General features: G+C 39.1%; 4 protein-coding genes and 1 non-coding gene across 7 annotated transcripts; 2 read left to right on the top strand and 3 right to left on the bottom strand.

Annotated features, from left to right (window-relative positions):
• Window positions 1-37,795: 37,795 nt before the first annotated feature.
• On the bottom strand, window positions 37,796-38,284 carry LOC106374134. The gene is made up of 2 exons (XM_013814224.1): window positions 38,132-38,284; window positions 37,796-38,080 (listed from the first exon to the last, which is right to left on the bottom strand). The coding sequence occupies exons 1-2, from the start codon at window positions 38,282-38,284 to the stop codon at window positions 37,796-37,798; spliced, it is 438 nt and encodes a 145-aa protein (XP_013669678.1).
• Window positions 38,285-47,186: 8,902 nt separating this feature from the next.
• LOC125582559 lies at window positions 47,187-47,293 on the top strand. The gene has a single exon (XR_007320016.1). It is a non-coding gene; the product is annotated as a small nucleolar RNA R71 (small nucleolar RNA).
• A 7,504-nt stretch (window positions 47,294-54,797) lies between these two features.
• Window positions 54,798-55,626, top strand: LOC106374133. Its single transcript, XM_013814223.1, has 2 exons — window positions 54,798-55,319; window positions 55,411-55,626. Exons 1-2 carry the CDS (start codon window positions 54,798-54,800, stop codon window positions 55,624-55,626), a joined length of 738 nt encoding a protein of 245 aa, XP_013669677.1.
• A 7,618-nt stretch (window positions 55,627-63,244) lies between these two features.
• BNAC02G11940D (pathogen-associated molecular patterns-induced protein A70) lies at window positions 63,245-65,669 on the bottom strand. Of its 3 annotated transcripts, none has more exons than XM_022695942.2 (4): window positions 64,312-65,669; window positions 64,126-64,223; window positions 63,513-63,603; window positions 63,245-63,419 (listed from the first exon to the last, which is right to left on the bottom strand). In XM_022695942.2, exon 1 carries the CDS (start codon window positions 65,524-65,526, stop codon window positions 64,393-64,395), a length of 1,134 nt encoding a protein of 377 aa, XP_022551663.1. In that variant the 5' UTR covers window positions 65,527-65,669; the 3' UTR covers window positions 63,245-63,419; window positions 63,513-63,603; window positions 64,126-64,223; window positions 64,312-64,392. The 3 variants fall into 3 exon arrangements, with proteins under 3 accessions (XP_022551663.1, XP_048603071.1, XP_048603070.1); XM_048747114.1 differs by having other exon boundaries at window positions 64,126-64,220; window positions 64,312-65,549; XM_048747113.1 differs by lacking the exons at window positions 63,245-63,419; window positions 63,513-63,603 and having other exon boundaries at window positions 64,011-64,220; window positions 64,312-65,549.
• Window positions 65,670-69,014: 3,345 nt separating this feature from the next.
• On the bottom strand, window positions 69,015-69,905 carry LOC106374132. The gene has a single exon (XM_013814222.1). The coding sequence runs from the start codon at window positions 69,903-69,905 to the stop codon at window positions 69,015-69,017; it is 891 nt and encodes a 296-aa protein (XP_013669676.1).
• Window positions 69,906-72,089: the final 2,184 nt, after the last annotated feature.

The raw sequence follows: 72,089 nt of genomic DNA, 5'->3' as shown, positions 1-72,089 counted from the left end.
AAATCATTAATTTGAGTTTCTTAACTGCTAAGGAGAAAAAACGAGTTTCGAGAAACAAAACAAACATGAGCTGTATTTTAACACACACAAAAAAAAAAAACTGAATTGTGAAAGTGTAACATAACTAAAATGCGATATGAATGTGGAAGTTTAATATATAGCGACGATATAATAATTTGGTTCGGTGATAAAAGGAAAAAGGAAAGTGATGGTGGGGACTAAGGAAATCCATGCAGATCTTCGTAGGGAATCCACGTATAGTGGACCACTTCTTCGTTGTACATAGTTTTCATTGAAATGGTATACAAAGAAAATATCCATTTAAAAGTCGAGATATGTATTAACTGATCATAATATGATATATTATAGGCAACAATATAGCCTTTATTCAGTAAAAAAAACAATATAGCCTTTGGATGTTAATCAATAGAAATACATTGGAAAAATGTTTTTGAATAAAGTTATATGGAGTTGATTTTGATTATTTTATTATTATTTCTAACACTATATAAAAAATCGGGAATAGTTACAATTTTTTTTGTAACTATCGTTTAATTTTTATGGCTATTTCAATATTAGTTACGAATAACCACAAAAAAACTTCATAACTATGAACTCATATCTATTAAAAATGCAGCTATTCGTAGACATCTTTCCAAACGATATTTGTGACTATTTTCACATATAGTGTGAAACAATTTCATATTTATTTCACCACAAAAAACCCACACTATTAACCATAGCAAATGTTCTACGAATAGTCACAAACAAAATTGTGGATTTTAAAATACAAATAGCCACAATTTTTTTTTATTATACACATAAATAGCTATAAAATAATATGTGGCAAATTTCTACAAATTGCCACCAACCTAATTGTGGATTTATAGAAACAAATAGCTTCAAAATGTATATGTAGCCATGTTGGCCACAATATTATCACACATTAAGTAGTAGCTATTTTCTATAAATTGTAATATCAGATTTTAGGATCCAAATAGCCACAACTAATTTTTGTAGATATAGTTTCCATAATTTTTAAATTTTTTATTTTTTCATATTTTCTTTGAATTAATTTCATATTATGTTATATTAAATTTCTTGAAACCAAATCCAAAACAATAATAAATAATACAAAAAAAAACATAATTAGCTTAATCATTCAAAATACCATTACAATTTTAAGTTAGATAAGACATCTATTGATGTTCTTCAATTACAAAAGACATCTAATAATGTTTTTATATAAGACATCTAATTATGTTAGAGAGTAATATAGCAGAGAGACATACAAATAGACCTAGGACAGATTGAAGAGTTAATGAGTGGGAGAGTGATAGTTAAAATCCTAGCTAGATGTAGAATGGGGACTTAGAGTATAAGCACCACTCTCACGTGGAATAGGTTTGATGGCTAATATGATCCACTCTATTCATCTTCAACAGCAAGTCCATGCTTTGTTTCAACCCGGAAATGTTATCCTTCAACCAACTCACAACACCTTCCATGGTGATCAATCGTCCATCAATTCCAACATTTCTAGTAGAAAAGCTGCCGGATACTCCTTAGGTTCAGCATCAACATACTGAACACACGACAAATGAGTCTAGAATAAAAAAACAGTCTTCAATCAATGATCATTATCAAAACTAAATGCAGTATACTATTAAGAGTGATATATGAGTTAGAGTAGGAGCTCCTTACTTCAATATAACCAGAAGTGAGCTGCTGGTAAGAGGGTGTCGACGCAGTTTCACCGGTCATAGTGGGACTTTGTTATCGCTCCAAGGCGAGATATTCAGCAGCCTTCACATAAGCTTCTGCTCGTTTTCAATGCAAGTGCCATATTTTCGAGTGTGAGTCTTATGCACTACCTCAGTTAATGTATGCGCTACTCTAGCCTCAACCGTCTAACAAACAAACAAACGTAAATGCTGTTAATAAATCAGAAATTTTAAAATTATCACAGAAAATATGGTTGATGGAATATAAATACTTACTATGAGGGGCTCATGGAGTAAGAAATATGAGAGCCAGTCTTTCAGCCCTCCATTCAGAAATAGGAGCGCTAATTTGGAAAATGGAAAATATGAAGAATTTGATAGAGTTCCATGTGACTTTTGCAACAGATTATTCTCAATTGGTGAAGATGGTTTTGGATCCAGAAAAATTGTCTGCCTTTGAAACATATTTGGAAGACATACATATCCTCAAGGAGAGATTCAGTTACTTGGAGATTTCTCGAACGCAGAACACAAGGACGGATAGTCTTGTACGCATTGCTATGAATCAATCGTCCTACATCGTTTACATGGATACAAGGTTACCTATTTGGTTTGCAAAGTGTTTAATTGATGACACAAAAAAGGAATATAAAAACTTACTAAACATGTCATAAGCAATTTGTGTGTAATTTTTTTCTTAAAGTATGATGGTGAGTGCCTAAACCATCTGGATTTGAGGTAGCATTCTTTGAATTTGTTTTGTTCATCTTCTGGTGTGACTCCTCCTCCCAAATCTCATGCACAATGTTCCGGTCTAGTAGGCCAATCAAATATGGCTTTTTTTGTTTCAGATCTCCTCTTCTTGCTTACAAAGTTTCTGATTGAGTTTTGGTGATTCTCTTCCCAGTGAGAACGAACCTCAATATTATGTCGAAGATCCTTTTTTTTCAAAAAACATATTGTGGATCCTAATAGTATTTTTTTTTACAACAAAACCACAAGTAGTATTAATAAGGTAACATATTATTTGACTCTCAATTATAAAACATAGGAAAAACATAGAATCTACCACAAGACTTGTTCACGATGCTTCCTTTTTTCCTTTGTGCCACCATATTGTAGGTACCATAGTCCCAAAAGTTTGTTTGTTATGTTGCGCAACTCTTATCTTTCCGGATGTAAATCATCTATGTGAAACCTATTACAAAAAAAATGATAATATGAAGTAGCATCAATGAACAAACAGCCATCAAAAGAATAAAATATAACTTAAAATGAGAAACAAAGATTATCAAATAGTTGTTTTTAAACAAAGTATTTTTTTTTCATCAGTTGATAACCAGTAAATAGCAAAGATTATCAAATAGTTTTTTTTTAAATTAAGTATATCCCATATATATTAAAAGAGAAACATTGTAGTTAATGCTTTCACACCAAGTTGGACACGTGTCGATTGGAGAGACACTCTCATAAAATTTTTTCCTTATTTTCCATTCTTTTGAGGTTTTTGTTTTAAAATGTTTTTTGTTATCTTTCTTAAATAGTTCTTCAACGTGGAGGAGGAAAAACTCGATCGTGATTTGTCAAGGACACGTGATTTTGTATTTTCGTTTTTCAACGTGACGTCTTCATCTCACAACGTTGTTCTTGAATGTCTCAAAAGATGATCATGGTTGAACTATAAATATGTTACAAGAAGAAGAAATTCCAAGAAGCGATAAGAAAAGAGAAGTCCGAGAGAAACACTAACCCGAAAGTACAAACTTCTTCTTTTTTTTTGGGGGTCGAAAAAGTACAAACCTCTTCAATACTCTCTAATATCTCAAGCATGCTCAAAGACTCCCATTACTTTAATGGGATTTTTGTTATATTTGATTACTTGACTAGGACATGGAGTAACGTCGAGTAACAAGTTCAGGATGTCGCTGGGCCTTCCTGTGGCGGCGACAGTGAACTGTGTAGACAACACCGGTGCTAAAAACCTTTACATCATTTCGGTGAAGGGGATCAAGGGTTGTCTCAACCAATTGGCTTCTGCTTGCGTGGGTGACATGGTGATTGCCACCGTCAAGAAGGGTAAGCCTGATCTCCGTAAAAAGGTCCTTCCTGCTGTCATCGTTAGGCAGAGGAAGCCTTGGCGCCGAAACATTAAATCGGTTTATAATAGTTATACCATAAGTTTTACTCACTATTTTCATTTAGAAACTTATGTTAGAGTTTTATATATTCCTAAAATCTAACTCTACAATAAATTACAGCTTAACACACATTAAGTGTGTTGCCTATGGAAAGGAAGCCGTGACTGTGAGTCAATACTACCGTACTTCACGTGCTAGAGTACATATCTGTGTTTTGAGGTCATGGAGAATCGAATGGATATCATGTTAGCAATATAATAGTGCATATTAAAAATTTCTTATTTATTTCTTTAGTATAGTAACATTTATGCTTCTCTTAGGTGGTTTCACTTTTGTAACCGACCTATACAAGGTTGTTCTGAAGTCCTATTTGATCATGCCATGGTAGAAATACAAAACTTGAAATTGAAGTAAGTATACTATAATAATTGCATATGTATTTATGGTTTAGCTTAAAACTAATTATAATTTATGCTAATTTCTATATTTTTATGTTTGTATGCTATCACAGGATTCTTATCGGAGGATAAGAATTCAGACTTACAGAGTTGATCACGCTTGAAGTCTTTTTCGTTTGCTTGATGCCATATTTTTATTTTATCTAATAATGTTGTTTTGACTTTCAGAATTTTGGTAGGTATCTATTCACTATATAAGTTTTATACTTACGCATCTTAATAAAATAGAGCTTTTTTAGTTATAAGACTTCTTTTGCAACATTCTTCATCATTAACCTCCAGTACTTTTGTGATGCCTCCAATCCTTGTTTTTCGTCCAAAAAATAAGTTGAAACCGAATAGAAATCCTATGATATTCATATATATGTTCCTTCTACACATAAGTTGTGGACAATAAAAATCTAAAAAAACAAACATATCACCAAATCGATATCCACATTAAACACATTTACTGTCTTCGTATCTTACAAATAATGAAATTAATAATCTCACCCTGCGGAAGGCGCGGGTTATCACCTAGTATATATATATAATATAACGCAACTAAAATGTAATATATCTGAAGATGAAACTCTTTTACCATCAATTTTTATTATTTCGATTTTGATGGTACGACAACGAGCTAAAGTTTTCCACTTGCGAATAACACAATAGTAAAAATATATTGGGACCTATTGGAAATATAATTTGTGTGGAGTTTGAAAATTTTAAGAGTTAATAGATTTTTAAAAGTTAAGTAGATTTGATGAATTCTTACCCAATGTATTGTATAAATTGTCATTGATTATTATAGATTTTCATATATACTTTTCTTTCCAAACTTATCTTTCTATTATTCTTTTTTTTTAAAAAAAAAATTATTTCATAAAATAGAACTATTTGAAAATTAAATAAAATTTTGGTTTTCTGACATTTTGATTTGTCTTGTTTGATTTTTGTTTTAAAGTTTTTAAGATCAACCTATGAATTCTCATGATTTTATTTTAATATCAAATAGTTATATTTCATGAAAGATTTTTTTTTAAATTGTTATTTTTAATAATTTCTTTTATCTTTAGTTTTCTTTTTACAATTATCTTTGACTTGACAATAAAAATGTAAAAAAAATCTTGTTGTGTTTGTGTATTTGTGTTTCTGTTACATAGATTTTGAGAATCCTATGATTATATGTGATATTTGTAAAGTTGAGTGTTATAAGTAAAACTAAAGAGAATTTATGTACCAATAACAAAAGAGTTTAATAGAATTACAAAGTCAATAAAAACTAAACTTTTTGAATAATATAGGATTTCCATTGAATTTAAAAGTCTACAAACCAATAACAAAGGATTCTGATAGGATTTTAAGAATTCATAAACCAATAACAATGAAATCTCTAAATTTTAAAATTCGTTCAAAATTTAACTCTCAATACCCCCCCCCCCCCCCCCCTAATATTCATCGGTTATAAAACTGGTTCTTATGTATAACAGTTGTGGTAGTTAGTCATTTTTGAAACGTGGTAATGAGTTGAAAGGTTGCACTCCCTTCAAAGTGCAATTCTAAAATCACCAATACATTGAGCAAACTGTTTTTACTGTTTCGGCTCGCAAAATGTCTAATTCCAAAGCCTCGAATAAACTATCGCTAACTTTTAATCGGGCTTAACCTAAACCATTGATTCTAAATCATTATACATAATGGAGAAACCAACCTCCTCGATTAACAAGAAGCAAATATCGAACTAAACCATTATAGACTGTGACAATACTCACGGGAGAGTATGCACTACAAGAAAACATAAATTTTACGAGGCCGGTTTTCCTCGTGAGTTCGTCGTAAAAAAAGATTTACGAGGAATTAGCGAGGAAACACGTTTTGTCGTTACTCGTTCGTCGTAACACATATTTCCTCGTCAATTCGTCGTATATTAGCGAAGAAATTATTTCGTCGTAAAAACAAAGAAAACAAATCGTCGTAAGACCACGTAGACAGTCGACATAAGAATGTCGCTACCGTTCCTCATAAATACCACGAAAGCATTTCCTCGTAAACGACACGTACATATCTCGAAAGTATTTCCTCGTAAAATTCACGTAATTACCTTGAAATGTTTTCCTCGTAATTTTCACGTAAATACTTTGAAAATATTTCCTCGTAAAATACTCGTTTAACATTTCTCGTGATTTCCTCGTAAATGTTCAACGTAAATAAGTCGTAGATTAGCTACGAAACTACTTCGTTTTATTATTTAACAAATTGAAAAATATAATTAAAAAATATTTAATTTTTTAATAAAATTAAAATTTTAAAAATAAATAAATACGCAAATATTTTATATATAAATAAGTTTTGAATTTATAATACAACCACGGAAAAAAAAGAACTAAGAGTCGTGCATCGCCCGGAGGAATTCATCACTCCTCCTGTCTACATCCTCCTCGCCATGTGTGTCGTCGGATGGCCCCTCGCCTGGAATGGGATTTTGTCGTCGCATGTTCCTCAACATGGTCTCCCATTCCGGATTTGTGGCCGCTATAAAGTCCAAGAAGCGATGGAGTCCATCCACACGAGCTATGAACGCAGATTTTGTCGCGGTCAACTCGTTACGCAGCTCAGTGACTTCATCATCCCGTCGCTGACCATAAGACGATGTAGCTCTCGGAACATCATTGACGGAACCAATCCCCAAAGTCCGTCCTTTTTTTTTTGGGACAACCTTAAAAACACAAAATAAATATTATTAGTAAAACTTTAAAGTTAAATTAAATGAATAATAAAAAATTAAAATTTTAGAAAATTTACCTCCTCGTAAATCTTATCCACTTCAAGTGTGGATAAGGTGACGGGTAATCCGTCGGTAGACTGCTGAGTCAGCTGGGTCTGGCGGTCTTCAACCCGAGCAACCACGTCGTTGTAGATTTGCTCGGACTTGCCATCGACAAATACGCCCGCCTTGTTCTTGTGGGTCCTCTCGTAAAGTTCCATAAATCTCCCTTCTCTTTGGCCTAAAAAACATTTAAGAAAGTTAGAATAAAATTATATATATTAAAAAATTTATTTAATAAAATATTTAATTACCATTTCCAAACGGACACTGGCGTGGGGTTTTTGGCCCGTAGTGTGAAGCATCGGCCCGTTTCCGTGCTCATCGATCGTGTTACGGAAGTTAGAGCAAGACTGGACGATTCTAATGGAATCAGGAAGACGCCAATAACGGATGAGGCCATCCCACACATCCGTGGTGAGCTCAGCGGGTTTGCCACGCTCATACTCCTTCACGATCCAGTCACCCTTCCAGTTGGAGACCGTGTCCAACAAGCGAACTTTCGCCTTCGCGTTAAACTTCTTCCTCACCCTCTCAGTGATCCCCAAGGCCCAATTATATTTTTGCTGTTGGAAAAAATAAATTAACAATTAGTTTTTTAGAAAGTATATATATAAATCATGAAAAAATTAAAGTATATATAATTAATTAATAGAAACTTACAGCGTAAATTTTGAACCACGTCTTTCTGACGTAGTGAGGCGTCTTACTCCAGTTCGGATGTGCCATGGAGAAGTAACCTTTGATCATGTCGGTTACGTCCGATGCAAGACATCCGTCAACCCCCCACCTGGAAAATACAAATTTAAAATATAAATTATTTTTTAATGTTATAAAAGAATTTTAAACGAATTAAAAAAAATTAATGCAACATACCACAAAGTTCCGTCCGGTCGGTCGGGGTCGATGACTGGTAAACCTTCTCTGCCTGGCGGATGGAGAATGTCCTCTACAGTGTACTGCAAGTAAGGAGCACTCGGAGGCACAATCAAATCGGGATGAATATCGGCGGCCATCGGAGGTGCCATCGGAGGAGGCACAGGAGGAGGCATCGTCGGATGAGCCATCGGGGAAGGCACATGAGGAGCCGATGGTGCACTAGAAGAAATAGACCCATAGACTCTCTGAGTGTACTGAGTCTCGGGGACAGTCTCCTGACCCGAAGAACCGGGAGCTGAAGAAGAGGGGTCTAAACGACTACCTGGGAAAAAAATTTAATTTTTAAAATTAACATCAACAGAATATTTCCCAACATTATCCACCTAATCAACACTAAATAACATAAAATCCGTAAACCTATCTTAATTCCCTATACTAACCACCTAATCTATCCTAAACTAACCAAATTAGAGAGGAATTAGAGAGGCTTACCATTGCTACGAAATGAAGAGGAAGTGGAGAGGAAGTAGAGAGGAAAGAAAGAGTGAGCGCTCGGGGGTATATATAAGATTACATATCGTCGCAAATTCCTCATAAGGTTACGACGAAATAGCGAGCAGTTACAAAGGCCCGTGTTTTATTGTACGAGGAAATAGCGAGGAATTACAAAGGCCCGTGTTTTTATATACGAGGTATTAACGACGATTTTGCTTACGTGGAATTGACGAGCCGCACTTTCCTATAAATATACCCACAACTCTCATTCTCAAACCACACACAAACTCCCAAATCACACCCTATCTCAAATCACACTCCTCAGCAAAATCCTATTCAAATTATAAATATTTGAAAAAAAGGAAAAGAAGAAGATATTAGAATTCATGTGGGCGAGACTTACGTATTATAATTGCTGGAAGTCTTGCCACATGTGAATCTGGTATTTTTCTCCTTTTTCTTTTTTTTTTCTAGTTTTTACACTACGAGGTATTTACGACGATTTCGTCCTACGTGGTGTTTACGACGATTCCTATTACGTGGTGTTTACGACGATTCCTATTACGTGGTGATTACGACGATTCCTATTACGTGGTGTTTACGACGATTTCTACGTACGTGGAATTAACGAGTGTTATGTTTAAATCCCTTAAATCCGAAACCCCAAACCCCAAACCCCTTATTCCTTATTTTCAACTTCATATATTCCAAACCCCATCTTTATTTTTATATTTCGTCGTTATTTCCTCGTTGGCTTACGTGGTGTTTACGACGATTTCGCTTACGTGGTGTTTACGACGATTTCATCCTACGTGGTGTTTACGACGATTTGCGCTTACGTGGAATTAACGAGCCCCGTGTTCTTTATTTTCATATTTCGTCGTTATTTCCTCGTTGGCTTACGAGTCCTTTACGACGATTTTTACTTACGTGAAATTAACGAGTGTTATGTTTAAATCCTTAAAATCCAAAACCCCAAACCCCAAATCCCATATTCCATATTTTCTACTTCATATATTCCAAACTCCATCTTTATTTCCATTCCAAACCACAATTCCCACATTTGCTTATTCATAAAACAAACTCCCACATTAACTTATTCATAAAACAAACCCCACATTACCTTATTCATAAAACAAACTCCCACATCTTATTCATAAAACACACTACACAAAATCAAATACATCAATCGGATACATCGACATTCTCGTCATCACTAGAAACATCATCATTTTCATTAAACTCGTCTTCAACAGCTTCGTATGTGGCATCATCGGTAAGATCTTCGTACTCGTGATTATGCGGATCAATGAGAAGGATGTCACCAATTTCTTGTTCAGGTTCCTCGACTTCATTTATCTGTTCTTCTTGCAATGGTGGTTCTTCTCCACTGACGATTCGTCCTCGAGGTGTAACTTTGATCACTACTAACCAATTTATACATGAATCTCTCATCCGAGGGTATGGAAGGAAGCTAACTTGGTCTGCTTGTGAAGCTAAGATGAAAGGATGTTGTACCTTCGTCCACCGTTGACATCAACTACACCGAATTTGTTAGACCGAACACCTCTGTTGACGACGGGATCGAACCATTCACATTTGAAGAGGACGCATTTCAGCTTCAGTATCCCTGGAAATTCGACTTCAATAATCTCCGTCAAGATCCCGTAGAAATCTGTTTCCCCTTTCACACATATTCCATAGTTACTGGTCACCCGCTGTCTACCATACTCATATGTGTGAAAAGTATAGCCTCGTGTGAAATACATCTGTGATGTGGTGACCTTTACAAGTGGAGATTGAATTACTTCGTGTAACCACTTAGGATAATCTGCTTCGTCGTCATAATCAACCTGCAAAAAAGAGAATGTTAATGAAATTCAGATCATGTATGAAAAAAGAGTTTGAGTTAATACCTGATTCCGCAACCACTTAATGAAGTGTTGATCTTTCCTTTTGTCTACGTCACTTGTGGATATACCAGGAAATGTTTCTTCGACTTGAGAAACAAATAGGCTGTAAAATCACATTTTATAGGAATGAATCTCTCGCAATTGTATAATTAATTATACTTATATGTGTTTCGAAGTGTCCATATATGTTACATTTCAAAATAACACATCAATGGATCCTCGCAATTGAGTAGAATATAGGTGTGTGCACTATGAGCGTCTTGTTCACTCGACCACCAAACCTCTTTAGACTTCCCACCGAGTCGCCCAATTTTGGCTAAAGATGTCTGGAACACCAGCAACTGTATATATGTTGGCGCAACACCACCATCATCATATCTTCTTGGAGCTCTTCTTCGGGTACGTACTTTTGACGCAAAGTAGTACGATGTGAAGTCAGAAACTTCTTCCGTCAAACTTCCAGCAATTATAGAACCTTCAACTTTGGCGAGGTTCTTTGCTTTTCCCTTCAAATATTTCATGGCTCGCTCATACTGATACATCCATCCGTAATGTACAGGTCCACGAAGCAATGCCTCATATGGGAGGTGGAAAGCTAGATGCTCCATGACGTCAAAAAATCCTGGAGGAAATATCTTCTCCAAGTTGCACAATAAGATGGGAATGTTCTCCTGAAGCTGTTCCACAACTTCTTCTTTAAGAGTGCGTGTGCTCAGATCCCTGAAAAATGCTCCAATGCCTTTTATATTCCAAAAAAAAAAATTAAACACATTGTTAGTCATATATTATTTTGCAAATTAGACCGTTATAAAATTATTGTGATATAATACACTACGTACCTGCAAGTGCTTCATGTACGTTTGTTGGAAGTAGCTCCGAAAATGCAAAGGGCAGTAGTCGTTGCATAAAGACATGACAATCATGACTCTTCATCCCGGAGAACTTTTGACCCTTTTCAACACATCTAGAGAGATTCGAAACATACCCATCGGGGAACTTCACTTCTGATGCCACCCAGTTGAACAAAACCGACTTTTTCTGAAGATAATCTGAATATCGGAACGGGAACTTGTCCATTGATTTTAATATGTAACTCGCTTCTTGAGCAAATATCCGGCAAGTCCAACCTCGATTTTATGTTGTCTTTTGTCTTCTCTTGGACATTCAATATTGTATTCATGATGTTCTCAAAGAAATTCTTCTCTATATGCATCACATCGAGGTTGTGGCGCACAAGAAGATCCTTCCAATATGGCAACTCCCAAAATATACTCTTCTTGTGCCAGTTGTGATGAACACCGTAAGAATCAGGCATATTACGAGGGACATGCCAATTACCACCCCAACGATTTGTTGTGATTTGCGCTTCAATTTGTTCTCCAGTTAAATATGGAGGAGGAGTGTCTCTCACAACCCTTTTGTGCCTAAACAAATTCTTGGTTCTTTGGTAAGGATGGCCAATGGGAAGAAATCGACGGTGACAATCAAACCAACTTGTCTTCCTACCATTCTTCAGTTGAAAACGCATCTGTCGTTCCATTACAATATGGACAAGCTAATCTCCCATGTGTAGTCCATCCAGACAACATCCCATAGGCAGGAAAATCACTTATGGTCCACAAAAGCATCGCTCGCATCGTAAAATTCGTCTTCGTTGAACAGTCATACGTCCTCACCCCTGTTGACCACAAATCCTTCAACTCTTTTATCAGTGGTTGTAGGAAAACATCCAGGGACCTTTTTGGATGGTTCGGACCAGGTACTAATATGGTCAAGAATAGCAACTCCCGTTGCATGCACATCTCCGGTGGCAGGTTGTATGGTGTAAGAAAGACTGACCACAATGAATATTGTCTCCCTGACATTCCGAACGGACTAAATCCATCTGTGCATAGTCCGAGATACACATTCCGGCTATTGCTAGCGAAATCCGGATGTACTTTGTTGAAATGTTTCCAGGCTCTTGCATCTGATGGATTAGTCATCTCACCATCCGTCTAAGTATGCTCGGCATGCCATCTCATCTTTCCAGCAGTCTGCTCTGATTGATACAATCTTTTCAATCTATCTGTAATTGGTAGGTACCACATCCTTTGGTACGGTACCCTATTACGTCCCCGTCCTTGCGGCTTGAATCGTGGCTTCTTGCAGAATCGACATTCTTCTAGCTTCTCATCATCTCCCCAATAGATCATGCAGTTGTCGATGCAAACATCTATCATCTCCGAAGGCAACCTAAGACTATAAACCAGTTTCTGAATCTCATAATAAGAATCAGCAGACACATTGTCTTTCGGCAAATACTCTTTAAACAAGTCCGCCCATTCGTTCATGCAACTTTCAGATAGATTGTGATCAGTTTTAATATTCATCATTCTAGCAGCTAACGACAATTTAGAGAGACCTTCTCTACAACCACTGTAAAGTGGTTGATTCGCCGCGTTTAACATTTCGTAAAACTTTTTTGCATATATATTAGGTTCTTCATCTTCATCATGAGCTACGAATGCATCAGCTACCATATCATGAACCCTATCATAATCTACCATCTCCTCCTGATGTTAACTATGTTCATTATGCAAATGATGATCAACCGGTTCTTTTTCCTGAAAATTGGTATTACTACTAATAGCTTCATTCTGATCATAATTAAACTCTTCTCCATGTTGAAACCAGATATAGTAATTTGCCGTGAAACCTCTATTTATTAAATGCTTCCAAACATTTTCACGGTTTGCCAGTTTCGAATTGTTGCATTTCCGACAAGGACAGAACATCTTACCACTTTCTTGGGCGAGCGGTGTTGAATCTGCTTGATGCATAAATTTCTCCAGGCTCGCAAGGTATTCTTTCGTCACTCTCCCGTTAACATCTCTATGCATATACATCCACTTCCGCAACTCGATAAATAGTCCCGGAGCCAGCCATTTTTTTTCTTTCACATTTTTTGTTGTTGGTGTGTTTAAAATGATGTTCAAACATCCATATTTATAGGAAATTTCGAATCTGGTAGTTGTAATTTTCCTATGAATTTACGACGAAAATTAATTAGGTGGCAAAAAAAAAACGTGTAACACCTACAAAGTTGGTGGATTCAAAATTTCCTCGCTAAATACACGTAAATTATTTCCTCGTAAATAACACGCGAATTTTACGTCATATTTACAAGGAAATGGTATTTCCTCGTAAAAGGCACGTCAAATTACATCGAATTTACGAGGAAACGCTTTTGTCGTTACTTTACGAAGAAATAACGAAGAAATTAGTTTTCCACGTAAGTTTCTCGTAAAATCGACGTAAATTTACGAGGATTGTTTTTCCTCGTTAACTTTCCTCGTTAAACATGTGTTTTCTTGTAGTGATGGTTTCGCATTCCGGTCAACAAATAAGTAATACTTACGATTACATATAAATAAGTAGTAGCGTGTCTTGATCTGTATAGCTACGAAAACACACACATAACACATTACACATATACCAGAAGTATTTAGATACAATTAAACAGTTATGGACATGAAAAAAACGAGACACGTTGGGCATACATTATACGATAGTGAAGTGTGTCGGGAGAGAATGTGACATTAATTAGACCTTGGCAGAATCCTACCACAAAAATCAAACTCGATCTTGGACAAAATCAAAGTCTCTAGAGAAAAAACAGGTAAGATATTGACAAAAATGGTTTATAGGGGAATCTTAAAGGTAGGTCCAAGATCTTGGAAATTTCTTCTTAGCTCTTTTCCATGAAACCAAAAAATTTCACTCTGATTCTCTGCCATGATTCATATCTTTCGATCTCTCCTTTATTTTGTTCTCTTTTTTGACCAACGTGATTGATTTGGTATGATAAACGTTCTCGCAGTCTAAGATCTTATCGTGAAAAAGTAACAAAAAAATCTAACTGATTGTGAAAGATAATTTTAATTTGGTTTACGACGTATGCTATCAATCACTGTTTTTTTGTTGATTAACAACAATCACTGACATATGGTCTAAAATACTATAAGCGATTAGATTAAGAAATTATCGTAAAACCAATGGGAAATCCAATTTAAAATATTTGACTATGGGTAATAATACTAATTTTAAATTTTTGTTTCAATAACATTTGTTTTATCGTAAAAGGGGGACAAATGCTATCATCAATCAGTCATTTTTTCTTTTTTTTTGTTGTTGATAACCAGTCAATAGTAGATATACCGTCTAGACATGCTATAATTGCGTAAATATAAAGCTTTGATTTTTTTTAGTTATATGAAAACAAGTTTGTTGAAACATATAGTAAAATCCATTCATACTCTCCGTATTTTCTTTCCAACATTATAAAAATAATAGTCTTTTTACTTTACAAATTAAATATTTATATGTGACACCACCCGACATCTATCTATTATATCAGAACTGAAATACAAAATATTACTTATCTAGTTTTAAGTGATTTCTTATATCTTCTTCGTTCATTTTTAGATTAATTTTAACTACTTCACTTATTGTCTTTTCTAAATAATTTGATATCATTTATTACAAAACATAAGTTACATATTTTAAGTGTTTTATTACATATTTTACATTTTTTTTTACTCTTTCAAACTACTTAATTAATTGTATTTACCATAATAGTTATATGTCATTTATTTTACGTGTTTACCATTATTTCACATGTTTGAATAAAATTGTTCCTTTGGTGACAAGAATTCAAACCGGTTAATAAAAAAATTGTTTATATAATCAGTTAGACGCGGGTATTCAGATATGCGTTCAGATACATATCGATTTTCGGGTATCGAATTTTTTGGATTTTAAAACTAAACTCCGATCGAGTGTTATAAATTTCTGGACAAAATTCAAGTCGGATTCTTCCGGGTAGGTTAGTACGAACTTAAAAATATCTAATAATCTATATTTATATGTTTAAAATATCATTAAATAATTTATAAAAAAAAGTAAAAAATTAGTTTTGCCCAGGCCCGCGGATTAAGATATAGTTTACGTTACATATTTTGCTATGTTTTGTAGAACAAGAAATTAAATTTCGTGATAGCGGACATAGATGCTTTGGTAATTGATACGATTACCTTATTGTATATTCTTGATAGTAAGTTAAGTCCAAGTCAAGTGGGAGAGTTGTACGTAATCAGCCTATGAATGTCCGATCGAATCTACGAATATCTTCTCAGCTTTTCAATGTGTCGGCCCACAATATCTAACAAGCACCGAGAACTGACGTAAACCACAGGGACATATTCGTTTCTTATACTTTCAACCGTTTCTTGACTATTCATAAGCGATCTTTTCACTGTTTAAAAAGAATATAGAATTTATTTATCTAAGAAACATGTGTTACAGTAGCTACATATTTTAGTTGATTGTATTTTAAAACATAGAATTGCTATTACTGTAGTCATACAGTTTACAACGATCACAAAAGTAATTAGAACTTGTAAAAATAGAAAATCTAAAATCAAATTCAGTTTGCACAAAAAAAAAACTTTAGTGATTAGAGAAAGTCACTTTTAATTGAGTCAACCTCGGTTAATTTCAGAATGTTCAGGCAATGATGGCCCAATTTTGGACCAGATCGATATGAATCGGATTACTGTTTGAATCTGGCTATGCTACCATGTCAAGTTAGATGAGTTTCCAACGTAAAACTAATTGGTGACAAAAGAAGTGGTTCATCTATCTTATATATATTGTTTAGGATTCTTTCCAACTACCGATGCGGGAGACTATGTCTCTGATATTCCTATGGTATAATCGGTTGTTCTCGAAACATGTTCTTTTCAAAAGGTGTCATAAAATCCTTCAAAACCGTCTCGTTGTCAGCTTATGAATCTTCTTCCTACAGAAGGTATTAATGATTTGGAGCCGTTGTTGATTGTTTGATAAAGAGTGATATATGTGAGTCAAGACCAAATAAAACAGAGATGTGTGATCGCTTCTATTGTCTTGGTCGTGTATCAAACCAGAGAATGAGGCCATTTTCATGCATGTGTTCCCGTGTGATACATAGAGAGAACAAACGATTTCCTAACATTTTTATTAGTGATTAGGAATACTTTTTGAAGTCATGGATCTTCTTTGTGGCGTCTTCCATTAATCCATTCCTTTCCCTCCAACTGCTATGCATAACAGCTTGGAATGCGTACAGTAAGAGGAACAACAGAACTGAAGCTTGCGTTAAGTCAAATATATATTGTCTTTATAGCTTAATCCCAATCCACTGGGAAATGGTATTAAAAAAATTTCTTGAACTAAAGCAGTCTTAGATTTTGAAGAATCTGCCAAGAAAAAGGAAGAAGATGATTTATTATCTCCAGTGTGTCCTGACACAAACACTTGGCCGGGTTAGAGTTGTTATTCCAACGGAGTACATGATCACTAGTTTTCAGTAACATACATGATACACTTCCAGTTTAACGTTGGTATGTAAATAATGAACAAAAAATTGAGCTCCCCTCTTATTACCAATTAAAATATCACATAGATTAATAATAAAATACATTATTTTTTAAAAAAAAAATTAAAATAATTGAAAAAAAATAATGACGTTCATTTTAATGATGCTAACGCCAATAACTAAACCCTAAATTTTAAATTTTAAACTCTAAACCTTAAATCTAAACCCTAAACCCTAAATTCTAAACCCAAACTCTAAACCCTAAACCCAAACCCTAAATCTTAAACCCAAACCGTAAACTCTAAACCCAAACACTAGTCCTTAAACTCAAACCCTAGATCCTAAACCCAAACCTAGACTCTAAACTCAAATCTTAAACCCTAAAGAAACAACATCAAATTTTTAGGATATAAGATTTGGGTTCAGGATTTACGATTTGAGTTTAGGGTGTAGGGATTAGGTTTAGATATATGGTTTGAGTTTAGAGTCTATGATTTGAGTTTAGAATATAAGGTTTGGATTTAGGGTTTACGGTTTGGGTTTAGGGTTTAGGATTTGGTTTTAGGATATAGGGTTTGGGTTTAGGGTTTACGGTTTGGATTTAGGGTTTAGTTAATGACGTTAGCATCATTAAAATTGTTGTTATTATTATTTTTAATTATTTTATTTTTAATTCAGGTGATATTTTGATTAATTTTATTTTTAATTTAGGTGGTATTTTGATTGATAATAACAAGAGGTGAATCTAAAGGTCAACCTAATTCTTTGTTCGTAAATAATTATGTAGTACGTGAGTGAAATGGGCTATGACGTAAGCTATATTTGGGCTATCCACTGTCAGCCCATGATTTAATTCATTGTCCAAGAAATTATGATTGGGCCGAAAAAATCTTAATGGAAAGGAAAAAGATTAAAAACATTTGTCTGAGCTCAGATTCGAACCGGGGAGCTCTAGTGTGTGAGCTAGCAAACATCACCTAAACTATATTTGCGAAGTGATTTATACATATGTCGTCATTACAATTATTCTCGCTGAAAAAAAATGACATGATACTTAGAATAGATGACATAGTTTTAGAAAATAGTGACATGGCATCATATTAATTGTGAGATGTAAAATTTCCTTATAAAAATTTAAATCTTTTTGCAGGGATTTTAAATATGGTAGTAAAAATAACTCATATATCATCATTAATGTCAATTTTCCATATAAATATTTATTTATGGTAAACTATTAAATATATTAATAATTCATGTATCACAATTAAAATAATAATATATATATGTATATATGTATCTCACATTAATAAAAATAAACTAAATAAAGTAACACTAATCCAAAAAAAATTGATAGTTAAATATTAAAACATTATTTAAATTTATCTGTTCATCTTCATCGTTTAAATTAACAAAAAAAAATTTCAGTTTAACTAAAACAAACAAAGTCTCAAATTTATTAGAATTTATATTTATATGTAAATATAAATATATATGTATATATTTAAAATTATATGGGAAGATATATATATATATATATATATATATTTAAAATAAATAATCATTAAACACAATAATATAATTAAAACAATTTTTATAAAATCTAATTTTATCTTTATTAAAATTTAAATAAAATCAAATTTAAATAGTTATACCAAATCAAAAGAAATAAGATTACAAAAATACGTTTATGATTTTTTATAACAATGAAAGTTAAAATATAAATTAATAATGTTGAAATATAAATCAAAATTTTCTTTTGAAATAAAAAATGTTGTGTTAAAAATTACTATTTCTGCGCATGGCGCAGGAAAAATCCTAGTAAAAATTGGTATCAGAAGAGGAAGGAAAGTTAATAAACAAAAAAATCAAAGAAATTAAAATTATAGAAAGCCTGATAAATTTATAAAAAATGACGAATTCGTAGATAAAACTATCGAATACCACCCAGAATTATACTTTATACCAGGAATACCTTATAAAGAAAAAATTATACCTTAGAAAGAAATATGATGGAAAATACTGAATACACAATGGGAGCAAACATAAAAAAAGATCATAAAATGAGTCATTCGCTGAAAATAATATGTGGAATATTAAACAATCAAACCGAAATAATCGGTAACATATCAATAAACCAAGTTAGAATAAATAGAAGGATACAAGAAAAATTAGATACAATTATTGATTCAATTGAACATATTAAGAAAATACAAAAAGATATTTTTGAAGTAAAAAATAATATAAAAATATTAGAAGAACTTGACAAATTACAGGGACTAGATGACGTATTAATAACGGTAAAAAATCTAAAAAACTGTTAATGAATTAACTGAAAAATTATGATTGAAAAATTAGGAGACCAAATAAAAATAATACTAGAAAAAATACAAAAGATAGAAGAAAAACAGGATAACGATTTGGAACAACTAAAACAACAAAATAAAGAACTTGAAGAAAAGATAAAAAATTACAAACAATTAAACAAAAAGCAATTAGAGGAAATAAGAGAATTAAATAAGAAAATAAAGGAATTAGAAAATAATAAGTGTATAACGATAGAAGATTTAGAGAATCATTTCGGAAAAAGAATAAAAGGATTTAACGATGGGCAACCAACAAACATAATTAAAGTTCGAAGATAAATTTTTTTTAAAAAAAAAGGGGGAGAGGGTAATAGACGACATAAAAAACATAAAAATGGATGAACATATGGAAGAATTAAGAGAGATGTTAAAAAATATTACTTTAATAGACAATCCTCAACAACTCAAACAAAATGAAATAATAATTGATCACTCTTCTTCATCGGAAGAAGAACCTGATGACAGGAGTTTCAAGGCTCCTAATCAAATGTTGTAGAATAAAGGATGTCAAACCAGTTCTAAGTGATTCTAAAGCAAAGGGAATGTAAGACCATGCTTAATCTAAGTGCTATCAATTGGTGAGATGATTTTTGAACCAGAATGCTACTAAAATGCAATAAAGGACAAAGCTTTCTTTCTTATGAGATAAAAGAACTCATGGGCTAAAGGAATTGACCTTGAGTGATCAAGTTTCAATCTAAAGGTGTTAACTTTTAACCAATCTATCTACCTTAGACCTAGACACCATCCTAAACAAACTCTATCTCTAGATGAATGTTCATTTACTAAGATAACTCAAACATCAAATCTCTTTGGTTGAATGTTATCTAAGTAATCATTAATCTCAAGTCTGCTAGCCATCTTAACACATTTAACAACAAATCTCTTTGGTAAATAATGTTAAAAGCTTAGGAGAGTTGGTTCAGATATTTCATCAAACACCTTTCAGGTATGAAATGCCTAGAGCTCAACTTTAGAGAGGCCAACTCTAGAGTTGCATTAAAAGCACTCTACTAGCAAGGAACAAGATAGATCTATACTAAAACACCTTAGATCTAGCTTAATCACTCTTAGTCTCCCTAACCCATGAATCCAAAGATGACTACTCACTACTCTTCATGATGAGCCCAAGAATCAATGATTATTTGGTGCTAATCATGATTAGTGATCCCAATAATCAAGCAATCACAAGAGAAAATGATCAAGATAAGATCTTTCACCTAAAAGTTCTTTGTGATTAGATAGAAAAACAAGATGATCCTCCAACATTAGGTTTAGAGAGTATTTATATGACTTCTAAAAACTAATGGGTTCAGTAAACAACTTGAAAAGCTCAAATTAAACATAAATTTTCGACCATAAGATAAGACGCGGCGCGGGTACACTAGGTCGCTCCCGTAGGTCGCTCCACGTATTTTGCTTCATGTCTCCAAATCGCGTGCGGGCACGTGACGTCGCTCCCCCAGGTCGCTCTACATCTGGAGGGGTTAATCACCTCGCTGTGGTACGTCGTTCTGATATGCTTGCTTCTTGTCTTCAAACTGCGCGCGGGCACGGGACGTCTCTCCACGAGGTCGCTCCACATAGTGAAAGTTGTCGACAAGAGGCTGGGCTCGGAGCGGGTGCTTCACCCCGGTGCAAGAGGCCGCGCTGTCTTTGTTTCACCTGGAGCGGGTGTCGTAGGCCGCTCCCGTAACCCGCTCTGGTGCTCTGCTCGCTCAAACAACACTTTCCACTCCCTTTTTGATCCCAAATGCTTCCAAGTACCTCTAAGAACTCCAATGGAAACTCCAAGACCTGATAAAGACTTATGCAATGCAAAACGGAGACTAAAATGCATGATCCCCAATCTAAATGATCAAAACATGCAAGAATAGATAGTTAAAACAATGTAAATATGCAAGATATCAACTCCCCCAAACTTGTTCTTTACTTGTCCTCAAGTGACTTTGTAAGAACTCATAAAGGAGAGAAGTTTGAAGGTGGGAACTCATAGCCAAAAGTAACACTTCCTAGCACTCAACTTAACATCCTAAAGAAACATAACAAATAGCATGAACATCTTCCTTATTATACTCTAGCTTCTCTAGGCCTATCCATACCCTTTTGCCTCTACTCAAGTTGCAATACTCATCACCAAAAAGTTCTTTCAACCAGCTCTCACATTGATTCACATACACACACAAGGTGAATTCTCACAAATGGGCATATGATCTCAATCATTTGGCTAGGTAAGCAATGGTCTAATATGAATGAAGAGAGGGGTTCAAATGTTTTCATTTAAAAGTGGTTATCACTCAAAACAAGGAGCTTGATCATTATGCAAAATTTATCTAAGATTAGAAGCAACTCATGCATACATAGATTCATTCTCATCATTCTACTCCCTTTTGTTATAAGTAATCTCAAGTTCTACCCTCTTTATCATCATCTCAAAATCAAAATAAACCCCTCACATCACTCACCCAATGAACAACTTTCTTTTTCTTTTGACTCAACCACTAGGGATTTTAACTCACCTTTATACAAGCTCTAACTCTCTTTTTTTTTTTTCATTCCCTTCCCCAACTTCTTTTTGATTCTTTTTTTTTTTTATTATTAGGGAGAAGGTTCTTTGTTGCATAATCAAGAGCTTCATATTTTCTTTTTATCCCTAGAGTTTTCATTTCTATTTATACTCTTTTGCTCATCTCTCTCATCTTTCTCACCCCCCAAACCCAAGATACTGAAATTTAGAACACACAAACCCCTCTCACCGTTCCCAGATGCTAACTCATTGTGCTACCAAGAAATGAGAATAAACCTATGTCGCCTCCAATACTCTCAAGATTTTGCACATGACAAACTATCAAAAGAGGCCTCACTCATGGAATTAAATGTTTGGTCTCAAAGAATGGCTAGGGTTGTAGGGTATGGAGTGCCATTTGGGTTAACAGAGATTGGTATATAAAGGAATAAGATAACCCAAATGTGTATGATATCCATGATCAAGTATGCAAATGCCCTTATGCAAGAGAGATTAAGTTCATTCAAGCCAAGTTCGGGTTGGAGCTGATCTCAAGAACAATGCCAACATCAAGCAAGCAAACAAGTTTCAAGAAGAGTTTTCAAGGCTCGAAGCGTGCAAGGTTTTCAAGAGATGTTTAAGCTATTTGATATGTTTAACTAGGGTGTCATTTTGAGTTCTAGACAAGGGTTCTTTGCAAGGCATTTTAAATCATTGTTCCCAATGCAAGTGAATGCAACCTATATGCTCTAGACTCAATCCTAAAAGTGCAAGTGATGCAACTACATGTTTCTTTTTGTATTTTTCAAAATTTTCAATTTTTTTTCTATGCATATATGTATGTACAATGCAATGCATGAGACTCAAATCATTAAAGAAACCATGATCAAATACTTGATACCTCCCCCAAACTTAGTTCACACAGTCTCTGTGTTAGGAAGTTGGAGGAGATACCAAAAAAGAAAACAGATGCAAAGAAAACTGGTATATACAATGGAAAGGTAGTGGAGTACATGTCTAAGCATTCGGGAAGAAGCTCGAGGCCTCATATCTGGAGTCATCGGGGAAGGTAGTGTAGTATTCTTGGGTCTCGCTAGCAACTTCCTCGTTGTCGGTTTCTTCATCAGTTGAGGCAAGGGAAGGAGACTTATTCCCGGAGTTGGATTTATGAGCTTCGGGTTTCGTGCCCGACGCAAGAGCTGGCGGGCAGTAAGGGGAGGTCCAAGGTCCAAAGTAGGATTAGTGACGGGGTCATAGGACTGGGATTGAGGAACGGAGGTATCTCTAGTGACAAAGTCTTCAGAACTACATCCTCCTACTCCTCCTCTAACCAAAAGATCAGCCACCTTCTTCATGAATTGAACTGAAGCTTCAGCTTGCCTCTTCACTGTCTTTTTAAGCTCCTTGTATTTGGTCTTTAGCTTGAAGATTGTCCTGTCCTGAGCTTTGTTCCATCTTTGAAGCTTGTCAATGTGCTCATGAGCTTCACGGAGAGTGCCATGAGGTAGAGCTGTTGAGCTCTGAGTAAAGTGGTAGCGAGGAGGGCCATAGACGGGGGTAGCAGATCCCTCTTGTGTAGCAGCACTTGTTCCAGCCATTACATGACCTCTCGTTCCACCTCTCCTTCTCCTAGGAGAAGTCACAGGATCTATAGGGCCATGGGGTCCAAATAGCTCTGATTCATCTATGTTGAAGTGGATGATCCCCGGCCTCTCTATGTTTGTGAGCTCTCTATTTGGGAGCAGCAACTTAACCATATTTCTCTTGTGGAAGTATGTGTAGACAACTTTCTCTTGATACCTTCCACCAATGTAAGTAGCAATCCTCAAATAAGGGGCGTCAATGGTCCTTTGGGATCATTCCCCAAGTTCACACCATTTGCTATCAGCAGTGGAGTTATCATACCACCAATTCCAAGCTGAGGAGATGAATATGCGGTAGTCCAAACCCAATCCTTGTTGTACATGAGGCGTTCCACAAAGAGACCAACCATTCCGAAGCGTTCGAAGATGTTAGTTGTGGGAAACTTCATCTTATCAGTCTCCTCAAACTCCTCAAGCTGTTCAGGTGTGACATTGTCTCTAACAGCCCGGTAGAGTAGTCTCAGCTCTTCTTCATTGACTGTCCCTGGCTCCTTGCGAGGGTAGAGCGTGTGGACGAGTATCCTGTGGAGATAACGCACTGCAGGATGTCTGATGGCTGAGTTCTTGTCATGACCAGTAGCATGCGGATTTCCACTTATCACTCTCCAAACACCGGTAGGGAGCTTTTTGAATCTTGGGAGGGTTGGATCTTCATTACCCTCAAGCCCCATCATTGCTCCAATATCCTTGAAACTCATGAAATGGTTCTTTCCATTGACCTTAAACTTGATTTTGCCCTACCCTTGTCTCACATGCTCAACCTCATAGAAAGATGCTTCAAGAGTTGCAAGGAATTGACAAGAAGGTTTCACATGAGTAGGATAGGCCATGAAATAGAAGCTCTCCATTTTCATGTGCTGCAGCATTGTCCTAACATCTTCTTCGATTCCTAGCTCTTCCATCATCGTGGTGTCAGCAAAACGTGTTGGAACCCAAGAAACACCTTTAGCCAAGTGATGGTATAGCTCTTCAACAGTTGGTGTCTTACTCATGTCCCTTTCAACAGCTATCCCCTTCCCTTTTGATATCTTGGCTTTCTTTGAAGGAGCGGGCTCTTCTCCTTCCTCATCCCGTGAAAAAGATGCCACAGCTTTGCCTTCTCTCTTCTCCCTTTCCGCTGCTTTCTTTGCAGCCAGAACTTGTTGCCTAGATGTTCTCTCTGCTCCTGGTTGGCTTGGTTCAGAAGGTTCTAAGGGCTTTCCCCTTAGAGTAGTTTCTCTCATTGCAACTGCTGCCTTCTTAGCTTCTATATCTTTTTGGTTTGTTTTTGCCATTGTACATATATCATTCAGACCTTGGTAGAGTATTAGTAAGAGGTACAAAAGAGGAGTTAAAATGAAGTTGCAAATGTGAAGTCAATTGATTTAACAATCATCATTAGGCTAGACTAATCACATTGCAACATCAATAGAGAACTAGGCCTAAATGATAGAGCTATAACCAAAGAATCAAGTTTCTCAATGTTCTCAAGCATGAAGATGACAATTAAGTATGTTTTCATTGAACAATTGTGCTCTAAATTGAGAGAACTTCCTAAGTAAACTCTAAAACATCCAATTACTTCAACCCAAACTACATGCAAAACCAATATGGACAGTTTCGAAAATTCCCAATTCTCAAGAACCCTAATCTTTTCAATTTCGGATTCAACTCACTTCTACCGCGAAATTAGCAACCCAACATGATATATAAGCTTTCCCTAGTCATATTCACACGAATCAAGCAAGAAACTAAGCTAAATTTGTGTTTGAATTTCTAGGGTTCATGAACCCACAAAATTCATCTTTGAATCACCATACCTTGCTTGGATTAGAATGAAAAGATGAATTGATTCAAGAAATTAGACTACAGGGGCGAAAGCTTTGATTTATAAACAAGAATGGGTGGACATGGGGAAGATGTGAGTGAGTTATGGGTTTTTTTTTTTTAGAGTTGGGGGAATTGAGAGAATTTGTTTGTGTTTAGGGGGGGGGGGAAGAGAGGAGAACGGGAGAGAGAGAGACGGGAGCGGGGTAGGGTTAGGTTTAGGTCGGGTCGGGTCGTCGGGCACGGGTCGGGTCAGCGGGTTTAGGGTCAAGAAATCATACCTGGGCGATGTGGAGCGACGTCGATACCCCGCGGTCAAACCCCGCTCTGATGCTCGATTGGCGCCTTCATTTAGCGCGCGGGCGTCAGACCCCGCGGTCACACCCCGCTCTGATGCTCGATTGGCGTCTTCATTTAACGCGCGAGCGTCAGACCCCGCGGTCACACCCCGCGCTAAATCGTCATCCAAGATTCGAGTCGTGGCGCGACGTCTAGACCTCGTTGCAGCACCCTGCTCTGCTTTCCTTTTTTATATATATATATATATATATATATATATCCTAGTGAAGTATATACAAGGATAGACATGGGACTTCCTCCCAAGTGAGCTTGTTTTAAGTCTCTAGCTTGACTTTGCTTCCCTTTGGCTAGGCGGTGATGGGGTCGGAGAGTGAAACCGAGATTCTTTTCTCCTCTATTGTGGTTCCCATGTAGAGCTTAACTCTTTGTCCATTGACTGTAAAGTCTCCACCATTCTTATCCCATAACACAATTGCCCCATATGGCCTAACTTCCTTTATCTTGAAAGGACCGGACCATCGTGACTTGAGCTTCCCGGGAAACAACTTCAGTCTAGAGTTGTAAAGAAGCAATTGATCTCCAGCACTGAATTCTCTCTTCAAGATCTTCTTGTCATGAAAAGCTTTGGTTTTCTCCTTGTAAATCCTTGAGTTCTCAAAAGCATCCAGTCTAATCTCATCAAGCTCATTGAGTTGGAGAAGTCTCTTCTCTTTGGCACTCTTGATGTCAAAGTTCAGCAACTTAACAGCCCATAATGCCTTGTATTCATGCTCAACTGGTAGATGACAAGTCTTTCCATACACAAGGTTGAAAGGTGTGGTTCCCAAAGGGGTCTTGTAAGCTGTCCTATAAGCCCAAAGTGCATCTTCTAGCTTGATAGACCAGTCTTTCCTTGTAGTCCCCACAGTTTTCTCCAAAATAGACTTGATTTCTCTGTTGGAGATCTCAACTTGACCACTTGTCTGAGGATGGTAGGGGGTTGCAACCTTATGCTTCACACCATTCTTCTTGAGAAGACTTTCAAACAGTTTGTTGATGAAGTGGGAGCCTCCATCACTGATGACAACTCTTAAAACTCCAAACTTGGAAAGATAGTGCTTTTGAACATCTTGATCACCACTCTAGAATCATTGGTAGGACTTGCTACAGCTTCTACCCACTTGGAGACATAGTCAACAGCTACAAGGATGTATTTGTTGCCAAAAGATGATGGGAATGATCCCATGAAATCAATACCCCACACATCAAACACCTCCACTTCTAGAATTGGGTTTTGAGGCATCACATTCCTTTTGGTGATGTTTCCTCTTCTTTGGCATGAATCACACCTAGAAACAAAGTCTTGAGTGTCCTTGAACATATGAGGCCACCAAAACCCAGCTTGTAACACCTTTGAGACAATCTTGAAAGTAGCGAAATGACCTCCATATGATGATCCATGACAGTGTGTGAGAATCCCTTCAACTTCATCTTCAGCTACTACTCTTCTATAGAGTTGATCTCTACAAAGGATGTAGAGGTAAGGCTCATCCCAATAGTATATCTTCACATCTTTGTAGAACTTCTTCTTGGCATATCCGTCAAGACCCATTGGCTCTCTTCCACAAGCTAAGTAGTTCACCAGATCAGCATATCAAAGACCTTTCTCTTCAGTTGCCTTCACCTCTTCAAGCTTCTTTCCAGTTTCACAAACTGCTACCACTGCTCCAATTGCCATGATCTGTTCTTCTGGAAGCCCTTCATCAATAGGGATCCCACTATCAATCTTCAGTCTAGACAAGTGATCAGCTACACCATTCTCAACTCCTGGTTTGTCTCTGATCTCAAGGTCAAACTCTTGTAGCAGAAAGATCCACCTCAACAGTCGTACCTTAGCATCCTTCTTGGCCATGAGATGTCTTAATGCAGCATGATCAGTGTAGACTATGACTTTTGACCCAACCAAGTAGCTTCTGAACTTCTCAAAGGCATAGACAATGGCTAGCAGCTCCTTCTCAGTTGTAGCATACTTCATTTGGGCTTCATCAAGAGTTTTACTCGCATAGTAGATAACATGAGTCTTCTTGTCCTTCTTTTGACCAAGAACAACTCCCACAGCATAGTCACTAGCATCACACATGATCTCAAAAGGGAGATCCCAATCTGGTGGATGCACAATGGGGGCACTAACCAGCTTGTCTTTCAACTTCTTGAATGCTTCCAGACATTCCCAATCAAAGTTGAATGCAGCTTCCTTGCATAAAAGTTTAGTCATTGGCCTTGCTATCATTGAGAAGTCTTGGATGAATCTTCTATAGAATCCAGCATGACCAAGGAAGCTTCTAATGTCTTTAACCGTCTTTGGTGGAGCTAATGCAACCATCACTTCGATCTTGGCCTTGTCTACCTCAATTCCCCTCTCTAAAATCTTGTGTCCAAGCACAATCCCTTCCTTAACCATGAAGTGACACTTCTCCCAGTTCAGCACAAGGTTGGTCTCTTCACATCTCTTGAGGACCCTGCTAAGATTGGACAAACAAGCAGAAAACGAAGATCCGTAGACAGAGAAGTCATCCATAAATACCTCCACTACATCCTCTATAAGATCAGAGAAAATAGACATCATGCATCTTTAGAAAGTGGCTGGAGCATTACATAGCCCAAATGGCATCCTTCGATAAGCAAAGGTACTATAGGGGCATGTGAAAGTCGTTTTCTCTTGATCATTTGGATGTATGGGGATTTAGAAGAACCCTGAATACCCATCAAGAAAACAATAATAGGGATGATTTGCAAGTCTCCCTAGCATTTGATCAATGAATGGCAATGGAAAATGATCCTTTCTAGATGCTGAGTTAAGTTTTCGATGATCTATACACATCCTATGTCCTGTTATTGTTCTTGTTGGTATTAGTTCATCTTTATCATTTTTGACCACAGTAATTCCTCCCTTCTTTGGGACGACATGCACAGGAGACACCCATTTGCTATCCGAAATAGGATATATTACTCCTGCATCTAAGAGTTTTAGAATCTCTTTCTTAACAACATCTTTCAAGTTGGGATTCAACATTCTTTGATGTTCTATAGAAGTCATAGATTCATCCTCTAGATGTATCCTATGCAAGCATAAAGAAGGTGATATCCCTTTAATATCATCTAGTGAATAGCCTATTGTCTTTCTATAATTCTTAAGTTCTTTCAAAAGTTTAGCCAATTCTTCTTCACTAAGCTCATTACTCACTATGACAGGGTAAGTTTCATTAGGGCCAAGGAAAGCATACCTTACACCATGGGGAAGAGGTTTAAGCTCCACTTTTGGTGCCTTGAGTTCACTCCAATCATCCTCTTGGAGGTTCTCTTGTTGCGTAGCTGAGGAGGCGTGGTGAATCTCATATGAAAGCTCCTCATTCTGTTCTTCACCACTAATTCCCTTGTGAGAGTCCAGCATCCTCACATAGACATCACTTTCCTTGTTCTCTATCACTTGGACTTCTCTCTCAATTGTTAAGGCATGCTGTAGAGAGTCTTCAAGTGCCAACTCCTCTAGAAGCTTGTTGGGGTCGAAAATTGTTGCGACGAAGTTAACGTCCAAATCCCTGAAGAAGAAAACAAAAAACCTTCTTCGACAAATACTTTTTCGAACTAGATTCTTCCTTACGAAAAGCTTTGCGGAGGAAACGCGAGTCATCGGACAAGAGCTCGAAAAGGGTCGCTACGCAGCGACCGAACGCGTGTTCTGCTCGGTCGCTACGTAGCGACCGAGCTCGAGCCAAAGCTCGGTCGCTACATAGCGACCGAGCATCCATTCCGCTCGGTCGCTACGTAGCGACCGAGCTTGAGCCGAATTTCGGTCGCTACGTAGCGACCGAGCTCTTCCGAAACGTCGATACGACATTAGTCCATGCATTCTCGTCTACCCTTCGATGCTATCTCCCGAAGACCGTAGCGAACCCATTTCACGTTCCCCGCCATTCTAAGTTATCGATCAAACTTTACCGTAAAAACCTCGGAAAGTTCATTCTTTACCGAAAGAAGCCGTAATAAACGCTTCGAGTCAGAAGACAGCCCAAAGGGACCTAAGACATGACTCGAGGCCCAACTTACGATTTCTTAACCAACAGCCCGTGAGCCGCATGGCGGTTTACGCTTGGTTCACATGGAAAGATTAATGTCAAGTTTCTGCGGATAAATACGAAATTTTGAAGATAATTACGAAGATCGAATAATATAGAATATCTCCATTTTTATGCTATGGCGGCTTAAGGGCAGAAGGAGAAAAGCGTAAACCGACCTAGGAGCCAGTATATAAGGAGTTCTAGGCGAGAGGCATGGGAGAGGATTTTTCTCAGAGCAAATTTAGCACTTAGACCAATTAGGCAACTTTCCGTTTTTGTTATTTCGAGCTGCGACTCAACTAGGTTTTGCAGTCTTAGGTTGTTAGAACTAGGAATCTCGCCGACAGCTCTCGTAGCCAAGGCTTCTACCTTGTTGTAACGTTCATACGCGGATTCAGAATAAAACTCCTTTTGCTCTCTTTTACGATTTCTTATTTCTTTTCGTCTTTAATTGCGTGTTCTGATTGCTTGGCGTGTGGTTTAACAGATATCCGGGACCTCTGGGAAATTAGGGTTTTCCTAACTTTCCTAATGTAAATGGAAATCGACAGTGCAAATTTCGTTTCCCACAGTTTGGCGCTAGAAGGAGGGTGGTACGGATCAATCTAACCCGCAAAAGCCATTCAACGATCATGAACGATAGGCAAGACTCAACGTGTGCGAACGTCATCTCGTTCAAGGGGGGAGCAACGGTCGATCGAGCCAAACCTCGAAACGATCTCCTTGTTATCGAACTGACGATCCGAGATATCGACGTCTCTAGGGTGCTAATCGACACCAGAAGTTCGGCCGATATCATCTTCAAAGATACTCTCGAGAAAATGGAGATCGATCAATCCGAAATCGTGAAATACCCTAGCCCACTACTGGGACTTTCGGGAGAAACAACCATGGCCTACGGGTCGATTAATCTCGCAGTCAAAGCCGGAACCGTGACAAGAGTCACAGAGTTTCTAGTCGTTGACTGTCCTGCATCTTACAACGTTATCATGGGAACGCCATGGTTGAACACCATGCGTGCCATCCCATCAACGTACCATCTTTGCCTCAAGTTTCCAGCCCCTAACGAAGTCGAGGTAATATGGGGAAACCCAAGAGTATCACAGGTGTGTTACGCCGCAGAACAAAAACGAAAAAGACCAGACCTCGAGACCACTCCTAGAAAAATGGAGAGAAAGGTCTCCGACCAGGATTCGCGAAGTCAAGATTCGGCTGAACTCTTCTGGTAGTCTCGTAACATCATGGCCCTAGAGGAAAAATGCGAACCAACTTGCGAACCTGTGGTCACAGTCTGTCTCCACGAAGCATCTCTGGAACGATGTGTAGAGATCGGAGCCAATCTCCGCGAGCCTTTGAGGACAGAGCTCATAACCTGTCTAAAAAAGAACCTCAATACTTTCGCATGGGCCGTGGAAGATATGCCAGGGATTGACATTAACATAACGTGTCACGAATTAAATATCGATCCGACCTTCAAACCCGTCAAACAAAAAAGGCAGAAGCTAGAACCTGAACGGGCTTCCGCGGTCAACGACGAGGTCGAAAAATTGCTTAAAGTCGGGTCAATAACGGAAGTGAGGTATCCAGACTGGCTCGCTAACCCTGTAGTAGTCAAAAAGAAAAACGTAAAATGGCGAGTTTGCGTGAATTTTACCGACCTAAACAAGGCATGTCCAAAAGATAGTTTCCCCCTGCCACACATCGATCGATTAGTAGAAGCAACGGCGGGAAACGAACTTTTGTCTTTCATGGACGCCTTCTCAGGTTACAACCAAATTATGATGAACCCTGACGATCGCGAGAAGACTGCGTTCATTATCGATCGCGGAACCTACTGCTACAGGGTAATGCCCTTCGGCCTCAAAAGCGCTGGCGCAACTTACCAACGACTCGTGAACCGTATGTTCTCTAAACAACTCGGTAAAACGATGGAGGTTTATATCGACGACATGCTCGTCAAATCCCTCCAAGCAAAGGATCACGTATCACATCTCGAGGAATGTTTCGTGCAGTTAAATTCCCATAACATGAAGCTCAACCCGACAAAATGCAGGTTTGCCGTGGCATCAGGGGAATTCCTCGGCTACCTAGTCACATTCCGCAGCATCGAAGCTAATCCAAAACAGATCAACGCACTGATCGAGATGGCTTCACCGAAGAATAAGCGGGAAGTCCAAAGGCTGAACGGTAGAATCGCGGCACTTAACCGGTTTATTTCACGATCAACAGACAAGTGCCTGCCTTTCTACAATGTCTTACGGTGAAATAAAAAAATCGAATGGTCGGAAGAATGCGAAAACGCTTTCCAACAGCTGAAGCGGTATTTAGCTTACCCTCCAGTCCTCGCAAAACCCGTGGAGGGGGAACCTTTGTTCTTGTTCATTGCTGTATCAGCAACACCTGTGAGGGGCGTGCTGATCAGGGAAGAACGCGGCGAACAAAAACCTATTTTCTATATAAGCAAAACCTTGCTGGATGCCGAATCTAGATACCCGCTAATGGAAAAATTAGCATGCGCGGTCGTAACATCGGCCCAAAAACTAAGACCATATTTCCAATCCCACACGATCGTCGTCCTCACGACTTTTCCCCTACGAACGATTCTGCATAGCCCGAGTCAATCGGGCCGGATGGCCAAATGGGCGGTGGAACTGAGCGAGTACGATATCGAGTACCGACCGAGAACAAGCGCAAAGTCAGAAGTGCTTGCGGACTCGTTGGTCGAATTACCGACAGAGACCATACCCAACGAGGAACCAAATTCCACTTGGCTCCTTCACGTCGACGGAGCCTCGTCCAAGCAGGGATCAGGCATCGGAATTCGCCTCACATCTCCGACGAGCGAGATCTTAGAGCAATCATTCAGGCTGGAATTCCACGCCTCAAACAACAAAGCCGAATACGAAGCACTCGTCGCACGACTGCGTTTGGCTCACGGCTTGAAGATACGAAACATCCATGCTTACTGCGACTCCCAGTTAGTGGCAAGTCAGTTCAGCGGAGAGTATGAAGCCAGGGACGAACGGATGGACGCGTACCTCAAACTGGTCCAAAAACTAGCTCAAAAGTTTGACTGTTTTGCCCTTACGCGAATTCCCCGTTCCGAAAACGTCCAGGCAGATGCTCTCGCGGCCTTAGCATCAAGTTCTGACCCAGGACTTAAAAGGGTAATTCCGGTCGAGTTCATCGAACATCCGAGCATCGGACCACCAATCGTCGTCAACCTTATAGAAGGTCAAGATGACGAAGAAGAAGAAGTTACGATACGACAGCAATCAGGGCAATCTGATTACGGCTGCGATACCCCATGGCTGCAAAAAATTCGAAACTACATTATCGACGGACACCTGCCCACCGAGAAATGGGCAGCCCGCAAAGTCCGAACACAGGCCGCGCGCTACGTAGCAGTAGACGGCGAAATTTACAAATGGAGATTCTCCGGACCACTCATGACGTACCTGGAAGGGGAAAAAGCGAGAAAAGTGATGGAAGAAGTACATTCTGGGTCCTGCGGTAATCATTCCGGTGGAAGATCACTGGCAGTGAAAATCAAGCGCTTTGGATACTACTGGCCAACGATGATCGGAGATTGCGAGAAGTTCGCACGAAAATGGAAAAAATGCCAGAGACAACCAGCCGAAGTTCTCTCCTCCATCACATCGCCATATCCTTTTATCCGCTGGGCCATGGACATCGTCGGTCCCCTTCATAATTCAAAGCAAAAGCGTTTCCTTTTAGTCCTCACCGATTTCTTTTCAAAATGGGTAGAGGCAGATTCGTACGCAAGTATAAAAGATGTCCAAGTCGAAACTTTCGTCTGGAGAAACATCATCTGTAGGCATGGAGTTCCTTACGAAATAGTAACCGATGACGGATCTCAGTTTATCTCCACCCGGTTCGAGGCGTTCTGCGAAAAATGGAAGATACGACTTAACAAATCAACGCCCAGGTATCCGCAGTGTAACGGACAAGCTGAAACGATTAATAAAACCATTCTCGACGGACTGAAGAAACGGTTAGAGGCCAAAAAAGGCAGGTGGGCCGACGAACTCGAGGGAGTCCTCTAGTCCCACTGTACCACCCCGAGGCGAGCAACAGGAGAAACCCCTTTCGCTCTGGTGTACGGAACGGAATGCATGATTCCCGCAGAAGTAGAGTTCCCCGGTGTTCGAAGAAGATTACTTCCTGAACTAGTAGAGCTCAACAACGCAATGCTCCTTGACGATCTCGATCTCATTAACGAGCGCCGAGATCGAGCGCTCATCCGAATCCAAAATTACCAACACGCAGCCACAAAGTACTACAATTCCAACGTACGGAATCACAGATTTAATCAGGGAGATCTAGTCCTTCGTAAAGTCTTCCAAAACACTGCTGAACGAAACGCTGGAAAACTCGGAGCAAACTGGAAAGGACCCTATAAAATCGAAAAAGTCATCCGACCGGCTCCTACGAAATAGCCAACATGCAAGGCATAAAAATTCCAAGGACCTGGAACGCTATGCATCTCAAAAAATACTATCACTAAACAAACCAACTCACAATAACCGAACTACGAGACGGCTTGATCTCCATAAGGAGTACGTAGGCAGTTTGTCGAAAGGCAAATTCAGCTGTCCCCCCCCCCCTCATTAAAAGGGGGGGGAGTGGATACGTATACTCGTATACTCTCAAACTCGGAAGCATCCAACCACGCCTTCGATGTTTCCGACATATCTTAACCAAGCAAATTATCTTTCATCCGCAAAACATTTTCGATATGCAAAAATAAATCAGCCATTAGGAGAAGAAGCCTTTGGCATCACGAGACGTCGTGAGAGATGCCTCGAGGGTTACTTCTTCCGAACGACGAAAACAGACACTCCGTCAAAAAAAAAATCACAAACATTTTAACACATATCTTGCGTAAAAAAAAACTCTAAACGACGGCATCTGCCGTCAAGTTCGGTGCTGATCACATCTAACTGTTGAACGTCCTAAACAGACATAGCCATCTCATGAAGATGACTCTCATACATCCGACACAAGGATAATAGCGCTATAAAAGAAACCCAAAATTTTGGTCCAGCACTTTCGGTTGGCTTAAAAATTGTTTCCGGAGAGATGCTCGATTCATATCTAACAAGTCATATAAGCCGAGAACCTATCGCAGACTTTAAATCGGTACGAATCAGGTTAAAATCGCGACAGATAAATCGATAGCCGGCTAGTCACCGCATAAAATCTTAAAACCGAAAGTAAACATAGGTCTTGCCCTAAACCCAGCGCACTGGTCTCTAACATCTCAAGGCATGATATCCAAAAGATACGAGATCCCAAAACCATGCCTCTATGTTTATATTTGACATCTTCAGATATCCCACGAAGTCGATATCTCGCGGAAAAACTCTCGAAACAGATCTCGAATGAAATATTTCACATCGAAGAAGGATATGAGACGACCACTCATCACCCTTCTTCCACGCCATACGTACACTTATGAAAAATGCAACTCAATCATCTTGTCACAAAAAGAAAGCCGCAGAGCAGCAGGGATTCGAAGCCACATACGGCCAGTCCCGAAACACGAAATGAGGCCATTTAAGGCCGAAACATCAAACATAAAAAAAAATCTCCCGCAAGAGATCTAACCAAAGTCATCCTCAGAACTCACGCTCCCTCTTCACCCGTCGCTTCGTCCAAGCCTGGAGCCGCATCACCTCCGCCTTCTCCGAGCACCGGATCTTTCCCCTCTGGGCCTTTTGAACGTCAGAAGAAAGCACGGGATTTCAGGTCAGATAGGATGAGATCAAAATCTCCATCCACGACTGCCAAATCTCCCTTGCAGCCGGACAGTCTCGCCTCTTCGGCCTCTAAGGTCGGAGGAGTCTCATTCTGGAAAGACTGAACCACGGCCATCCCGCCCTCAATCGTCGCCAAGGCCAAATCCCTATTCCAGATACACTCAAGGGAGCCCAGAAAGGCGGAGATCTTCGCCAAGCGAGCCTGAATCTCAGAGCGAAGAGCGTCCTTGGCCTCTCGAATCTCGCGGCTCGCTAACCCTGCATCGCCCTCGATCTGACGCTGAAGACTACGCACCTCCGAGGATTTGGCCTTCCTTGCTTTCTTTTCCTTAAGCAGTGAACACGCCATCTTCCCGAGGTCCCTCTCGAGCTCCCCTATCGCGACCTCGAGTTTCGACACTTTCACGGAGTGAGAATCCTTGACAGCCGTCAGCATGGCCTCAGTTTTAGACCACCTACCCAGCAGCTCCAACAACTCCCCGGTGAGACGACTAGTCTCAGAACCGCACTCGCTGATCATCCCGTCGATCAACGACATGAACTACGAAACGAGAAGAAAGTTAGGGATCCGTTGTCTTTTAGAAAAATATGTAACAATCAAGAGAATAAGCGAGCGACAAACCTTTCCGCGAAGCCCCGACGCTATGCTCGAGTCTCCTTGCTGCGAAGATTCCCCGTCACCGCCCTAGGTAAACTTCCTCTTCCAGCCCTTAGGCTGAGCAACCGGAACAACACTAGGAGCGCGCAGCGCTAGAACGATCTCTTTCCTGGCCGGAGGAGGAGGCATAGAGTCAGCAGCCCTCTCCTTATCTACGACGAGAATCGGAGTCGTGGACGATCCAGCAGGTCAAGCGGAAGCATCCGGAATGACCGAGCCTGCAAGAGTTCCCTTATCTCGCGGAGTTACGCCCTCGGTCCCATGACCCAGAGCAACGGCCAGTGCAGAAGAGGACGGTAACTCGGCGCCGGCTCGAACCTGTTCTTTCTCGGCTTGGCGACGAACTAATCTCTCTCGAAAGGAGAGATGGTCGGCAACGCAAGCCGGCGCTTCGACCGGAGAAGTCGGAATCGGCGCCGGAAAGGTGGCCTCGCCTATCTCCACATTGGAACTTCGATTGTCACCATGGGAAGAAGACATGTTAAAAACAAGAGATTTGGAGCTAGAGAGGTTTTTGAAGGTTTGAAGAAGGGAAGGTGTGAAGCAAATGAATGACAAGAGCTCACTACTTATAGAAGTAAGGGCTCGAAATTTTATATTTTTTAATAAATACTTTCTCGAGAACTCTCTTCCGTGGAGATTGAAGTAAACTTCGTTCAATACGCCTAACTTTGCCAAAATCGTCAAACCGCCCGCTAGAGTCTCGACTCTAACGAGCTGGGGTCGAAAACGGTTGCGACGAAGTTAACGTCCAAATCCCCGAAGAAGAAAACGAAAAACCTTCTTCGACAAATACTTTTTCGAAATAGATTCTTCCTTACGAAAAGCTTTGCGGAGGAAACACAAGTCATCGGACAAGAGATTGAAAAGAGTCACTACGCAGCGACTGAACGAGTGTTCCGCTCGGTTGCTACGTAGCGACCGAGCTCGAGCCGAAGCTCGGTCGCTACGTAGCGACCGAGCTCTTCCGAAACGTCGATATGACATTAATCCATGCATTCTCGTCTACCCTTCGATGCTATCTCCCGAAGACCGTAGCGAACCCATTTCACGTTCCCCGCCATTCTAAGTTATCGATCAAACTTTACCGTAAACACCGCGGAAAGTTCGTTCTTTATCGAAAGAAGCCGTAATAAACGCTTCGAGTCAGAAGACGGCCCAAAGGGACCTAAGACATGACTCGAGGCCCAACTTACGATTTCTTAACCAACATCCCGTGAGCCGCATGGTGGTTTATGCTTGGTTTGCAAGGAAAGATAAATGTCAAGTTTCCGCAGATAAATACGAAATTTTGAAGATAAATACGAAGATCGGAAAAAATGGAATATCTCTATTTTTATGCTATATCGGCTTAATGGCAGAAGGGGAAAAGCATAAACCGACCTAGGAGCCAGTATATAAGGAGTTCTAGGCGAGAGGCATGGGAGAGGATTTTTCTCAGAGCAAACTTAGCACTTAGAGCAATTAGGCAACTTTCCGTTTTTGTTATTTCGAGCTGTGACTCAACTAGGTTTTGCAGTCTTAGGTTGTTAGAACTAGGAATCTCGCCGACAGCTCTCGTAGCCAAAACTTCTACCTTGTTGTAACGCTCATACGCGGATTCGGAATAAAACTCTTTTTGCTCTCTTTTACGATTTCTTATTTCTTTTCGTCTTTAATTGCGTGTTCTGATTGCTTGGCGTGTGGTTTAACAGATATCCGGGACCTCTGGGTAATTAGGGTTTTCCTAACTTTCCTAATTTAAATGGAAATCGACAGTGCGAATTTCGGTTCCCACAAAGCTCATCAGCTAGAGCATCCATTTCATCAATGTAGAAAACTTGGTTCTAGATGGTTGGCTTCTTCATCACTTCATTGATGTCAAAGTGGAGGATGTTCCCTTGTCCAAGATGTAGATTAATCTTTCCTTGTCTAACATTCACAATAGCTCCTGCTGTGGCTAAGAATGGTCTTCCAAGGATCAAAGGGTCTTGGGCTTCCTCCCCCATCTCCAACACAACAAAATCAGTAGGGATCTCAAAGTTACCAACCATCAAGGGAAGATCTTCTAAGATACCAACAGGAATCTTCACTGATCTATCAGCCAACACCAAAGAGAGTTTACACTTCTTCTATTGAGTAAATCCAAGCTTCTTTGCAATAGACAAAGGCATCAAGCTAACACTAGCTCCAAGATCGCACATACACCGCTCAAAAACCATGGGTCCTAGAGCACAAGGTAAGGTGAAACATCCTGGATCCACTAGCTTCCTCGGAACATCTAACCTCTGGATAATGGCATTGCACTCGTGGGTAAGGATCATCATGCCCTCCATCTCTTTCTTCTTTGCAGCTACAACATCTTTCAAGAATTTTCTGTATTGAGGGACCAACATAAAAGCATCAATGATGGGCATTATTTCTCATTCATTTATTTATTTCTCATTCATTTATTTATTTTCTGTATTGAGGGACCAACATAAAAGCATCAATGATGGGCACCTGAACTTCATTCATTTATTTCTCAAAGAGTGCCTTGTACTTCTCCAATAGCTGTCTTTTGAATCTCCCAGGGAATGGTAGTTTTGGCTCATAGGGAGGAGGAATAGAAGAGGATTCCTTTGTTGGAGTAGCAGTTTCACCATGTTTCACTGTCCTCTTCTCTTCTCCAACATTTCCTTTACCCTTAGCTTCAACAATCTTTTCTAGAATTTCTTCATCAACTTTCTCATCTACAATCATGTGGGAACCGAAATTCGTACTGTCAATTTACGTTTAAATTAGGAAACTAGGAAAACCCTAATTTCCCAGAGGTCCCGGATCTCTGCGAGTGCCAATGGCAAGTGACCAAATATATGCGGAAATCATGAAAAGATAACAAACGAGTTTAGAGAAAACAGTAGATCTTATTTCGAGTCCGCGTGAGAGTGTTGCGATCATTACAAGAGATCATAAAAGCTTTGGCCGCAAAGGCGGTCAGCGAGTTACCTAGTTCTAGCGGCCTAAAAGCTCAAACCTAGTTGACTAGCAGCTCGATAACAAAAGACGAAGAAAATACAGAAAAAGTTTTTGATTGATTTCGGACTGAACCTTATGAAAGGCTGCCTACGTACCACTTTCGAGGATCAAGCCGAACGTAGTTCAAGAGTGAACCAAAAGATCGAACTGCTTGTGCACGTTCGTCTGGTAATCGGGTGTCAGTCATGGAAACAGAGCATGTCGAGAATAATGCCTCAGAGTTTCTAAGTGCCGAGGGTTCTGAGTCTAAAAAATCCTCTCGTGCCTCTCGCCTAGGACTCCTTATATACTCGCTCCTAGGTCGGTTTACGCTTTTTCCTCTTCTGCGCTTAAGCCGTCATAACTTAAAAATGGAGATATTCCGTTTTTTTCGATCTTTCTAATTATCTTCGAATACTTCATATTTATCCGCGGAAACTTGACATTTATCTTTCCTTGCGAACCAAGCATAAACCGTCCTACGGTTTATGGGCTTTTGGTTAAGAAATCGTAAGTGGGTTTTAGTCACGAGGTCTCTTTGGGCCATTGTTTGACTCGAAACGTTTATTACGGCTTTTTTCGAAAAATGAACTTTCTGCGGTTTTTATCGTAAAGTTCGATTGATGACTTCAAATGACGAGAAACATGAAATGGGTTGGCTACGGTCTTTGGAAGATAGCATTAAAGAGTAGACGAGAATGCATGGATTCGTGTCGTATCGATTTTTGAGAAAGCACGGTCGCTACGTACTGACCGAGCCGTGTACGTGCTCGGTCGCTACGTAGCGACCAAGCTTCGGGGAGAGTTCGGTCGCTACGTAGCGACCGAGCCGTGTATGTGCTCGGTCGTTACGTAGCGACCGAGCTTCGGGGAGAGCTTGGTCGCTACGTAGCGACCGAGCTTCGGGGAGAGCTTGGTCTCTACGTAGCGACCGAGCCGTGTACGTGCTCGGTCGCTACGTAGTGACCGAGCTTCAGTGAGAGCTCGGTCGCTACGTAGCGACCGAGCCGTGTACGTGCTCGGTTCGGTGAGAGCTCGGTCGCTACGTAGCGACCGAGCCGTGTACGTGCTCGGTTCGGTGAGAGCTCGGTCGCTACGTAGCGACCGAGCTTCGGGGAGAGCTCGGTCGCTATGTAGCGACCGAGCCGTGTACGTGCTTGGTCGCTACGTAGCGACCAGCTTTTGCGCTGGTTGCTACGCGGCAACCTTGTTCGCGTCTTTCTCCGATTTTTCGTGAATGTGTTTTCTCAGCAAGATTCTTCGTAAAAATAAATCTTTTTCTAAGATTTATTTTTCGTAAAAACGTTCATGTCGATTTTTACGGACTTTCAGACATTGATTCCGTCGTGACCGATTTTGACCCCAACAGTTAGCCCCCCAGCTCGTTAGAACCATGAGCTTCTAGCGTGAGGTTTTAGCGAGTGGCTTGGCAAATTAGGTGAGTTAGGCGGAATTAATGGTCGGAAAGGTCTGTGGTAAGTGGTTTTCTCACTCTTCTAAAAGTAGAACGCGATAAGATTGGGGCTGCGCCTTATGACGGATGCCTACGTACCCTTGTTGAAAGGATCAAGCCTTTCGTAGTTCGTCTTGGAGTTAAGGTTCGTATGACTAGTTTTCCAGCGAGACCTTTACGGTCTGGTTTATATGTAGAGGTTATCAGGCGTGTTGCTGCCGATGGCATTTTATATGGGTGTAGAAGGAAGACTACGAGTTGTCATCTCGTAATCTAACTCTGTGTGTACTGTTATATCCGTGATCTGTTTCGAGAGTTTTCCGCAGTGTGTAAACTTGCGGGATTTCTGAAGACGCTCGAATATTGGCAAAGCGACAAATTTTGGGATCTCGTATCAAGGTTTTTGATACTATGCCTAGAGATGTTTGAGACCAGTGCGCTGGGTTTAGGGCAAGACCTAGGTTTACTCCTGGTTTTAGAGGATGCGATGACTAATTCGACTTACGTATCCCGTTTCAGTTTCATCCTGATTCCATACCGATTTAAAGTCCTCGATAGGTTCTCGGCTTATACGACTTGTATGGTTGGAACCGAGCATCTCTCCAAGGACAATTTTTAAGCCTCCTGGAAGTGCTGACCAGAAATTTTGGGTTTCTTTTATAGCGCTATTATCCTTGTGTCGGATGTACGAGAGTTATCTCTACGAGATGGCTAAGTCTGTTTAGGACGTTAAGAGTTTGTTGTGATCAGCAACAAACTTAATGGTTAAAATTACCGTTTCGAGTCTTCGCGAAGGATATGTTTTGAGAAGATGTTAGTGCGTATGACTGTCTGGTCTTCCAAGAAAGTGTTTTTATCGAGGAAGGAAATTTCGTCGAAGAACGAATCTTCAGGCGTCTGCGACGTCTCGCGATGCTGAAGATTTATTATTCTTTCGTATTCCGCGTTTCGTGCTTGAAATATTTGTGGGCTTGAAGATGTTTCGCGATGTTGCAAGGGATTAGTCTTAGCCCTGCGTTTGGGAAACATTCTAGTTTGACTACGAATGTTCGCAGCCAGAATTGTTGTTCCTATTTGGATTTGATTTGCGATCGAGGAGTTAGGACCAAGGGGTCGCGTAAATTTGTCCCCGGAAAGAGGCATCCTCCTATACTGTGCTTTGTGTGGTGTTCGCCTTCCGAGATTTCTTTCGTGTCTATTTGAGGATGTTCCGTATAGCTATAGGAGCTCTGTTACGAGTTTTCCTTGCATGCCGCATTTTACGAGTAAAACACAGCGGGCTTAAAGTGAATCGTAGTATATGGAACTTGGTCGATTTTTGACAAGTGGAACCTTTCCGTTAACTGTTTGGTTGTTAGGACTGAGTTTTGTTATGACGAATTTACCGTATGGTTTCCGTTTTTGGGTGGTACGATAATTGTTTGTCTAATCGTTACTTGGCGTTTCGAGACAAATTCCGAATTACCGTTTAGCCGTCAAGTTATTGGAGCGGTGGTTGCTCAATTGTTTTGGCTTTGGATGAAGGCTGTGCTCAGCTTTATAGCCAAGGACGTTGTTGCCAAAGGATTAGACCATGACACTTTCGTGCTGTCAATAAGGTCAAGTCGGTTAGAATCGTCCTTAAAGGGGATGCTGTAACCTAGTTCGGCTTCGAAGGAAAGGCGTAATTGGGAGAGTGACGAATGGCGTTTATCGAGATTGATAGGCCGAGTATGCCCATAGTGGTAGAAAATGTTTTTCCACTTTAGGGTTAATTTATACGATGAAAGTTTCGTATAATGTTTCCCTTATTCGTATGGAATTTGTTTCCTTTGTTTCCGAGGGAGATAAAGCTTAAGAAGCTCGATACAGAGCCCGTGCAGAGTCAGTTGCGGGGTGATTTCCTGCTCGGACGTGACCAAGCGGAATGAGAGCGGATGCCAGTGAGTCGCGGGGCTAAAGAATGAGACCTTTCAGATCGTGGCGCGAGGAAGTAAAGTTTATATTGGTCGTCCAATGTCGGATCATACAGCTTGGTTTTTTGCTATAAGGAAAGTACTTTTTTGTAAAACTTGTTACGTCTACTTTCGAAAGTTACTTCGTATGACATGATCCGATTATACGAAGGTTTTTTTTGCGTAAGTAACGGGCGACCGATTTTTACGAATTTATTAAATTGACGCAACATATGAGATGTCAAAATAACGATGTTTCCGCAGATTTTTGAGAAACGTTTTCGCTTTTGTTTTTATTCTTCGGTGAAAGTTTCTCTGAGTCACTCATGAAGTTTTACCAAAGGTTATTTCACCGAGATCTAGTCGCGAAACGTGGAGGACGTGTTCTCTTTGTCGTATTTTCTATTACATTTGTTCTTGATTTTGCTTTGTCGCAAATGTTTTTGATGTTTTTCCGTGAGTTGGTTGGTTAAACGGAAAATGATAGTGATGCTTTGATGCCTGAAGATTTCTCGTATAATCATTCTTATACGAAACTCGTTTTATCAAATCAGAAAAGATCTTTATGACTTCAGCAAATCATCGACTTTCATTCTGAAGTTTGGCAGAGGTTTTCTAAACGAATGATTGCGATGATAGATGCTGTATAGTCTTTGAGAATTTTTCCAACATGGTTTGGATCAGTTCCTAGCGTTTAGACGAATCTCAGATTGTCGTTTGCCGTTAGGATGATCTTGACGAGACATCGCATTGTATGAATATTTTTTTGAAGTATGGGAGTATACGAGTATAGTATACGCACCTACTCCGTCCCTTTTTTTCTCGAGGAATAGAATGATCGACAGTCCAAGTCGGTTTGAAGACGACACTTGGACTGTGATTTGGTTGTTTCCGGGTTGAAGACTTGGAATATGTCGGTTCCGAGAGAATTGCCAGAAACGAATCGGTTTTAAGACGACGTTCATGTCTCTAGTTTTTTCTCTCCTTAGGAAGCGAGCTTGATATGCGTGGCGATCGTTTCTCGATTTTTGGAGAGTTTAGATCGATTTGCATGATCTGGACGAACAGTTATGGGATAATATATCGAGACAGGAAAAATCATCCAAGACTTAGTTCGCTAGACTATCCACCTAGGTTTTATGTTCCCTATATTTTTTTGGCAGTCTCAAAGACGTTTTTATTTCTTAGTAATTTCCTACGAAAACTCCAAGTCTGATTTCAAAAATTTCAAGTCGCAAATACCTTAGTTCTCTCGAAGATGCAGTTTTGTCTCTTCTCAGTTTTGCTTGCTCATTTCCCCTTCCTCTTCTTGTGTATGTTCGTCTTTTTCGATATTGGTGTTTATCCTTTGAAACTTGACATTTATCTTCCGAACTTGACTGATACGAAGTCAATAAAAAGGTTCAACGTAATCGTATAGTTGAGGCGGCTAAGGTGTTAAGTTAACCGTTGCCGTGTTATACGATTAATCTGAATCGACGCGAGAAAACTAGTCTTTGCGGGTTTTTTTTTTTTTACCGCAAAGTTTCAATGGTAACTCCAATCGAGATGAGACAAAAGGCGTTTCGATCGAGATTTGAAGGAGAACACAAAGATGGTGGTAAGGGCGAGTCGGAGCAAGCGAAGGAGTTTAGACGAGTTTTACTTGTTTTCGTCATAAAATCTCAACGGAAACTCCGATTGAGACGAAACGAAAAGCGTTTCGATCGGGATTCAAAAGAAAACACAAAGGAGGATCTTTTTGAGGCCTGAAAGGTCGCTATGTAGCGAGCTGGAGGTCTGACAGGTCGCTATGTAGCGAGTAGAAGTAAGCCAAGAAGAGTCCTACTTGTTTTCGACGTAAAATCTCAACGGAAACTCCGATTGAGACGAAACGAAAAGCGTTTCGATGAGGATTCAAAAGAGAACGCAAAGGAGGACTTTTCTGAGGCCTGACAGGTTGCTACGTCGCGATTGGAGAGTTGGCTTGAGCTCGGTCGCTACGTAGCACCCGAGCCGTGTGCTTGCTCGGTCGCTACGTAGCGACCAAGCTGTGTACTCGATTTGTTGCGCTTCCTTTTTCCGTGATTAACCTAGGGGTTTTCTGCGGTTTTTGCGAGAACAAGTTTTACCCTTCCGAAATATTTTCGGAAAACGTGTTTTGGTAAAATCCTTACGCATTGAGATTTCTTTTGTTCGGTAATGAGCCAAACTTATGGGGTTTGATAAGATTTATCGTTTCCCTTTATGTTTAAAAAGAGAAATCACGAGCTCGTTTCATTGCACTTCCTGTGGCGAAAAATCGCAGCAAGGTTTTCGATTTTCTCAAGAACTGTGGCATTTGCATAGGCGTTGGCCATAGGCGGAGTGGCGGCTGGAGTTTTCTTACCAGCGTTGTTGCGAACTGCGATTTTCTCTTTCGTATTTTCAGACATTGTTTTGATCAAGCGTTTTGCGGCTATGAGTTAGAGTAATCCGTACCTCCCCCCCCCCCTCCTTCTAGCGCCAAACTATGGGAACCGAAATTCGCACTGTCGATTTACGTTTAAATTAGGAAACTAGGAAAACCCTAATTTCCCAGAGGTCCTGGATCTCTGCGAGAGCCAACGGCAAGTGCCTAAATATATGCGGAAATCATGAAAAGATAACAAACGAGTTTAGAGAAAATAGTAGATCTTATTTCGAGTCCGCGTGAGAGCGTTGCGATCATTACAAGAGATCATAAAAGCTTTGGCCGCAAAGGCGGTCAGCGAGTTACCTAGTTCTAGCGGCCTAAAAGCTCAAACCTAGTTGACTAGCAGCTCGATAACAAAAGACGAACAAAATACAGAAAAAGTTTTTGATTGATTTCGGACTGAACCTTATGAAAGGCTGCCTACGTACCCCTTTCGAGGATCAAGCCGAACGTAGTTCAAGAGTGAACCAAGAGATCGAACTGCTTGTGCACGTTTGTCTGGTAATCGGGTGCCAGTCATGGAAACAGAGCATGTCGAGAATAATGCCTCAGAGTTTCTAAATGCCGAGGGTTCTGAGTCTAAAAAATCCTCTCTCGTGCCTCTCGCCAAAGACTCCTTATATACTCGCTCTTAGGTCGGTTTACGCTTTTTTCTCTTCTGCCCTTAAGCCGTCATAACTTAAAAATGGAGATATTCCGTTTTTCCCGATCTTTCTAATTATCTTCGAATACTTCATATTTATCCGTGGAAACTTGACATTTATCTTTCCTTGCGAACCAAGCACAAACCGTCCTACGGTTTATGGGCTTTTGGTTAAGAAATCGTAAGTGGGTTTCGAGTCACGTCTTAGGTCTCTTTGGGCCATTGTTTGACTCGAAACGTTTATTACGGCTTTTTTCGATAAAAACGAACTTTTCGCGGTTTTTTTCGTAAAGTTCGATTGATGACTTCAAATGACGAGAAACATGAAATGGGTTGGCTACGGTCTTCGGGAGATAGCATTAAAGAGTAGACGAGAATGCATGGATTCGTGTCGTATCGATTTTTAAGAAAGCATGGTCGCTACGTAGCGACCGAGCCGTGTACGTGCTCGGTCGCTACGTAGCGACGGAGCTTCGGGGAGAGCTCGGTCGCTACGTAGCGACCGAGCCGTGTACGTGCTCGGTCACTACGTAGCGACCGAGCTTCGGTGAGAGCGCGGTCGCTACATAGCAACCGAGCCGTGTACGTGCTCGGTCGCTACGTAGCGACCAAGCTTCGGGGAGAGCTCGGTCGCTAAGCCGTGTACGTGCTTGGTCGCTACGTAGCGACCAGCTTTTGCGCTGGTTCCTACGCGGCAACCTTGTTCGAGTCTTTCTCCGATTTTTCGTGAATGTGTTTTCTCCGCAAGATTCTTCGTAAAAATAAATCTTTTTCTAAAATTTATCTTTCGTAAAAACGTTCATGCCGATTTTTACGGACTTTCAGACATTGATTCCGTCGTGACCGATTTTGACCCCAACAAATCACCACTTCATCATCAATGTTGATAGCCACCTCCCCACCTTGCTTTTCACAATCCTTGGGGAGAATTCTTGGAGGTAACTCTCTACCACTCCGTAGGGTGATTGCTTTTATTGTTTCCTTGGGATTTTGCTCTGGCTTTCCACGTAATGCCCCTTGTTGGAGACTTGGATGAGAATTCATTGAAGCAAACTGGTTCTCCAAATGTCGGATCTTGTTGTTGAGCTCATTGTAGCTTCCATCAATCTTGGAGTGAATGTTCTTGAACTCATAACCCATTGTCTTCTCATTCTTTGCCCGAAAATCCAAAAGTTTCTTGAACATTGCATCCACACTTGTATCTGAAGCTGGAGCTTGGGAAGAACTTCCTTGAGCTTGAGTAGACTGATTGTTGTTATTGTTGAAACTAGGAGGGATGTTTTACCTAGGCTGATAGCTCCCTTGCTGAGTGTTTTGCTTCTGTTGGTATCCTCCTTGCTGGTTGTTAGAGTAGGACCTTTGCTGGTAGTTGTTGTACTGAAAGTTAGGCTCTTTCTTGTACCAAGAACCATTGTTGTTGATGAAGCACAGCTCTTCTTGGCCTCCCAAACCATCAACCTCATTGATCTTGGGAGGAAGCTCTTGAATAGGACCACCCACAAAGTTCATATGCTCTTTCTTAGCTTGGTTGGAAAGAAGCATGTCCATTTTCTCTTGCAAGGACTTAATCTCTTTCTTTGTTTGCTGATCATCTCTTCTGTTGACCCTATCATGCTCCTCACTGTAGGCCGGGTCACTCTTAGCCATGTTCTCTACCAGTTCCTCTGCCTCTTCCTCGGTTCTCCCCAAGAAGAAACCATTGCTGGCAGTGTCAAGCCTGTTTCTGCACTGTGGTAGAGCTCCTTTGTAGAAGGTGCTAAGCAAACTTTCCTTGCTGAAACCATGATGAGGGCATTGAGACCAATAGCCCTTGAACCTCTCCCATGCTTCACTGAATCTCTCTAGACCTTTCTGTTGAAACCCAGAGATTTCGTTCCTGATCTTAGCTGTTCTTGAAGTAGAGAAGAACTTGTCAAGGAAAACTCTCTTGCACTCATCCCAAGTAGTGACAGTGTCACTTGGAAGAGTCTTCTCCCATTGGTGTGCCTTGTCTCCCAAAGAGAAAGGGAACAGCTTCAACTTGAAAGCATCTTCAGAAACACCATTTGTCTTGGACAAGCCACAATACTTATCAAACTTGTACAAGTGATCAAAAGGGTCTTCAGCAGCAAGACCATGATACTTGTCGTTCTCTATGGTGTTGAGCAGCCCTGACTTGATCTCAAAGTTGTTGTTCTCCACTGGTGGTGCTCTGATTCCCAACCTATGACCATTAATGTGAGGTTGATCATAGGCTCCAATGGCGCGAGCTTGGCGCGGTTGATGTTGTGGCTTGCGCTGTGTTCGAAGGTGATCAGTTCCTGGATCAATGCCTCCTTGGGCATCACCATCTTGAGGCAGATTCTCCATATCAAACCCCAACCTTTGCAAGTGAGCTTGTTGCTCTACTTCTCTTCTCTGTCTTGCAATCTCCCTCTCAAGTGCTCTAATGTCTTCAACTCTTGGAACTAGGTTTGTTGGACCTCTGCTCCTTATGTTCATACACCTGAAATGCAAAGGGAGAAAAAAGAAAGAAAAGCAATAACACAATTAAACAAAAATTGACTTAGTCTCAAGCAAATGACTAAATCCCAATGTCACAATGAACTTAGAATTTGGCAACGGCACCAATTTGATGACAGGAGTTTCAAGGCTCCTAATCAAATGTTGTAGAATAAAGGATGTCAAACCAGTTCTAAGTGATTCTAAAGCAAATGGAATGCAAGACCATGCTTAATCTAAGTGTTATCAATTGGTGAGATAATTTTTGAACTAGAATGCTACTAAAATGCAATAAAGGACAACGCTTTATTTCTTATGAGATAAAAGAACTCATGGGCTAAAGGAATTGACCTTGGGTGATCAAGTTTCAATCTAAAGGTGTTAACTTTTAACCAATCTATCTACCTTAGACCTAGACATCATCCTAAACAAACTCTATCTCTAGATGAATGTTCATTTACTAAGATAACTCAAGCATCAAATCTCTTTGGTTGAATGTTATCTAAGTAATCATTAATCTCAAGTCTGCTAGCCAACTTAACACCTTTAAGAACAAATCTCTTTGGTAAATAATGTTAAAAGCTTAGGAGAGTTGGTTCAGGCATTTCATCAAACACCTTTCAGGTATGAAATGCCTAGAGCTCAACTTTAGAGAGGCCAACTCTAGAGTTGCATTAAAAGCACTCTACTAGCAAGGAACAAGATGGATCTATACTAAAACACCTTAGATCTAGCTTAATCACCATTAGTCTCCCTAACCCATGAATCCAAAGATGACTACTCACTACTCTTCATGATGAGCCCAAGAATCAATGATGATTTGGTGCTAATCATGATTAGTGATCCCAATAATCAAGCAATCACAAGAGAAAATGATCAAGATAAGATCTTTCACCTAAAGGTTCTTTGTGATTAGATAGAAAAACAAGATGATCCTCCAACATTAGGTTTAGAGAGTATTTATATGACTTCTAAAAACTAATGGGCTCAGTAAACAACCTGAAAAGCCCAAATTAAACATAAATTTTCGACCATAAGATAAGGCGCGGCGCGGGTACACTAGGTCGCTCCCGTAGGTCGCTCCACGTATTTTGCTTCATGTCTCCAAATCGCGTGCGGGCACGTGACGTCGCTCCCCCAGGTCGCTCTACATCTGTAGCGGGTTAATCACCTCGATGTGGTACGTCGTTCTGATATGCTTGCTTCTCGTCTTCAAACTGCGCGCGGGCATGGGACGTCGCTCCACCAGGTCGCTCCACATAGTGAAAGTTGTCGACAAGAGGCTGGGCTCGGAGCGGGTGATTCACCCCGATGCAAGAGGCCGCACTGTCTTTGTTTCACCTGGAGCGGGTGTCGTAGGTCGCTCCCGTAACCCGCTCTGGTGCTCTGCTCGCTCAAACAACACTTTCCACTCCCTTTTTGATCCCAAATGCTTCCAAGTACCTCTAAGAACTCCAATGGAAACTCCAAGACCTTATAAAGACTTATGCAATGCAAATAAAGGAGACTAAAATTCATGATCCCTAATCTAAATGATCAAAACATGCAAGAATAGAGAGTTAAAACAATGTAAATATGCAAGATATCAGAACCATATGTTCCTTTCGTGAACCTTGTAGAAGGAGAAAGAACAGGTAAACAAAAAGAACTTATTGATCAAAAACCAACCATAAAAATTGATGATAGTTACAAAAATAAACGAGGATATTTTAGGTCCGAAACAGGAAAGCTCGAAAAATATCAACAATTTAAACAAAAACTAGTAAAATATAATGACTTCTTGGATCTTGATTGTGTTAATCATCAAGAAGGGAAAATTAGATTACACACTTGGGTCTCTGAGCAAGAAATGCAGCTACAGTTAAACGAAACAATTCAAAAAATGAAAGCCGAAAATTATTTAAATCTCTTAATATATAACACAACCGAAATAGTATTACCTACCTTGCCGGAATGAAAAATGCTAATAAAATTCAACTACAAAATTTTAGAGATCATCAAGAAATTCTTGTCACTGTAGTAGAACAATTAAATACACAGTTTTTAGGCGGAATAAACCTACTAAGGAAAGAACAAACTAATGAAGACGAAGAACAGATAGCAAAAGTAAGACATATATTAAATAATATAGAAATATGCAATATGAGATACCTAGACGAATTTATATGTCAATACGAAAAGAATTATTATGAATTACCACACGATGATTATGTTAAATACATGGAAGTATTTGTACAAAAATTACCATCCCTGTTTAACATAACATTACCTAAATTATTTAAGGAAAATATAGATAAAAAAAATAGTATCTGATTCTTTTGGAGGAATGATACGAACGCTGAGAGAATACGTAAGAACCTTATGTATTCAAAGCCAAGAAATCAAAAGAGTAAAGAGAACGTTTGAATTCAATTGCGAAAACTATGAGGATATACCTCAGAAATTTGGTTGTGAAAGGCAAAGAAAATATAAAAAAACGAAAATATAAGAAATATCATAAATACGAAAATAAAAAGTTTAGATACAAGAATAAATACTTTAGACCAAGAAGGAAAAAACGGTATAAAAGAGAAAAGGGAAAGACTTATTATAAAGAAAGAGAAAAGAAAGTAATGAATAATGAAAAATGTTGTCCACAAGGCAAGAAAAATTGCAAATGTTGGTTATGCCATGAAATAGGCCACTATGCAAATGAATGTCCAAACAAAAAATCCTATAAAAAGGAAGTAAAATATCTTAATCAAATCAGTGCAATTGGACTAGTACCAATAGAATCATTAAACTCATTAGACAATGAATCATCATATTGTTATGAAATATTATCTTCATCAGAATCTGAAAGTGGATATAGTAGTTCAGATGAATCCGAATAGTACATTCATTCAAATACAAATAATGGATGATAAAAAACAAAAACTTTAGCATATATCGATACTGGTGCTACATTATGTATTGCACAAGAAAATACTATAGATAAATCATTATGGAAAAAGTTAAAGAAACCAATAACTATAAGAGTGGCTGATAAAAGCGAACATAAAAATAATTATGGAGCCTTTATAATTCAGATAAAAATAGCAGAAAAAATATTTATAGCACCAAGTATTTAAAACACGATACAGGAGTACCTTTTATAATAGGAAATAATTTCTTAAAATTATATAGACCTTTTTGTCAATATCTAAAACACATATCGTTAACGTGTCCAAAAATAGGAAAACAAAAGAAGGAAGTAACAAATATACCCATATATAACACTAAAAAAGAAAAACTAAAAATTCAACTGGTAAAGAAAATAGAATCAATGATAATTTATGAAAAGGTCATGAAAAAACTAGAAGAAGTATGTAGCGAAGATCCATTGGATATTAAAAACACAAACAATATGCTAATAGAAATTAAATTAAAAGACCCTAATAAAGAAATAAGAGTCAATTATAAAATGACTTATACCGAACAAGATGTAGAAGAATTCCAGGAAGAAACCCAAATACTATTAAAAAGGGATTAATTAGAGAAAGTTTTAGTCAACACTCTTCACCTGCTTTTTACGTTAATAATCATAACGAACAGAAAAGAGGTAAAAGCAACAATAGGTAATGCTCAAAACCTACCTAGAAAAGAATACTTAATTAAAAAATTAAGAGGAGCTAAGTATTTCTCAGCACTAGATGCAAAGTCAGGATATTGGCAAATCCGACTCCATGAGAATACTAAACCATTAACGGCTTTTACATGCCCACCTCAAAAACACTTTGAGTGGAATGTATTACCGTTTGGGTTAAACCAAGCTCCAGGAATATTTCAACAATTTATGGATAATAATTTAACCGGATACGAAGAATTCAGCTCAGTATATATATATGATATAATAATATTCACAAAAAATAACGAAAAAGATCATCTCGAAAAAGTATATAAAATACTTGAAAGATGTAAAGAAAAGGGTTAAGTACTAAGCCAAAAGAAAGCTCAAATACTTAAACAAAAAATAGAATTCTTAGGGTTAGAAATAAATAGCAACGGAACAATTATTGCACAAAAACATATACTTGAAAAAATAAATCAATTTCCTAACCATCTACAGGATAGAAAACAAATACAACGTTTTCTTGGAGATCTAAACTATTTAGCTGATCAAGGATTTTTTAAAAATCTTGCAAAACAAAGAAAATATTTACAACAAAAAATATCCGAAAAAAATCCTTGGAAATGGACCGAAGAAGATAGCGAGGTTGTTGTAAAACTAAAGGAAATGTGTAACAAATTACCCGAATTATATAATCCAAGTGATGATGATATACTCATCGTCTCTACTGACGCATGCATAACACATTGGGGAGCCACTTTAACAGCATTATGTGGCAAAAAATCAGAAACCATTGAAAGAATAAAAGAATTAATAACTCAAAAAACTTCCTTGAAACAAGAAAAACTAGTAAAGAAATCGAACAAGTTTCGTTTCAAGAGCTGAGAAAAACCTTTCTCTGAAAAGCTCTAACTGTTGAAGGTTTAAACCTTCTCAATAACAGTTTTTCACTTAACAAAAACTCACAAACACAAAATAAAAACACTCAAGAATCAAAGAGAAAGTTCAATCAAATCCGAGCGACTACTTCAACCAACAAAAGTTTCAACCATAAGCTCACTTCAGGTATGTCTGATAACAAAGAAACTCAGAACATATAGTACAAAACAACTTATTAGATTATATTAGTATTATTGATACGAATAATTTCTTTGAAAAAGATATATTAATCCAAGGAGCAAAAATCAAAAACCTTGAAAAGGAAGCAAAATAACATTAAAAGATGATCAAGATGTACATCGAAATAGATTATCATAAATATTAAAAAGAAAAATGTATTATACTTTGGAAAATTCATAAGAGAATTTTCCTTACCAATTGAATCAACTCGCGGTGAATCTACACTACCAGTAATTTCATCTGAAGCTATAAACGAAAAGATAAGTAAAATGAAACCAAGTCACCAAGAAAAGATATCGTATATACACATAGGAACAATCCAAATAATAGTAAGGTCAACATTCAAAAAGAACATCGATTCCCCAATAAGACTAGTAGTAACTGACAATAGAATTCAAGACGAGAATGATAAAATAATTGGAATAGTAGATAACAATTTAAAACATTCAGTTGTTAAATTTAACGTGGTCTGTCAATATGACATCCCACTAACAACAAAAAACCTTAACAATTCAATCGGAATTATCTACGATTTTCAAAGACATGATCTTATGGAAAACGAAGATCATCCGCTATCAATTACGTACGCTGTTGGATATGTTTTACCCTCGTCCGCACATAGTATTGAATTCGCAAACAAGAATAATATCTATCTAGAAAACCTGTTTAGAGAAACAACTACTATCAAGTTTGTACCAAAGAAAAATATAAGCGATCAAATAAATAAGACATATACTCTACAATTAAAATTTTTAGAACCCAATTCTAGTTCATCAAGAATAGCTAGAAGCAGGATCATCAACGAAAGAAAAAAGTCAATTAGTAGTTCGTATGAATTACAACAAATTAATCAAAAACTAAATAAGCTAGAACGAACTATAACAACACTAGATAATAAACTACGAAAAAGCAAAGTCAGAATTATAAGAAAAAGATGGAGAAAAAGGCCAAGAAAAAATTAAAATTATCACGTGATAACCGACTACACCACCCAGACATTGACATATAAGTGAATGATATAAATATAATGTTATTTGTATAGTGAGTGTTTCCTTTTCTCCAAATTGAAACTAAATTCAGAAAAACAATATTTCAACGTGAAATTATAAATTTTAACGTCAAATATAATTTTATTAATCAAGAATAATAAAATCAGCAAAACGTAATGTATTACTTTTTGTTGTCAAAGTACTTGTGAACTTTATAAGAGAGTTCTATAGCACTTTTACCAAAATTAATCTATAACACACATAGTTGCAAAACAAAATGGGCAAATCTCCAAAATAGCATTTTTCTAAGTTTATATCACAAAAATAGCACTCAAAAACTAAAATGATCAAAATAGCACATTTCTAAGTTTATCCTGTGTAAATTTTAATTTTTTTATTTTTCAAAATTTGAAATCTTATCCCCAAAACCTCATTTCTCAACTCTAAACCCTAAACCCTAAACTCTAAACCCTAAACCCTAAACTCTAAACCCTAAACCCTAAATCCTAAACCCCACCCTTTAACTCTAAACCCTAAGTTTGTGACTTTTGATAAAATATTAAGTTCTATTTTTGTGACTTTTGACCTTGAGTGCTAGTTTGGGAACAAAAACTTGATTTAGTGCTATTTTTGTCTTTTTCCTCCGACAAAATATAGAAACGATTTAAGCGTTTCAGTTAGATAGGAAATAAAAATATTTTAAGAAGATAGAAAACGAAATCGAATTAAAGTTTGAATTGTTTTGCTTAACAAACATAAAATGTAAACTAAAGAGATAGGAATGCGACACGCGGTGATTTTCTTTTTCTCCCTAAAGGAGTGATTTCCGGTGATCGGATTGCCTTATTTATCATATTATTTTTATTTTTCCCTCGCCGTGAGTGGACTATACTACCGGCTATTACCTACGGTACTTATTTGGAAATAAGACTTCATATTTCTTTTTCTACTATGTTCTTCCCATACTTGCTTCCCAAGAAAATCGCGACCCCATCAAATATTTCCTTTTTCTTTTAAGTGATTGATCTTATTTCCATCTATAATGATGTAACTTAAGATTTGTGTTCAATTCTGCGCTATCAAAGGTAAATTTTCTTTGACCTGCTCAGACTTGCTTCCAAAGGTTCTCGCCGATCTACATCTCCAGCCGCACCACCGTACTCCTCTGTCTACAGCCATGGCGGACCTTCTACACCAAAGCCTCTAATCGATGTCTATTGGTGATGACGAAGAACCGCTCACTTTACCGGATAGTCCTAGGTTCAGGGTTTTTGATGGAAACTATACTAGCCTACTGGGCCAGTTGCTGAATCCTGATTGCCAGTCTATGGCAAGGATGATTGATTATATGCCTACAGCGTGGCGTGTCTACGAGAGGGTCAGAGGCATTGCCCTATCGAGAGATAGATTTCAATTTATCTTCCAACGCGAGGAAAACCTCCAAACTGTGCTTAAAGACAGACCTTGGTCCTACAATCACTGGGCCATGGTCCTTGAAAGATGGGCTGCAGATTCACCTCCAGATTTCTTGCGTTATATGGAAATTTGGATCCGCATTAGACACATTCCAATGAAGTTCTTTACTGGTGATACTATGTACAAACTGGCATCAGAAGTCGGTCATGTGGAGGAGATAGCCTATGATCCCAAAGTCTCACACACAAAGGATTATATTCGTGCACTGATCACCTTCGATACTGAGAACTCAGCTAAAGCTTCTCGTAAGCTTACAGTGAGCAAAGATAAAAACAGTGACAATCGAGTTTGAGTATGAAAGGATCCATAAAAAATGTCACCATTGTCATCGTCTTACTCATGAGAAGTTTAAATGTCCTTTGTTGAGGAATGCTTCTAAACCGGCAATCCCGAGTATCTCTGCTTCTTCTGGTAAGGAAAAATCCTCATCAGAGACCGCTCCTAGCCTTGCGAAGAATGTTGTTGCGGAGGCTCCCCCTGGTTTTCTTCCTATGTTTCCGGAGCTCCCCCCTCAAGAGCAAAGAGCTGCTTTACTCTACGTATCTCACTCTGATGATACATAGAGGCAGGCGAGAATAATGAGAGTCAAACAGGCCATAGAGGATCAAGAGCAGTCTCACATGGCTACACTTACCAGATTCACCGCAGACCTTGATAAGGGTAAGGGTCATGTGTTCTCCTATCCCGACTCTGATCACTCAAGCCAAGCTCGCCAACGCTCTGGACCATCAGTATCGGTACCCTTGAGGAAAAACATGGCTGGTCAAGAAGGCTATTCTGATTCTGAAAGCTCTGGTACAGTACGCAGCTTAGAGCCAGCTATCACTACGGGTTTTCAGATTGGTGTGTCTTCTCAGACTCCATCTGCCGGTGATAGCAAGGTTGTTAAAGCTGTTCGCCGTAGGCCTCCTTGCTGGAAACGGAAAGCTCAGGCTGAGAAAGCTATCTCTAAAAGGAACTCGTCCTCCGAACTTGCACTTACACCTATGGAATCTGGTAGCAAGCGCAAGTCTGATACAGTTCATATGTCTCTATCCAAGAAAGTTTCGATTCCAACTTCCAATTCGGTGGCTTCCAGTTTGAAGCCACTGCCTCCCCAATTAGTGTATGGAGCTGGAACTGTCAAGGTGCAGGAAGCACTGAGACAGTTCAAACCATTCGGGAAGTGAGACGCAAACACTTTCCGGATATTATGTTTTTGATGGAAACGAAACAGAAGCTTGAGTACATGGTGGGTTTACAAAAAGAGTTGGGTTACGATAAGATTTTTACAGTTGAGCCTCTCGGTCTTAGTGGAGGCTTGGCTGTTCTCTGGAAGAATAATTATGATATTGAAATTCTTTCTGGAGATAAACGGATTATTGACATGAATGTGCAGTGTCGATCAGTAGTTTTCTTTCTTTCTTGTGTCTATGGTGACCCCGTCAGAGCAAGAAGACAAGATGTGTGGGATCGTTTGGTGGAAGTTGGAATGAGAAGAAATGAAGCTTGGCTACTTACTGGTGACTTCAATGAGTTAATGTCAAATGAAGAGAAATTGGGAGGCGCAGTGCGAGATGAATCTACATTCTGGGGCTTCCGAAATATGGCTCGTGACTGTAAGATCAGGGAATTACGTAGTTCTGGTAATGTTCTTTCTTGGGGGGGCTGGAGAGATGAGGTTTGGGTGCAGTGTCGCCTAGACAGATGTTTTGGGAATGATGAATGGTTCAACTTATTTCCCAGAGCTAGTGTTGAGTATGGAGGCATGTGGGCTTCGGATCACAGACACTTACTGATTGGGTTTGTGTTGGAGTTACGAGAACTGCAGGGGGCAGTTCTACTTGGAAAACAAATTGTTTTGAAGCAGCAATAATCAAAGGTTGGGGTGACAATGATAATCAAGCGTATCTCATGGATCGTATCTCGAGTTGCAGAAAGGAGATATCTAGATGGAAAAAATCTTCTGATCTCAATTCACATGAGAAAATCTTGAGACTCAAGGCAGCTTACGAACTGGAGGTATCAAAACGTAACCCTGGGCGTTTTGTTATGAAAAGGCTTAAAAGAGATCTCTCTGCTGCTTATATGGAAGGGGAACAATTTTGGAGACAAAAGTGCAGAGAAGAATGGCTTAAAGAAGGTGATAAAAACACTAAGTATTCTCATAATGTTGTGAAAAGGCATAAAGTGAGAAATAAGATTCTTATGCTGCTGGATGAATTGGGCAACGAGCATTTTTCTAAAGGTTCTAAGGGGGAGATTGCAGTAGAATATTTCAGAGATCTTTTTCTAAGCACGAACCCTGCTGATCTGGAATCTCTTTTTGTTGGCTTCCCAAGTCGTGTCACAGATGATATGAACGTAGGACTTACGGCTCCTGTCACTGTTGAGGAGATACGGAAAGCAGCAATGAGCGTCAATGGAGGAAGTGCCCCTGGGGAAGAAGGCCTGGCCGGTTCTTTCTATCACAAATATTGGCACGTTGTAGGACCGGCCATCACGAAGGAGATACTACTCTTCTTTGAATCTGCGATCATACCTACGGGTTGGAACCACATGCAACTGAGCCTCATCCCGAAGGTTACCAACCCTGTTCGGATGCAAGATATGAGACCAATCAGTCTGTGTACGGTTCAGTATAAGATTATCTCGAAGATTCTCTGTAACCGTCTGAAGGTAGTCCTACCAACCTTGGTGTCGGATACACAAGGAGATTTTGTCTCGGGTAGACTCATCTCTGATAACATTATCATTGCGCACGAGATGGTTCACTCACTACGGACGAACGATAGAGTTGCCGAAGATTTCATGGCCATAAAAACAGATATGTCCAAGGCTTATGATCGTGTTGAGTGGTGTTTCCTAGAGACACTATTGGAGAGGTTTGGCTTTGACAGAGTTTGGGTTCGGTGGATCATGGTGTGCGTTAGCTCTGTTTCCTACTCGGTGTTACTGAATGGAGCATCACACGGTTTTATCAAACCTGAGCGTGGTCTGCGTCAAGGTGATCCACTGTCTCCTTTCCTTTTCATCCTATGTGCGGAGGCCTTAGTGAATTGTTTGAACAACTCTGCTGCTTCAGGTCATCTACACAGCATTGGTATTGGTTCATCGGGTCCGTAAGTACATCACTTGCTGTTTGCAGACGATAGTCTGTTGATATGTAGAGCTTCTTCTGCGGAAGCTAAGGAGGTTATGTTATGTCTCGAGATGCATGGTGACGCGTCAGGGCAAAGATTAAATCTGGACAAGTCTTCCATCATTTTCGGATCTAAAGTTCCTATAGACCTGAGAGTTGAGCTCAAAACTATCTTGGGAATTGAGAAGGATGGAGGTGAGGGAACCTATCTCGGCTTACCAGAATGCTTTAGTGGGTCTAAGAGACAGCTTCTGAGCTTTATAAGGGGCAAGCTTCAAGGTCGCTTAAATGGATGGTTCTCGAAATCTCTCTCTCAAGGGGGCAAAGAGATACTATTAAAATCGATTTGCTTAGCACTGCCCATATATGCAATATCTTGCTTTCGTCTTCCTAAAGAGACCTGTGCTAGTCTCCGAAGCGCGATGATTGAGTTCTGGTGGAGTAGTGGAAACAACCGGAAAAAGATTGCATGGGTAGCATGGCAGAAGTTGTGTAGATCTAAGGATCAGGGAGGTCTGGGTTTTAAGGATCTTGAGAAGTTTAATCAATCTTTATTAGCTAAACAAGCGGCTAGGATCATGGATAACCCAAACTCGCTTGTAGCTCAAGTCTTAAAACATCGCTATTTTCGTAGTAGTACTTTTTTGGAAAGCTCGCGACCGTCGTTTGCTTGGCGCAGTTTGCTACATGGCAGAGAACTGTTGCAGCAGGGGTTGGTTACAAGGGTTGGCAATGGTACATCTACGAATGTGTGGTGGGACAAATGGATCATTGATTATGTTCCTCGTACTCCAGACTACAGACCTGAGTCCTTGGTTGATCTTACGGTAAAAGTTGATGATTTATTGGAACCCCAAATAGGTTCTTGGAATCGCGAGTTAGTCCTTCAAACATTCAGTCAGAAGGATGCAGACATTATATTCAAAATTAAGCCTCTTCTTTCTCGTTCAGACTCCGTTGTTTGGGGTTTCACTAAGAATAGAGTATACTCGTCTAAGAGCGGGCATGATCTGCTTGTGGCTTCAGAGGATTTGAAGTCTCCTCCTTTGGCTCCTACTCCTCCAGTGGAACAACAACTCTGGAAATCTATCTGGAAAGCCAAAACTACTCCTAAATTGCGACATTTTCTATGGCGTATACTCTCAGGTGCTTTGGCTGTTAAAGAGAGATTACGTTCGAGAGGCATCAACATTGATACGACATGCTCCTCATGTGGTAATGGCCGTGAAGATATCAACCACGTGCTCTTTCAATGTCGGTTTGCTCAAGATGTTTGGTCGCTCTCTGCGGTGCCTATGCCTCCATCAGGGTCTTGGTATAACTCGGTCTTTCTAAATCTCTATCATCTTATGAAATGTTGCAAGATGAATACGCTATCTCCAGATGCAAGACTCGTTTCTCCTTGGCTTTTATGGCATATATGGAAAGCAAGAAATGCCTTTTGCTTTGAGTACAAAAGACTGGACCCTGCTAATATCTTGGATAAAGCCATCATGGAAGCTCAGATTTGGCGAGAGCTGCAGGTTCCCCCACGATCAGAGACTCCTCTAGTTTCATGTCCCAAGGTCTGGACTAAGCCTCCTGACGATTGGATCAAATGCAATGTTGGGGCTTCATGGTTAAATTGTTCAGTTAACAATGGAGGTGCTTGGATCGTCCGTAACCCTACAGGTATGACTCTCCTTCATAGTAGAAGAGCTTTCTCCAATGTTTCAACCCCACTGGAAGCAGATCTTTGCTCTCTCTTATGGTCTATTGAGTCAATGCGGAGCTTACGATTGAATAAAGTCATCTTTGAGTCATCATCAGCTATCCTCAGAGATGCCTTCCTTAATCCATCTTTCGACTCTCCAACGTGGCCTATGGTATTGAATATTCTCCACACTCTCGATGGTTTTGGCGAATGGAGGGTGGAGCATGTGGTCCCGGAAAGTAATAAAGTTGCGTCCATGATCGCGTCAAGTGTTACTTAGGATCGCCACTACCAGTCTTATGTGGCTTCAGGAGGCCCCTCTTGGCTACGTAATCTTTTAGAGCAAAAAGCTAGGAGCCCTCGTCAATAAGCTAAAGTCTCCACTTTCTGTTTGGGAGATTTGTCCTGCTGTACCGCCTAATGGTGGTTTTTTTGTTTCTCTGTTATTGTTCTTTCCTATGTTCTCTCTTAATCTAGTTTATTATGATGTTGCTGTGTAAACTTTGTATTTTTCCTAAGGCTTGCCTCGGCTCGGGTTTTTCGGCTTTTGCCTTTGAATATGAAACTAAGCGTTAAAAAAAAAAAGAGATAAGAATGAATATGATGATTAATTAAGGAAGGTAGAGATCAATTTAATCATAGAAATGACAAAAAATCTTTTTCGAGCCACGAGTAAATTATAAAGGATTCCAACTCTTAATTCGTGGCCAAAAATGGTTGGGTAGGGTTTTGATTCGGATCACTTGATTTCTAAGCCCCAATTATTACGACGCCTTATCTTACCAGTTACGAATTTTTATTTGTTGAACCAATCTCAAGTCTATCTCTTAGTCAATGAAAAATATACAATTAACATATAACAAACAAAAGAAACAACGTAGATGTTTTTTTAGTTTGTCAACCAATGTACATGATTATTAGTCGTGACTCCTGACTAGTCATTTCTACTCAAATGTTTTTGGTTTTAATTCAACTCAAACGTCGCATTTATAGTTTCTTATTTATCTATTTAAATTTTTGTCTGGAGCCGTACTTGGATATGCTCGGCTTCAATATTACGTACCGCAATTGAATATACATGAATCGTTTAATGTTCTTTAAGCTCGAGCTTATAGAATAATAAACACCACAGAAATATCTTCCGTATTGTGTGGCGAAGAGGAATAATAATATGTAGTTTACTTATAGCAAATGGAGTATCAAATAACTATAACTCCCTAAGCATCATTTTAAATAGGTAAGTTGTGATCAAAACACTTTCATGTTATATTTCTTGAAACATAAATGTTGACAATGTGCATATACTAGCTTTATTAGAGCATGATTATTGGGAGGTTGTTAGGGTGGGGTTCTAAGCGGAATATAAGAACCCGTCACTTAATTTTTAATTAAAAAAACTAAGATCCGTCTCTTAAAACTTTTATTTAAGAACCGATTCTTAGCTTTTTTAGTTAAAAATTAAGAGTCTGGTTCTTATATTCCGCTAAGAACCCCACCTTAAAAACCCTCCAATAATCATACTCTTAGTAACCCGCGCACACAACATCGAAACAATAAAAAGAATAAGAAGTTCAAACCAGTGCTTTTTTTATTCAAACAAACATTGCATCACTTAAAAGAGTTTACACTCCAGAACTGGAACTAGCTAAAAAGCAAGAGCTGATTTTCCATAGAATCAGCCTCTTTCCATTGAAGTTCGAGATATGATATTAAAGGAAATAACATCAAATAAAGATATAAAGTGATTGATAAATAAAAGACATAAAGTGATAAATATCATGACATGATACCGAGCAGTTCATGTTGATTCTCTCCCTTCTTCAACAGCCTGATAAGAGATAAGGAGTCTGAAAGAACCGCTAAGGTCAGACGTTTGAATAGAGGGCAATAACTATCACAAGACTCTTGCGGACAGCTATGGCTTTTGCCAGCAGATAAAGGTTCTGTGAATTTTACACCAAAACAGGGCTCTGTGAATTTTACACCAAAACAGGGTTCTGTGAATTTAAAACACATTACAATAACGTGTAGATGGCATAAATCTAACAACGAATGAGTTACAATATCGGTCACAAATACTCTTCTTTCTTAACAGTGTGTTACAAAATAAAAATACCAAAAGAATATTCGCATGTTAGGAGAAACTATTAGAAAGTAACACATCAAACCTTTGAAAGATTTGTGAGCAGTATATTATATGTGGCAATTTTCTGTTTTAAATTAGGTTTTGAATGGAAGCTAAGCTCATTACTATCAGGGTATAAGTTTCCAGACTATCTTAAATGTTGTCCATCAGTGAATGTCCTACAAACTCCAGGCTTCAAATGTTTTGAATGTGAAAAGATGTATTTTAATATTTCACATTAGAATTTTGAGAGTAGACAATTCTTTATTTTTGAGGTAACTTCAGAATGTCAATTAGATCAGTTACTAATAAGAGATATTAGGACTCCTACCAAAAGACTTATGTCTATTTAGCGAAATGCCCAACTGCGATTAAAGGACCACTGTTCCCAAATGAGCTATTACCCTGCTACCCCTACTTCACAATGATGCACTAAACCGAATCTGCAAAATCTAATATTTGGATACGGAAAGATCTCAAAATCAATAGTTGTCTTTCTCTTTCATCTTTCCTTTGCAAGAATATTTTTCTTTCTCACATAGAAACGATTTGTTCTTGAAAATTGATGAAGTTTTTTTCTCTGTTGCAATTCTCTTTTGGATGTTACTGATAGAAATAGAGACAAAACATCATAGAACAGTCTCTGTTGATGACAACCACAACCTCGTACCAAGACTAGCTCAACAAAAGAGAGCCTTCTTGAAGACATCTCGCTTACTGGCCAATTTATGGATCATCATCAAAAACTATCAAGTGAGACCAAGAAGACATCATGCTTCTTACTATGCAACTTGGATCCAGGGACTACGACTTTGAGTCTTTTATATCTCAGGAAGAAGAAGATGAAAGAAAATTTTGGTAATGATGATGATGATAATTTGGCTGAGAAGGTGTTGGAGTTGGATCTAGGGAACACAACTTTGAGAACATATATTTAGCCGTCTAAATAATATTATATCAATTAGTCTTGTACATTAGATATGTATGATATTTAGTACACATAACTCAATTATATTAGCTGGCTATCATAACTTTTTTCCAGTCTAAATATTTTTTTTTACGGCTTCGAAACTTTTTTACCATCCAACCATTAATATTAACCGGCCAATTTTTAGAGTAGACTTCATTTAAAAATGTTAACTATTCAACCGATGTTCACAAACATATTTGTTTTGTATACATTTCCAGTCTAAATGTTTTTGTTTACGGCTTCGAAACTTCTTTACCATCCAACCATTAATATTAACCGGCCAACGTTTATAGTAGACTTCATTTAAAAATGTTAACCATTCAACCGATGTTCACAAACATATTTGTTTTGTATACATTTCCATACTTGTCCCGGAAAAGCTTCAATCTCATTTCTCGACTATGTTTCATAAGCTTTTCCAGTCTACATGTTTCTCGACTGCGTCTTCTGCAAACGAAGAAACCGGGCAAATGCGTTATATAGACGCCCACAGATTTTAGAAAGATATAAGAAATATAATATTAAGTATTTCCGTAATACAATTTTTTGTATGTATAGGAGGCAAATCTTTTCTTGGATTTGTTTCAGGATGCGCAGTATGCGTCAGAGATTTTGTGGAGAGAGATGAAGCCTGCAGAAAACAATAGCTGATCAGATACCAATGTAAAATTCCAAAATCGTAACCAAATCTTTAAACTACAGTACTAAATCAAACTAAATCTCTCCTGTCAGACACAACCCTAGTAAACCTAAACTCCTGAAGATGAATGGCCAAATTAGAGGGTTAGTTTCGTCTTTGTTACTGACTTAAGCGTGACAAGTTTCTTCTCTTTCTTATTCTCCTAATTTCGCTATCTCCCTATGTTTTACACCTAAATTGCTCTACTAGTAAAACTATAAAGATGATAAGATCTGAAATTTCATGGCACGAACAATTTGTTCAACATTAAAGTTTTATAATCTTAACTGGTTAGCAACTTAGCATCAATCGTGAATAAATTCAAAAGTTCAGTTACTCTATGCTAGCTCCCACTTACATGCCTTTAATGATCTCCTCTGTTGTTGTAATATTACTAGTATAAAAATCATACAAAATGAAATATATAAAACAAAAATTAAAAGGAAAAAGAGAGAAGAATCTAGGAAACGTTACTTCACAAGTGGTTGAACAATAGAACTTGGACGCAAAACAACGTCCCAGATCCAAAAATAACGCCACACTTCACTAAGCAGCTACGTTTTTATTGTCTGCTATTGAAACAAACAATAAATCATATAAATTACATTAATATCCTCAACATACAGGGGCACAATCGGTAATTCAGACACTATCCAGTACCATGTATCTCTCTGCGAATACGGCGGCGATGAGGTTTAACGAATACAATCTCCACCGAGGGGTAACCAACGTAATTTCGCATCAGTTCGCCTTGAGCATCTCCTTGTACCTCAGAATCGAATCGAGTCTCTGTAGCTTCAGCTGCTGCTTGAATTTGTTGATGAAGTCGGAAGCTTTCGCGTCGACGCCGTCTTCTCCGTCGCCGAACGACGTCGATCTCTCGACTCTCGTCGTATCCGGTCTTCTTCGCTCGACGGACTCCACACTCTCCGCCTCCTCGCTGTTTCCGGCGAAACCGAAACCGGACTTCTCGCTAGCTGATTTCGTCATCTTCCCCGCCGCTTTCTTCTTCTTCTTAACCGGTTTCTTGGGCTCCGATTTGCTCCTGACGGGCTTGTGATCTTCGTGGGTTATCGAATCCGGGTCAGGACTTTGATCGGAGTTGGTATCCGGGTCGGATCTGTAGAAAGAGGATAGCTTGATGGATTTGACCCGTTCTAAGATAGACGGAGCTCGAGTTAAACCGGGCGGGTTGATTTGATTATCGAACCGGGTTCCGGTTGGTTGGTCTTCCTCCGGAATCCTGAATTTTGATATATCAATCGGTTCAACCCGACCCATACGGGTCGGAACGTTTTCGAATCGGGTCGGTTCCGTGTGGGTTGCGGAGTCATTCTCCTCCGGGCTGTACTGCGGGAATTTGAAGTGTGACATGTTGATGGATCTGACCCGATCCAGGAGAGAAGGAGCACGTTGTAGCGGAGTCGGATTCGGATCCGGGTGAGTGTGAGAGTGGGGATCCGACCCGGTTACGTCGTGAGGGAACTTGAAGTATGATGACATGTTGATGGATTTAACACGGTCCAAAAGAGAAGGAGCGCGTTGTAGCGGAGCCGGATTCGGGTCAGGATACACGTGAAGATCCGACCCGATTACTTCGTGGTGGTTGGTCGTCGTCGAGAAAAGATCGGTTTCTGGGTGGGGAAATTTATAGAGATGGAAATTGATGGACTTGACTCGGTCGATAATCGACGGAGCTCTGGCTAAAGGAGACGGAGCATGACCCGACCCGAACCCATCGTGATGCTGGTGATGTTTCCTTGAACCTGATGACCCAATTCGAGAAGTGATGACGATGGTGCCGATCATAAGGTTGAGGAGAAGGAAGAGAGTCGTCGGAGTTAACCAGCTAGCCGCCGTCGATACTAACTCCATCTTTTTTCTTTCTTTCTATAAGTGTTTATGTTGTTGTCGGAAGAAGTGAACATACGGACTTATATTTATAATTGAATTATCTTTATTTTCTTTTTTGAGGTTTTGCGTTTATTTGTATTTTTTCAGATATGCAACTTTGTTACTGTTACTTTGGGTCGTTTTTAATGGCTTTTGTTTTAGAGAGTTCTGCAAAAAAACTCTCAATGTAGTTTTTTTTTTGCAAATTAATCCGCGAACTCAAAAACCCACGGATTAATCCTCTAAGTGCCAGTCAAACCGCAATATAACCCTCGGTCGTATTTATGTGTATTTGACTGTGTATAATTTTAACATTTTTTCAATACTAGGTCGTTTTGGCGCTAATTTTTTAATGAAAAAAAATTGTTGAACTCGTGGTTTAAAATTTGAACCTTAAATACCATGTGCATGCTATATAACCATCTCGGCCAACAAATATATTTGTTTACTTAACAAACGCAATTATATAGATTTCTAAAACGAAATGACCTTGTTTTTCTCGGACATAGGAGCTTGCGTAAATGCACAATGAAGGTGGGGTTCAACAAATTTTTTTTATTAAAAAATTAGCGCCAAAACGACCTAGTATTGAAAAAATGTTAAAATTATACACAGTCAAATATACATAAATACGGCCGAAGGTTATATTGCGGTTTGACTGGCACTTGGAGGGTTGACCCGTGGGTTTTTGAGTTCGCGGATTAATTTGCAAAAAAAAACCACATTGAGGGTTTTTTTTCAGAAAACCCTTTGTTTTATGTTTGGAAACGTCGAAAATATTTAAAATGAGTGTGTTCACATGAGACCATACACGTGGTTTATATTTGCTTCTCTTCTTTACCTCTTTTCATACTGTCACCGTGTATAATCTTACAAGAAACAGCTAATTAATAGTCAAACTTGAGGTAATAGTTATTGGTTGATGATTCCGTGAAAAACCACTACACGTTAATGCAAACTTTTCATCACCCATCACACACATAGACAATTAGATTTGCCTTTGTTTCCTTTAGAAACCGGGAGGCGGTACCAAGTTGTTAAATCAGTGTTGGCTGAATATAATTACAATTGAAATTCAAGATCCAACTCTATCCTACACGACTAGTAAATGTTAATTTCGGCTTGGCCCAAATAATTTTCAGAACTTCTCGGCATTAAAACACTTTTTAAAGTATATATGCTATACTCCTATAATTGGCATCATGCATATGATAATTGTTGTATTTTACTATTAAGAGTTTAAAGCATCTTTAATTCTGGCAGAATAAGAATTAAAAAGGCTATGGTAAAATGTAATGGAAAATAGCTGGAAACACGTAAAATAGAGATGTTCTGACTTTGATGGGAGAAAGTTGTGTAGGGCTCATCTTACTGCTCCATCATATAAAAAAGTTCCAACATTATAATGTCACATCAAAGACTCGTCTAAACACAAATATGTTTTTTAATTAAAAATGAATGTTTAGAACACCCATTTCCCCACGTTTTTTTATACCTTAAGGTTAGAAGTTACCAACTCTATATTATTTACACATATTTTTACGTGTTATATTCATCTAGCGTGGCCTTTAGCCACTCCTACTTGTGTAATATAAAGTTCAGTTAATAAACGTTAACGAAGTGGTATCCTTGGCAAAAAAAAAAAAAAAAACGTTAACGAAGTGGTATTATTTAAATGTTTTTATTTATTTTGATTGACACAATGATCAATATTTACAATTTGTATTTAATAATGTAAAAGAAATCACGTATTACTCTATATTTACACGATACTACTATAAAACATGTAGGGATGATTATATAAGAGTTACTAGCATTTGAATTTCTTATAAAAGTAAGTATATACTCTAGTAAGAAGAGACGCTATGAACTAATGAATTTTTCCTCTCAAATTCACAAATCTGTGCGGCACTTCTTTCTTGATTTCATAATAACTGAATATTACCATGCCCAGATTTCACAATATTGTGATTACGTGGAAGACATCATTTTTAGAATTTATTTATTCGGATTGAGTGGGTACAAAATTACATATATAATTTTTATTTTAAATTTGTTCGGTTTTCCTGAAAAGCAATCTCAACCAATTAGGTTAACTTTAGCTGACTATAAAGTAGCAATGAAATATGTATAATTATTCCAAGCTGAACATTAACAATTAAACAACTGAGTGATCATATAGAAGTCTGGGATATAGGCAATAGATATATTCATATATATATATGTAGAGTGGCAACTTGAAATTCAATGTCAAAAAACTAATTTCTAACTTTATTTATGTTTCTTCTTCAAGTTGATGTATTGAGTTAGAAAAAAAAATTGATGTATCGAAGATGACAATATTACTCAAAATGTGGAGTCGACGATATCGCGTGGATGCTAGCTGCAACGACCGACCATTTACGGACCACAGTTGACTTTGATTTCGTAGGAAATAATTTCAAATTATATTATTATAAACATTTGTCCACTCTTAGTTACACGTCTCTCCAGTTTTTTTAAATATAATGCAATACTCCAAGTTATTGCATACCTGCATGTATTGGTCACACCCACATGGGTCGCCGATGCAGCATTTACTATAACGATGGATAACGGACAAATAATATAGGTATGGACTTTATTGTAACTCAAATATTCAATCAGAAGATTTCAAGATTCTGAGGATGGTCTGGATTAAATTTGTGGACGAACGGTCCATACTCTGTAGATATGGATTTAAATTATTTTTATTTTTATAAACCCTATCGGCTATGGCTATCGATCGCTCCGGAAGAAACACACTTAGTGCTACAGAGTGCACTAGCCCGAAAGAGTACTACATTGTCTGATCCGAGTTTAAAATACCTTCCGACTATTGTCAGAGTGAACCGATTGTCTGTTACGATCTATCATGTAAATCAGTAGGACCGAAACATAAGCCTAGATTGACTAATTTAAATATGGATTAAAAAAATTTCTCGTTTCAATCCAAGTTTTGGTATTGAGTGTGTTTTTTCTTGTCTGCCGTGTTGAGTTTAACAAATTAGGAAAAATAATTACAGTATTCTTTGGTTTAGAAACCATAAACTATGTTTTTCTATATATCTATCAAGATTTAATTTGATTTAGTTCAGTTGATTTCATTACAATGTCTGATGAAGTAGGTTGAAATGCATGTGTCATTACGTTTTTCATCATTAGTTAATACTTAATAGCGACTTGGCTACTAGCAAGTCTACTAGAATCATCGGTTGAAAAAACTAGTATCTATATATAATCATGATATCATCTAATATGTATCCTATTACAAATATTCTAAATTTGATTTGAAAATGATATTATATGGTTTTAGAGTCCGTTGTTAACCATGAACATCAACGATTCAACATATTGGTACGCGGTCTCACTCGGAGTTGGACTCACTACTTCGTCTCATCCTTTTTTTTTTTTTTGGGACAACTGAAAATTTTAATATTAAGCAGAGAAATTTAGAGGGTATAAGAGCTTGGGCTTGAGCCAGAATGTAAGCAGGCCTTAGCATATAAGTCCGCATGCCCATTTAGCTCCCTTTTGATAAAAGAAAAACGACATGAAAATGAAGAAGAAAGAGAGAACGCGGCGATGTCCGAGAGTACTCCGTAAAGCTCGGTCGGATGACGTCCCGCAGTTATTGCTCCGATGAGCTCTTGGGAATCTGATTTTAACCAGATGGTGTTGAGATTGAGATTGATCGCGTGATGGAGGGTGTTCCTTATTGCTAAGGCCTCCGCCATACGGGCTGAAGAGACGTGTTCCTGAAACAGAGATCCTCGAGTGATCTCTTTTCCTTGGAGATCGGTGAATATCCAGAACAATCCCGCTTCTCCTGTGTCAGATCGCCACGCTGCGTCGGTATTGCAACATATTGAAGTGGGGTGGAGATTCTCGTGAGAGGTGGAGTGGGTGATGATCTGTTGTGGTGAGTCCGTTTTGCGAATCTTTGATTGGGCTCGATCCCATTCCATTAAAGCGATGATGGCTTTGAGGACAATCTCGGGTGCTGTTGAGGGCTTTTTCTCGAAGACAAGATTGTTCCTAGAGATCCACAGAAACCAACAAACCCAAGGGAAGATGTTGATTGTGAAACCATAAGGAGGAAGCGGAATCCAGGAGCCAGACGAGATGAGGGCCTCTTTAAAGGACACAACTTGGGAGGCATCGAACGTATGTGACCAGGGACCTAGGCTCCATACCTCGCGAGCAAAGGGACAGTTAATCAGGAGGTGGAGAGTAGTTTCAGATTCCCCGCATCTACAACATAGTGTAGGGATAAGGAGCCCCCGCTTCTGGAGGTTTTCACCCGTTGGTAAGGCATTTTGACCAACCCTCCAAATAAACATCTTTATCTTAGGTAGCATTTGAGCTGACCACACACATTTGTTCCAGTTCCAGCCATTTATATCATTGTTCAAGAGTGGGAGTGTCGATTGAACCTTAGGAGATTGAAGTGAGAGATAACCTGACTTTGCAGTGTACTCACCAGACTCATGATAAGTCCATACATGAGTGTCAGGGGCTCATTGTTTGCTAGGACGAATGTTTAGAATGAGGTTCGCTAGCTCCGGGAGAAGGTTGTTTATCTTGGCCTTGTTCCATTCCTTCGTTTCTCTAGAGAGTAGGTCTGAGACTAATAAATATTGATCTTTTTCTAGTACAGGTCCCATTGGTTGTATGGATGAAGCTGAGTCCATCCAAGACTCTTTCCATACGCTTGTGGATTCTCCATCTCCTATTGCCTTCCCCAGGTGGTTAAGGAGCAAGTCTCTGCCCTTGAGAATCCCTCTCCAGCCGTGGGAACAGGACGTGGCGGCTTCTACGTTGAGGAAAGAAGAGGATGTGCAGTATTTGCCTGTCAATACTCTCGATAGGAGGCAGTCTGGTTTTGTAATGAGCCTCCATGCTATCTTCCCTAAGAGGGCGAGGTTAAAAGCTTGAATATCCCGGAATCCGAGGCCTCCGAGCCCTTTAGGTAATGTGAGTGTCTCCCATGATACCCAAGCTATTTTATTTTCACCATGTTTCGAGTCCCACCAGAATCTGGTTAGAACTGATTGAATGCGTTTACAGAGATTGACAGGGAGCTCAAAACAGGTCATTGCAAATGTTGGTATTGAGGAAAGAACTGCCTGCAGCATGGTGGCTTTTCTTGCCATAGAGAGGAAGCGTGTGGAGTAGCTTAGAGCTCGTTGTAGCATTTTATCAACTATGTAGGAAAAGAGATCCTTCTTTCTTCTACCGAAATGCTTCGGTAGTCCCAGGTATTTCCCTACCCCTCCCTCCTTTTCTATCTTCAGGTGCTGTTTTACTCTCAATCTAACCCCTGGTGGCATTTTTGCTGAGAACAAAATTTATGATTTTTCCAAATTTATCATTTGACCTGAGGCTGTCTCATAACTGTTTAAGATTTCCATTAGGGTGGAGCAGCTTTGGGGGTCCGTCTTAGTGAAAAACATAGTATCATCAGCAAAAAGAAGGTGGTTTAGCCTTGGACTGTTTCTAGCAACTCGTAGCCCTGCCATCAGACCATTGATTTGTGCTTTTTTTTTGCAGAGACCAGAGAGAACTTCTCCGCATAAGATGAAGATATAGGGAGACAAAGGGTCCCCCTGTCATATCCCTCGTTGCGGTACAACACAGCCCGCCACTTCATTGTTGTTTAAGAAGGAGTAAGAGACCGTGGAGATACATTGCATGATCATATGAATCCAGGTATTATCAAATCCCAATCTTTCCAGGACTGTGCGTACAAAGGACCATTCGAGCCTATCATAGGCCTTGCTAGTGTCTGTTTTTACAGCCATAGAACAATGCACAGTTGCACCCGAGGTCTTGAGATAGTGGAGCATCTCGTGTGTGATGAGCACGTTGTCTGAGATAGCTCGATCAGGTATGAATGCAGATTGATTTTCTGAGACGATCTCTTGTAGAACCGGCTTCAGCCTTAGGGATAGCAACTTAGAAATGATCTTATAATATACGTTGCAAAGGGCAATAGGCCGGTAATCTGAGACTTTTTTATGATCTGAACTTTGGGGATCAATCTGATGTGGGTGTTGTTGATCGACCATGGCAAAGATCCTGTAGAGAAAAAGTGTTGAATTTCTCTCGTAATGGCAGGACCTACAACACTCCAGTTCGATTGGAAAAAGCTAGTTGAGAAGCCATCAGGCCGTGGAGCTTTATCTGGGTGGATTCCAAAAAGAGTTGTCTTCACTTCTGAGATAGAGGGTATTGCAGTTAGAGCCTCATTTGTCGACGTACTGATGCACGGAGTTAGGGCTCTGTTCACGACTGCAGCAGCAGGTGGAGAGGAGGAGTTAAAGATTTGTTGGAAGTAGTTCAAAATTACCTCAACAATTTGCTTCTTCTCAAAGACCGGGATACCTTCCGAATCCTCAATAACTGTGAGCTTGTTACGGGCTCTTCTACTTTTGGTAGAGGCATGAAAAAAGCATGTGTTCCTGTCTCCAAGGGTGAGCCAGAGTTGGCGGCTACGTTTTTTCCAGAATTCCTCCTCCGCCTTG

This window comes from Brassica napus, chromosome C2 (assembly GCF_020379485.1).
Source record: "Brassica napus cultivar Da-Ae chromosome C2, Da-Ae, whole genome shotgun sequence".
NCBI lineage: Eukaryota > Viridiplantae > Streptophyta > Magnoliopsida > Brassicales > Brassicaceae > Brassica > Brassica napus.
This window is presented reverse-complemented; position numbering and strand designations above follow the sequence as displayed.

Bases quoted from the DNA above. Each gene is read 5' to 3' on its own strand.
- LOC106374134 (XM_013814224.1), bottom strand. From the start codon at position 38,284: ATGGAGGGCATGATGATCCTTACCCACGAGTGCAATGCCATTATCCAG. The intron at 38,081-38,131 runs GTTAGCTTGATG...TTTACTCAATAG, and splicing joins TGTGCGATCTTGGAGCTAGT to AAGAAGTGTAAACTCTCTTT.
- BNAC02G11940D (XM_022695942.2), bottom strand. From the start codon at position 65,526: ATGGAGTTAGTATCGACGGCGGCTAGCTGGTTAACTCCGACGACTCTC.
- LOC106374133 (XM_013814223.1), top strand. From the start codon at position 54,798: ATGTCTATTGGTGATGACGAAGAACCGCTCACTTTACCGGATAGTCCT. The intron at 55,320-55,410 runs GTGAGCAAAGAT...ACTCATGAGAAG, and splicing joins AAGCTTCTCGTAAGCTTACA to TTTAAATGTCCTTTGTTGAG.
- LOC106374132 (XM_013814222.1), bottom strand. From the start codon at position 69,905: ATGTTTATTTGGAGGGTTGGTCAAAATGCCTTACCAACGGGTGAAAAC.